The following is a 72,089-nucleotide window of genomic DNA, read 5'->3' as shown; positions in this document are numbered from 1 at the left end:
TAGAACTACACATAGCTACCTACCTAGCAGAATATCTTGAGCTACAACCATAATATGAGAATGCAATTTGAAGAAGAGTTTTTCTTTACATGATTGACCATCTACCTATCAAAAGGTTGGATGAGATCAATCCTCATGTAGTAGTAGCAAATAGAATCTTCACAACATACTTTACAACACTATGTTGTTGCTATATAAAGCTCATATCTAAAGAATAGAATATAGATAATAGGGAGAAAGCTAAGTGTAGAACTCAAGTAGCATATCTATGAGCTTCACCTCAACCTTGTATGAGCGGATTGAGTGATTCTCCATCAACCTAATCATCAATTTGATTAGAATCATTACCCTTACACATTGACATTTTAGTCATACATCAATCAAGTTTGTGTCACTCAAGTTCTATCTTGGATCTCATTATGTTAATTTTATTGATTTAACTCTAAAATAGCGCTTGGTTTCCATCTCAATACATCCCATCTACTTTTCTGAATGCCTAACCTCAATTGGTTTGATATTACAACCTATCATTAAAAAGTCAAGAATTCTCATCCAAGAAACTCATATAAGGCCATGCTCCATGTCCTCCCTACTAGGGTTTCTAGATACATATTCCTCCTTTATTACTCTAAAAGTGACACATAGACTTGGGTTATCCTTTGAAACCCTTATGTCAATTCTCTCTTCATCTACTTACTACCATGAATACCCTACTCTCTCTCTTCTTTACTACCATGAATACCCTACTTCCTCTCTTTTTTAAAACTCTTTTTCCCATCCTTATTGATTGAGAGCTCATCTTCACTACCCTCATGATCATGTACTTATTATAGGCTTTTTAGCAAGTATAAATTCTCTCTTCTTCTCAGACTTCCTCTCTTGGTACTTTGCCACCCTCACAACTCCCTCAAAGGTTTTCAAATCCTTCAAATCCATCATTTCCACCTCAATACAAAGTAGGTGCTCTTCAACATGTTTGGAGCTTATTGTCCCTTGTCACCCACAATTGATCTCCATACATTCCAAGGCCTCCCAAACTCCCCAAGGAAGTCCTCTTCACTTTGATTTGCTCCTTACAAGACTCTACTATTGCCCAATGGCCTCTCTCCCTCTTTTAAACAATCCTTCTACCCTCATAGTCCTTAGGGAGTATGACTCAAAAAGTGTGAGTACACCACATGCAATCAACCTAGGGGTTATTTTATTTACTAAAACTTATAAGACTACATTTACAAAGGGTTTTTTAATTATAGCTTGAAAAAAGTTTATATGTTTTTAAAAGAAAAAGGGTTAGTTTTATTGCCTTATAGGATGCAAGAAAATGGTTTTTTTAATACCCTTTGCATACATGTGATATGTATGATTTCTTATAGATACCCCCCCCCCCCCCCCCCCCAACAAAGAATAAAACAACACAAGAACCTAAAGAACTATTTTCTTTTCACTAACTCACAAACAAACAAGACAAAGCATATTATCACACAAGCGATGATCGAAGAAAATCTCCTCACACAGCCCGAAGACGCAAGAGAAAAGGAGTGCCGAAAAATTGAATGACTTTGTCAAAGTGTAGAACTCAACAAAACAAATTTACCAAACACGAGCAAAACAACAACATCAAAGCTTTAGCAGCTACAAAACATGAACAAATAGAAAAACACACTCTTCCATAAAAGCAAACACAGAAGGTCTTGAGTTCAATGAAGAAAATTCTCTACACAAAAACAATCTCATACCTCTTTCAACAAGAACCAAATTTTGCAACCACTAGATTCGTCATGTGACAAAACCTCCACATTACAACAGGCTTTAGACTTCCAAGTCTCTAATTTGTTTTTGCATTTGACCCTCCTCTCTTTTACACAAACAACCTTACTATAACAAGAGAAGGGCCATTAGTTCTTAATTCTCCCCCCCCCCACCCCCCCCCCCCCCCCCTCCCCCTCTTATATAGTCTAGTTTTTCCCTATACATTAAGATTTTCAAAGCTTACGAGCTTTTCAAATGTTTAGGCTTTAGAAAAGCCTTGCATACCTTTTTTTAATTGGTTTTGATTTTTTGCTAATGTAGGCCATCACCTCTGTGCTTTGCTTCATGGCCACCCGAACCACACCACCCAGTCCTATCATGACCAAATGATGACCCCATAAGGTATATCATTACAATGGATCAATGTGCCTACCTGCTATGTATGATGTGTAGCTGCAAAATAGTTCCATCATTCCCTTGATCGATAAGGATGGCATTATAGTGAATTGTATACATTTATATGTGGTCCTCACAAAGCATTTTACAATTTCTGCCTTTGTAAATCAAAACATTTGTTTTCGTGTGATCTAAAGATTTGATATAAATATAATGACCTCTTTTTCATGTATCACAACTTGTAGATTCACTTCTTACTATAAATATGCAATCAAGGCTTTGATTTCCAATTGCATGAGACATGATGCTCTCTACTTTCTCTAGTAGAATTCTACTATTAGGTCAATTTTTTGTATTACTTTTGTTTATAGATCTACCATTGCCAGCTTTAAACTTCTATTGTAGTATGTATTCCATCAACTCTGCTACTCTTCTCATAGCCAAATAGTGACCTCTTAATTGTGACTCGTGAACAAACTTGAAACTTTCCCTCAAACATCCTTGTTCGCTAATGCATCTAGTGACCACCATTATCAAAACTCATAATTACTACTGAAGGTATAGCTCCTGCTTGAGTACATTACAACATCCCAATTTTTTGCCATCTTCCATGATAAAATGCTCAATAAATATGTTCTTGCTTCCAACCCCACACAAGGCCTTGCGTCTTCAAAAGAGAAACGATTGTTTTGGTATACCTGCTTTCAATTCCATGCAAAGTGTCCTATTCGAAAAAAACAAGCTTTAAAGATAAACTCTATGCATAATCACACATGACTTGAGAAGTGTAAAGTTGAAATATGTGCTATGCAATCACACAATCAATGAAATACACGAAAATGTGAATGCATTGAAAATTGTGCCTAGCCTATTTACACATGTCCATGCGACATGCAAAATGTAAACATAGTTTCTCGATATCTTAAAATCTATGCCATGCAATCACATAATCAATGAAATACACAAAAAGATGAATGCATTGAAAATTGTGCTTAGTCTATCTGCATGTGCCCATGCGACATGCAAAATGCAAACATAGTTCCTTGATATCGTTAAGATACTTAACCTCACCTCTCATCACTCAAAGGAATAAAGAATTGTTGCACTCTGCACCACCTCCCAAACCTCACAATCACTTGGGAAAATAGTGATCCTCATGACGTTGTCCAAAATAAAAATCCCATCTCATAACTAGAGGAGTCATTCATGACCCTCAAACTCACCCAACCGCCTTTCCCACTCAACTTGAGATTCCTAATTTAGTGATGAATATCCCAACTCTTGTGCATACAAAGAATATTGTATGCACAATGAAAGTACTCTCTCAAGTGTGCATGCATCTAAGATTTACATATAGCTACAACATGCATCATGTTGTGCTAATGCTCACAATGGTGCAAGAAGTACATTATCCCAACCCATGGTATGAAAGTATTTGAACAAATCTAGAGACAACCCTTGAGTGCAGTGTATCCAACAAGTACAACATGAAGTACTCATGAGCCCATAATCCCTGTGGTGTGCAAAGATATGAGCAAGAAGGTATACCTGAATCAAGATGTCTAGTAGCTTCAATAAAGTCCAGTCCAAGAAAACAGCAATCAATCTCAACCAAGACAATCAAGTTCTCAAGCACAACAAATTCAAAATAATGACAAATTAAATTTCTTATCTAAGCAAATACAAAAAATCTAGCTTAAAAAACAAGATAAACAGTCACATAAATAACTAAGCAGAAAAATTCCTAGCTACCTAATGTTTTACTAGAGGTTTCTAGTTTACACAAAAATGCATGATAACATTTTAATAATCTAGACTATAAAAAGCACATGCATTTATTGTTGCATTCACAACTTAACCCATCAATTTCGTAATTAATATTGCATTGCATCAAGTTGTCATATACTAAAACCAAGAGCAAAGTTGAGCAAAAATATTTTTTGCATTATTACCCTCCACCAAAAGACAACTATGATGGAGAAGCTTAATTGTTTGTCTCAAATAGATGCCATCTATCTTGTTAACAAGATTGTCGAGTACATGAAAGTGCAATCTACCTCATCTTCATGCCATTGAGACTCTTCAATGATGACTCAATTGTTGTCTTCTATGGCAATGGCTCCCATGCATCTTACCAACTAGGTTGCTTCCATGATGATGCCTCTTTCCAAAATAGTTAATTACTCCCATAATGGCCCACATAATCATGCAACCCCTTAGCAATCCTTTCGGTAGCATATACTAGTGCTAATTTAGCCTTTGTTTGGGTTTCTTTTGAATTGTTCGAGCTTTCCTTTCTTTTTGCACTGATCAATTGGTGCCTTTTTGTTTTCAAATAAACAATTTTTTCCAAAAAAGATACAACAATAATATAAATGCATATTTTTTACTTTTCTATAGAATTTTGTGCCTTGGGTATGTTTTCATACCCAAATTCTTCAAAACATCGTATTATGCATTTGTCAAAGTCATTTCTTTGGAGTTTTGATGCCAAATTTTATTCACTATCATTTGGGTCCTATCTGTGCAACACTTGGAGCCAATTTGAATTGTTAATGCCAAATACCACATGAACCTCTAAGAAGGGTGTCAAGTCTTCAAGATAATGAGATAGTAAGAGTGAGTCAGTCAGTGAGTTAGTTAGAAGATAGAGAGATTGTGTGTGTGTGTGTGTGTGTGTGTGTGTGTGTGTGTGTGTGAAAAGGAAAAAATATATAGAGAGAGAGGGAGGAGAGAGACGAAAGGTAGAGGAGAGAGAGAGAGAGATTGAAGGAGAAGAGGGTCATGTCCAACCTTAGAGGTTCAAGCCACTCGTGGATCTCCTCACCCTCTACAAGTCACTCCCCTCACTCCATTTGTCTACTCACATATTAATCCTTGTAACTTCCAAACTATGTATACCAACCCCCTCTCCATTCCCTATCTTTGTTTTTTTCCAAATTACCACTTTCACCCTTGTCACATCTCCTACTCTCCATCCTAAATCTACCCAATAATATGTCAAAAGCATCCAACTAGTCATACCTTCTCTTCATCTAACTACCAAATCTTATTCCTCATAAGTCGAGACTTCTTCTTACGCAACCAAACCCTATACTTATTTTCAACTTATCCCTCTACCTTGACAAGTCTTAATTCACAGATACGCAAACCTTGAAAGTTTGTCAAAGGCTCAAAAAGGAGAAGTGAGATGACTGACATGCAATCAGATTTGGCGTGCACAAGATGGCCCCAAAACGAAGGAATGCTAAAGGTGAATGAGAAGTAGTGCATACAAGGGATGCACCAACTTAAGTCCAAGTGTTTCCTTTGCATTTGAAATAAGTATTTTTGATACAATAATGATAGAGATATTGGTTAGAACAAATTAGGATACAATATTTTAGCCCCAAGATCCTTGTGGACACCTTGAGAGTCAAGTGGATGGATGAAAAGCATATGTTCTTAAGAGGAAATTCCAATAGTAATAATCCCTCCCGTGATGGTACATAGTCCATGCATAGAACTTTCTAAACAATTGGATTGCTTATACTATAATGATTAAGAAAATTCATCATTAATAAAAGTTAACTTCCATCTTTTGAATAAAAATCTTTATGCGATAGAAAAACTCAAGGAAGTTAAGACAACTAGAGATGATGATTAGGTACTATCCTAATTATCTCATAAAAGAAACTAATAGAGAGAGATTGATTTCTAAAGCTAGCAAGGGTAGAAAAAAACACATATTCTTTGCTAGAAAATTGTAAAGTATCTCAATGAGAATTTACTTCTTGGATAGAAAAACAAATCTTGATGAAATTAAAACAAAAAGATAACTTAGATCTTTCAAACAAGGAAGCCCTTCAATGCTTGAAATAGAAGCATCTCATCACCAAAGCCTCAAACCCAATATTAAAATATCATGACTTAAATCAAGTAGTACTTATGCTTTTAAGCTTAGGGCTTAGAAAAAGCACTTATCCACAAGTATACTTATCATACTACTTGTCACATTAAAAGGAATGCATGAACTATTTGTGGATTCTAAGAAACATTTTTTCAAAATAAGTTTAACTCTTACATATGCGCACCAGACCTCCCCCAAGGTTACTTTCACAAGCTCTTCACTAAGGACTTGGATTTATCACTTCAATTGCTAAAACTGGCACTGGTCATGAAAGGTCGCTTCGTAGGAACTGGTCGTCTAGCTAGGAGGCCGCTAGAGGGGGGAGGGGGTTTGGGCCATAATCCTTGAGTGCTATAAGGCTAGCTTACCACCTAGAAGCTTCAGTGGAGCTCTTAAAAACCCTCGATGCTAAGCTAAGGGGGTAGGCTTATATAATAAATTTGGATAAATATTTTGTTTTCCCAAAATACTATTTTTCCATTGTCTTCATGTTTGTGCGTAAACTTACGTAAAGAAACATCATTAAATGGGTTAATTAATAAATATGGATTTATATGTCAAACTAAAATATGTTAGGATGATTTAAAAACTAAAACTACTCATCAAGAGAAGCAAGTGGTTAAACGCCCAATAGATGTTTCCTATGGAAAGGTGGTTTTTGATTAGGCAAGAGACTTGCACAAAAATATCGAAATGCTAGATTAGGAAAAGTGAGAAAGGGCCAAAATTGACTTTGTCTTAGCATGTTGTCTTAGATCTCAACCAGCGCCATTTTAGCGGGCCAAAGTTGAGATCATACATTATGAGTAGAGGGGTTAACACATATCACTCCCCCTCATTTCTCACTCTCTTTGAACCAAGTGCAGTAATGACCTACTTCAGTTTGAGAGATGATGGCAAAGCAGTTACCTCAAAGCCAATGCTAGACAATGTTGATAGAAGAGCGAAGTAATAATTTAGGCCTGCCCTTGTGGAGTTGAGATGTAGAGCTTTCCTTAAGGGGTAGGCACAAGAGATTCAAGGTTACAGAGTTTGGTTATTCCAAGGGAGTTCCAAACAAAAGTTACATTTGTTACCTCGATGTACTGTCAAAAATTTTCTACCATTATGATTCAACAGATAGACACGCATTCAAGGTTATAGAGTTTGGTTATTCCAAGGGAGTTACGAACCAAAGTTACCTTAATTACCTCTTGATGTATTATCAAAAATTTGTTGCCATCGAGATTCATCAAATAGGCACATTACAAATGGTATCAAAGTGAAAGAGATTTAGATGTGAACCTACAAATTGTTTGCAAATTATTAAAATCTGATAAGAGTCAATTGAGAAGAAATTCTTCATTTCATCACTAATGTGTAATGAATTTGTGTCAAAATGATGAAGCTTAGAAGTGTTGCCTTATATTCGGAGCCATGTCTATTTTGTTCATGCACTCTTTAAATTTTGAATGGATGAACAGCATGTTTATCCAATTGGAGGAGGTGAAGGGAACTATCTACCGCTGCATCACGTCGCAACACCAAGATTTCGGCCAAGGATCAGTTTATCCACATCTTAGATCAACTTTATGATCCTTCTTCATTGTGTCATGAAAGGTATTGGATGCAAAATGGCATGTATTTCTTCATCATCATCTTCCCTATATTAAGATTGGGATACAGTGAATGGAAAACTTAAAAGCTGTTAAAATATTTGTTGTTGAGAAATCTAGGATTAATCATATTATTTTCACAAGAGAATATTGTATTCATCTTAATAGTTATATTTATGACGAAGTAACTAAAGTGATTCTGGCTAATAGAGTTGCTATTCTAGGCCGCTCTAGTCGCTAAAATTATTGTAAAGAAGGTTATCTAGACCTCCCTTCCAAATACAAACTCCCAGTGTTTTTTGCCAAACCTCCATTCCACCATACTATTAAAGTTTCAAATTTCCATGTGTGAATCTTTATAATAGGATCTTTTCATGATCTACCCCTCGACTATTGAAAAACTTAAATAAAATGTTTTCTTTTCTTTTCTATTTCTGCAAGGTCTATAGCTCTTAAAATCATCTTACATTAAAGCATGAGAAGGTTTATGTAGAATCTTAATAATGTATATTAAACTAGTTCTTTGTGTATTATAAACTAGGACATTCTAACTAGTGTTAATCATATTGAATTACAAAAGAAAAAATCCCTTCTCAAACAAATAAAACCTCCAAAGTTTGATGGGAAGACTAAGGATGTAGAGACAGATACTGAGGTCTAAATCAAATCCATGATGGATTATTTTGTAGCTGCAAGGACAAGTGTTCCCAACTAAGCCATGATAGCTAGATTAAAACTAATAAGGAAAGTGCATCTATGGTGGAAGTAGTGGTGTAGAAAGACTAGAGTCTTGGAGGCTACTACTACTTGGGAGCTATCTAAGGAAGTTGTGTATGGAGAGACTAGAGTCTTACACTTTCCTATCATTCCTTGAAGATGAATGAGTTCTTCAAACTTCGCTAGTTAAGGTTGAATCTAGAAGCATACTACTCTTGATTTATGACCCTCAACAAGCATACCCCACCCATGGATATCACTCAACAAGTAGCCAACTTTTTCCAAGGCTTAAATCCTCCCTTGGACACTCAATTGGAAACTATACATCCCACATATCTTCAAGATGCTTTGATAAGAGCTAAACCACTTAGCCTCTAAGAAAAATGAAAGAAAGCCAAGGTAAATACAACCAAAACCTTCGTTCCATCAAACCAAAGCAATGGTGCGTAAAGATATTTCCACTATAATAAACCAAGCCAATATAAAGGCAATGCCCCAAGATAAACCAACCTCCTCAAGAATGAAATTTTCATGGCAAAAACAGAGGTGCAATAAGAAGAGGAAGAGAAAGGGCTCCTATAGTGACCCACATAGGAGAAAAAGAAGAAGAGCCCACAATGGAAGCCCAAAATGGAAAGAGAGATGGTCATTGCCACTCTCAATAAAAAGGGATTGAATTACCAGTTCTCAATGATTTAGACACTGGTAAACCATCAAGCTCAAGCCTTTCATATTTTGATACTAATGATGCTCACATCCATTATGAAAGAGGCCAAGTCTCATTCCAAAACCTAGAAGGAAATCATGTAACTACTCAAGGTAAAGTTGGTAAGCCAAAAATCCAGTTAGCCAAAGCTTCATGAATAGTGCAAGAAAAAATAATTTTATGTACACTTAATTAAACTCAATCAAATAAGTCAAGACAAGGAATCAAAAGAGAAATCTTTGTGGGTGAAGGAGTGTACAAGCATTTTCCAAGAAAAGTAAACTAAAATTCTACCTCAAAGAAAAGTTCACCAAGAGATCAAACTAGTGCCAAGAGTTTCTCTATTTGCAAAAAGACCTTATTGAATGTCCATCCCTCAAGCTATTAAGTTGAAAAAACAACTCAAGTAATTATTGAATCACGGATATATTTAACCCAACAATTTTCCATGGGAAGCCTAGATCCTATTTGCCACAGGGAGCCTTGGTCCTATTTCTAAAAAAGAAAGATAGAACCCTTCAACTACCATGAGCTAAATCAAGTCATAGTAGTTAAGAATAAATACCCAATCCCTAAGCTTAATGAGTCACTTCATAGACTTCAAGAAGCAAACATCCTTTCAAAGATTGACTTCAGGTTTGGATACTATCAGAAGTAGGTATCTCCAAAATTGCCTTTAATACAAGGTATGGCCATTATGAGGTCATTGTTATGTATTTTGGACTAACCAATTTACATGCAACCTTCAATATATTAATGCACGACATCTTTCAACCTTATCTCAATTATTTCATTCTCATCTTGTTTTTTTACATATTCCAAGAAAGACAAGGAACATAAGCCACAACTCCACATTTTTCTTGAAATAATGAGGATTGACAATGTTTGCGCCAAAATGTGTGTGTTCTTTAAAAGATAGATTGAGCACCTTGGATTTATATTGTTAGAAGAACGAATTATGGTACATACTACCAAGGTCAAGGATATACAAGAATGGCCACCCCCAATAATGGTCAAAGAAGTGCGCAATTTCTTAGGATTAACTGGATTGTACTCATCCTTTATCAAGAATTATGCCTTGATTGCCACACCCCTCATCAACTTACTAGAGAAAGAGACCTACATTGTATGGACTCCACTTGAGCAATCTATCTTTGAAGACTTGAGCAAAGTTTAGTAATCGCTCCCATTTCAAAGGTTACTGAGCTAAAGCAAGGGTTAGAGGCTGTGATAGATGCAAGTTCTCTCACATTGGGTTGTATACTTTGCAAGAGAGATGTTTAGTTTCTTATTCCTCAAGTAAATTAAAGGCACATAAAAGAAACTATGTTACTCACGATTTAGAGCTATTGATCCATGCTCTCAAATTATAGAGATATTACTTGCTTGGAAAGAAATTCACCTTAGTATAACAAATCATAAAAGCCTCAAATGGATCTTTGCCCAACCAAATCTAAACATAAGACAATGAAAGTGGATTGAAGTTTTACAAGAGCCAAATTTTACAATTAAATACAAACCATGTCATAAAAATGTAGTTAGGGATACTTTAAGCCACAAGGCATTCCTCAATGCTCTCATTGTGGAAGAACACTCAAGGGCAGAATCACTAGCTGCCATGGATACCAAGTAGCCCCATCATCCAAATGACCAAAGAAGAAGTTGAAAGAAATCATAAATGTCAATAGTTAAGAAGAAATGTTCAACTTAAGGGTCAAGATCCTAAGTTGCAACTTAAGTACCAAGTCTTCTTCATTGAGGGAGAGCTTGCGTACATTAAGAAAAAATTATGCATTCCTTCTAGCCATGAACTTAGGAAGAAAATACTCTGAAAAGTGCAAGACTCCATTTTCAACAGACATCTTGGATATGCCAAGACACCTAAAGCAATTAAGGAAAGCTATCATTGAAAAAAGATTGAAGGTGATGTACTTAAGTATGTCATTGACTGCCTAAGCAGCCAAAGAGTAAAAGCAGAGCATGTTAAAATGCCAAGCAAACTTCAACCCTACGACATTACTTAAATGAAATGAAAATTCATTAGCATGGATTTTGTGGTAGGATTGCCTTCAATCCAAGGAGAGTATAACTCTATCGCGGTGATTGCAAATATGCTAATAAAGGTTGCTCATCTCATTTATATCAAGACACTATAAGGCTTCAGACATCACAAGTTTATTTGTCAAAGAAATATTTAAGGTTCCAAAAAGATCGTAAGTGTTTGAGATTCCTTTAAGTCTTCTTGATTTTGGAAGAGCTTACTTAAAGCTATCAGTACATAGCTATGCTTTAATATAGCAAATCACCCACAAACTAATAGCAAAACAAAGTAAGTCAATCAATTCATAAAAAACATCCTAAAGATGTACTATTGCAAAGAACCTAAGCAATGGATGCAATATCTAGCCTTGGTGAAATTTTATTACCTCTTACCATCAAAGCATCAAGATGACTCCATTCCAAACTTTGTATGGCACACCCTATTCAACTTTTATGATATAGCACTAAAGGTAGAAACTTCTAAGAAGATACCAAAGGAGATCAATGAACAAGTTAAGGCCATAAGACAACATATTCAAGCAGCTAAGAATCACCAAAAAGCTTACACTAATCTTGGAAGACAAGAGCGAATCTTCAAAGAAGGAGACATGATGTTTCTCCATGTCCATCCTAAGAAAATCTCACTATCGTTGGGTGAATTTAAAAAAATAAGCCCAAGATATTGTGAACCATACAAGATCCGCAAGTACTTAGGGAGCAATGCATATAAGTTGCAACTTCTCAAACACTTGAAGATCCACAATGCTTTTCAAGTTAGTTTGTTAAAAGTTTATGTATCCAATCCCAATCATGTATTAGATTTCAACAAATTATAATGTTGAGCCAAGGAGTCATTGAGCCTCAGCTTGAGAGAATATTTTATATAAATGAGAAAATCCTTAGAAATAGAACTTTGAGGAAATACCTCATCCCACTATAAGGACTATCCTGAAGAGGATGCCACTTGGATTGATGCAGAAGCTCTATGTAAACAATATTCCTAGTTTCTCTCAAGATGAGAACATCTCAATTCCTCTCAGAGGGAGAGGATACAATAACCTTGGCTAAAGCTTTAAAATAAACATTTTAAAATGAATTTTTTTCTTACGAAAGAAAGAGAGCACCATCGATCTAGTAAGCATCACCATCTACATCATTATCATCATCATCATTGTTGTAAGCTACATCATTCTCATCACTGACATTAGCATCATCATCAACAAAACCTCCATTTTTGCTCATTCATCCCCAAACTACTTACAAATCACAAAAAAAATGGAGTTCAAGACAAGATTGATCAAATCAAGAAAAGCAAACCTATAGAGTCAAGAAGCACAAGAGGGGAAGAGAATATATATATATATATATATATATATATATATATATATATATATATATATATATATATATATATATATATATATATATATATATGCACACACACACATACATGCATGCATGCATGCATATATATATATATATATATATATATGCATGCATATATATATATACATACATGCATGCATGCATATATATATATATATATATATATGCATGCATATATATATATACATACATACATGCATGCATGCATATATATATATATATATATATATATATATATATATATATATATATATATATATATATATATATGCATGCATGCATGTATGTATGTATGTATGTATGTACACACACACACACACACATATATATATAAGAGAGAGAGAGAGAGAGAGTAAGAGAGGTCAACAAGAAATTGAATGAGAGTAGGGTTGTGCCCAACCTCATAGGATTGAGCCACTCGTGGATCTCCTGACCCTCCACAAGTCACTCTCTGCACTTACCTACTCCTAAGTACCAATCCTCATTACTTATGAACTATCTATACCAATTCCATTTCCTATCTCTATTTTTATCCAAATTACTAGTTTACCCTTCTCACATATTCTACTTTCCATTCTAACTCTACCCAAGAATGCATCAAAAACCTTGAATTAGTCATACCTTCTCTTTATCTTAATAACAAACCTTACTCCTCATAAGCCAAGACTTATTGTTACTCAATCAAACCCTATACTTCTTTTGAGCTTATTTCTCTGCCTCGACAAGCCTTAACTCAGGGATACACAAGCGTTAGAAGACCATCAAAGGCTCAAAGGAGAAGCAAGACAAGGGATGTGCTAGGAGAATTGGTATGCACAAGATGGCCCCAAAATGAAGGAACATTGGAGGTGGGTGAGAAATAGACACACAAACAATGTTCTTACCACTCCAAGTGTTTCCCTTCTATTTTGGAAAAACTATTTTTGATACAACAATAATAGAGATATTGGTTAGAGGGCAATAATGAATTGGAACACAATTACTTGAGTCCTAGAATCCTTGTGGATTCTCTAAGAGTCAAGTATATGAACAAAAGGCACATGTATGTAGGAGGAAATTCCAATAGGGATAATCCCTCCTATGATGGTACGCATCCGATGCTTAGAACTTTCTAAACAATTTGTGGCTTGATGAGATAATTTACCAAAGGATATTGTACCTATCTTGTTTACATACAAGGAGGCTATGGGCTATAAGGAAATTTGTCGGGCGCCCTCTCATGTATACAAATATAAACAAGACAAGCCCATACACAAACAAAGATGGATAATAACTATAGGATACCATTATTGAAGTGACTAGAGTAGCATGACTTGCGACACTAGAATGCTAGCTTTTGTTTGAAGGAACATATAATATTGGCAGCCAACTAATCCCAACCGTGAAAGGAAGAAGTATGGTCTCATTGAAGTGTGTACCGTCATGGCCGCCCTGCTGCCGGCCTTCAAAATGTTCTCCTCTGAGTTCCCGAGGACCCAACAAAATAGGGCCCCAGAGAGAGAGAGGCGCGCGCCGGGGGGGGGGGGGGGGGGGGCGGTTGTTGGTTGTGCTCATTGACTTAGCATCGCTTAACAATCCTAACCACAGCAGCCGTCCCTTCAAGCTGCTAGGAACGAGCAAAGAATCAAGACAGAAATGTCTGTCTATGTGAGAAACACAGAGAGAGATGCGAGGAAAGAGCAAAGAGTCTACACAGAAATGTCTGTCTATGTGGGAAACACAGAGAGAGAGAGAGAGAGAGAGAGGGAGAGAGAGATTTGAATTTCCTCGTATGAAATGAACTTCAAAGCAGCGTCAACCTTCACCATCTGCAAAGCAGCTGTCAGATTTGATCTCCTATAGAATAGCTACAAACTGCATCCACCCAATTCGTGCAGTTTGATAGTCCCAAATACACTAACTGAAGGCACCTGTAATTGAAAGATATCCTGAATCCCCCAGATCAGACTATCATACATCTAACCGGCCTTTAGGAAACCCATATCATGATAAGCCCCATAAGTGGTCACTGAACCTCCTTTCACTATGGAAGCTACCACACGTACTCTGATTCAAACAGCTGGCTCTCCTGTGCACCATTGGCTCCCAGCTTACAGGTGGATACCTCTCGTAGGTGGTTTTGCAACCTTTGCATTGGCCTGTGCGGCAGGAGCAAATGATCTTCCTATCTCTGTGTGTGCTTCATGACCTCTAATTTCTTTAATCCAACTTATAAGTTACTAAAATACTGTGTTTGATCATCTCAACAGACGTTGTGTTGTTATTAGGATGCAGATAGAGAGACTTCACACTTTATTTCTTTTATCCATGTTGATGCAACACCCTAGTTGGTCCAACAGCTGCATCAATAGAACTTATTTGGAAGGGCTCATGCACTAGTATAAACTAGAAGGGATGTTCACGTTAGTCGTCACAGATATATTATAACTTTCTTATTTAGAATGATAAATTAGAACACGTGAGAATTGAAAACAGTTGGGCTCTTCATGATCAGCCTTCAAGCTGCACAATCTAACCCATGCAATAGTAGAAGAGACTTTGAGTGCATAGTCTCCCATGTGAAATCTTGAAACCTTGCTGAAGGTATTTGCCCTTATCGGTGCAGTTTGCTACTTCCATTGGCGCAGGAGCTTTGACTATGCTGCAGGCTGTGATTGTTGCAAGTACAATGGAGTTCACCGGGGCAGCTGCAGTTGGGAATTTGACAGCTGATGCCAGATACATCAATGTAAATAACACCCCTAAAACACAAGAAAATCCTTGGTTTATGTCATCCAACTTTGGTGGAACCGAGGGTAAAAAGTCTTTATGAGTTGCATACGATATAATGTTGATGCAGCTGCTGTGTGAAATCTTGACTTCAGCTGTCAATGTACAATCCCCGTTGGTGAAACTTCATATGCACCTCACTTCTCCCTTAAGGCTCTAAAATTGTCTAATGATCGATGCTAAAGCAATGAGTAACAATTTCATGCTGTTTCCTTCCATATTTTCAGCTATGGAAAGAAACACCACCAGATGCAGGGCTGCTTATGTGGGGCTTCTTTGTTGTGATAATAGCAGCAAGTAAGGCCTGCACATGTAATATAGATTTGTCAAATATCAGAAAATGCTACAACAGTAGTCAATTCTCTTTTCCACTTTGCTCAGTGCTTTTCCTTTCTGCAGCAATTTGGCTAGCCGTAGCAACTTACCTTGAGCTACCAGTCTCCTCTTCAACGTGTATTCAAGGAGCCCTTTTGGGTGTAGGGCTCACAACACATGGTGTTGATGGGATTTATTGGGCAAAGGTATCAATCAAGACTTATGCAGCTATAAATTTTCTTATACAGATGGATTTTTGTGAAAATACATCAATTTTCATTTCACTCAATTCCATGTAATCATTTCCTCGGGACTGCAGGAAGATGATTCCTCAGCTCTAAATGTTGGAGGAGTGGCCTCTATACTCCTGTCATGGACTGTTGTTCCGGCCATTGCTGCAGCTATGGGATTTCTCTTCTTTGGGTTCATGAAGTTAGTTCTTTTAAGATCACAGTATGCCGAGAAGCGTACAATCAGAGCATTGCCATTATATTATGGGGTCACAGTAATGGCAATTATCTTTCTCATTCTTCTAGAGGTAAGTTTACAACATAGACAGAGACAGAATAACAGTTCCCAGTTACAGTCAGTTACATGTAGTGCTGATTGAATTCATCCTTGGGTCTTTAACAGGGAGCGCCCAGGACTACTTTGAACCAAATGAAGATGTTCAAAGTTGCAATAATCACAAGCATGTCAGGTGTTCTGGCGGCTATTTTAGCTCTTGTAAGTGTATACATGTTTTGCACCAACACCTTTTTCTGTAAAGACGTTAAGTGAGCATTAAACAGTCTACCATTGCTCAGAAATTGTGGATTCCCGGAAAAGGTTGCTTCCCCGTTAAGAGTGGTCAGGTGATACACTAGGCAGAAGTGATGGATCATTAACAACTGAGGTGGCAAGGTACAGCCTTTGACCAGGGGCTTTGTCCTGTGATTGCAAAGCCCACTCTTTCCCAAGGCCATCAATGCTCAAGGCATCCACAGATGGAGACATGTATGGGATCCTGTGATGCCAGGAGGCATATTCCACGGTAGATTCCGTGAGGTTTTACGGTGGATTCCGTAAACTTAGATGACCGGGGCTCTGATGCCAGGAGGCATTTCCACGGTGGATTCCGTGAGGTTTTACGGTGGATTCCGTAAACTTAGATGACCGGGGCTCATACACAAAGAGGATTCTTTGTGCGAGAAGTTGATGGGGACACCTGTCCTTTTCGAGCGTTTCATTAATTTAGTGTGTACATGGGTGATTCCATAGCGGGTGATTCCGCAAAATGCATACTAAACTCATAAACGTTTATTAATTTAATATGCATTTTGCGGAATCACCCGCTATGGAATCACCCATGTACACACTAAATTAATGAAACGCTCGAAAAGGACAGGCGTCCCCATCAACTTCTCGCACAAAGAATCCTCTTTGTGTATGAGCCTGATGCCAGGAGGCATATTCCACGGTGGATTCCGTGAGGTTTTACAGTGGATTCCGTAAACTTAGATGACCGGGGCTCATACACAAAGAGGATTCTTTGTGCGAGAAGTTGATGGGGACGCCTGTCCTTTTCGGGCGTTTCATTAATTTAGTGTGTACATGGGTGATTCCATAGCGGGTGATTCCGCAAAATGCATACTAAACTCATAAACGTTTATTAATTTAATATGCATTTTGCGGAATCACCCGCTATGGAATCACCCATGTACACACTAAATTAATGAAACGCCCGAAAAATACAGGCGTCCCCATCAACTTCTCGCACAAAGAATCCTCTTTGTGTATGAGCCAATATGCATTTTGCGGAATCACCCGCTATGGAATCACCCATGTACACACTAAATTAATGAAACGCCCGAAAAGGACAGGCGTCCCCATCAACTTCTCGCACAAAGAATCCTCTTTGTGTATGAGCCCCAGCCATCTAAGTTTACGGAATCCACCGTAAAACCTCACGGAATCCACCGTGGAATATACCTCCTGGCATCATCCTGGCAAGGTGGCCCTTCATCAGATTGACTACTTGCAGGATCAGTACCATCTGAATAGTGACGAGACTGAATAGTTGTACATGATTCTCTCCAAGAAGGAGAATTAGCCTACAGCCGTTTTAGAGTACCTGCTTAGGTGGTGGGTGTCGACTAGTCAAAAGAGACTCTACGACTTTTGATTATACATGGATACATCATCAAGACCAGTAGGATCTGGCAGCTGGATGGTATCAATACCAATCTTTTCATGCACAGGTATTGATGAGCTAGAATAACGTCCAAATCAAGCATCTTGCACAATTAAGATGGAACAATGCTCCAAATTGAGATAGAATTGAATTTGGGTCCAGGCTCAAGTTCTAATTTGGCTAAGCCTGATTTGAAAACCCAGACTCAACATCAATTCCTCTACACCCAGTGGAGGAGGCTCTAGAAGCAGATGATCTTAATTAGTTATACCTATCCTTTCTCAAAGGTATTCTGCTTCATTTGAACATGATCTTGCTGCTTCACATTATCAAATCCCAGCACTTCAACCCTTCTGTTGCTTGCATCTAGATTCCATTGCATCTTGTACTGTAGGTCTAGATTCCACTGCATTTTGTACTGTAGGTTTATGTTAGATCCGTCATCTCAAGTGACTTCAAGTCCATTCCCTGATATAGCTCTAATTGCAATATCATAGCATAAATTCTAGGCTATCGTCAAATGACTACCACACAGTGCTTCGTTACCAAGAATGCCACTCATGCACCATGCACCTTCAATCTAGCCTCAGCCTCATGTGAATCACTGGGGATGCTCCAATATTGGGAATCCAACTCAAGCATACTAGCCCAATGCATTGATGACCAATGCCACACAAAGGTTAGGCAATCATCAATGATCATGTAATCCAAATTCCACTACAAAAACTGACCTTGAACACACCAAATGGCAGCCAAGCTCAATCCTGATCGTCCTTGGCAGTTGAGAGGAATTTTTGATCCTGCACCTACACCACCCTACCTCCCACCCCCCATGCCCACAACTATCAATGGAGACCAATTGGTAATCTGCTTCACAAAACCCCTAGCCTAAATGATGCTACTTAGACTCTCTTAACGGCCTAAGTAGATGAGCAGCCTAAAGATCCTAGCCTAACTACCCTAAGAATGCTATTCGACAACTAGTCTAACTTGCTCAGAGATCCTACTTGACGACTAGACAAAGGGTAGGGCAACATTGAACGACCCCACTATGTCTCTGCAAGGGGAAGATGTCTCAAGATATGTGTCTCTTGATGGACGAAAGATGGGCTTGAGGCCCAAAGTCCAAAGAATGTCTAGCAGACTAGTCACTCAAGCCTTCATTAGATCCTTCACTTTTTTTGCCTTGCACTTGGCCTTGCACGAAAGGCATTCAATATGACCAATTGGGTAAACAGGTCATCTGGTATTCCTTCAGTACTTACATTGCTAGACTTGCATTTCATTTAAAAACTAATTTTACAAAGATCCAATGGTTCTGACTCAGCCAGAGACACGGATTTTCAGCCTCCAATAGTAGCTCCATGTTCTCTCTTGTTTGAGCCTTGCTTTCTTGGACCAGCACGGAGTGGGAGATTGTCTGCTTCCTCTTCTCAGGCTAAGCCTCAGGTGCTCATCGATGCTACCATGGAGTTGTTTCTCCTCGCAATTCTTTTTAAGAAGGGTAGTTGCAACTAGTTTGAGAGCTTTGGACCAGTGACCAGATCTTTATGCTTAGTCATGGCTACACCTGGATTTCAAGGCTGAGATTATAAGACAGATCATCCTGAAAGAAGAGAGGTTTTCACAATGTCCAAGCATTTAGCAGTATGCATAAGCTCTTGAAAAAGTTTCTCCAGCTCCTCATCTTCCTTGCTGCTAATTTTCTTCTTCTTTGCTTCTAATCTGCCATCCAGCTCTTGAAGATAGGAGTCAACCTGAGAAACAGCCTTGTTGAAAACCTTTTTCATTCCTGCTCATGCAGATAAACCAGAAATATTGGCATCTCAACCACATCCAGAAATCAGAAGGCGTAGCATTGACTTCTCCCAGAATTCTCTCTTTCCAAATCAAGTTAGATGTGTAAGGCGGCCTGATACAGGACTGCAAGGACTGAATCAGGGTAGCTTAAAGGGCAGTTAAAGAAGAGGTGGGTGATGGATTCAACTTCTTTGTTGCATCTTGGGCACATACCATTACTGTACCCCAACTTAAGAGCTCTTTGGTGATTCCACAGGACTTTTATGAAGGATGAGCCATCAAAAGCAAGAGTGCTTGGTTGGGATCTGCCTTTTCCAGATGTTAGTGAACCTGAAGGCCCACTAAGCTTCATTCCATCTGATACCCTATCTTTTATTGAGCTTGTTAATAATTGTATGCAGGTCAACCTGGGCCTTGGGGATATGAAATAAGGTTTTGTTATCTTTCTAGCAGAAGGCTCTGATATTGAAGCAGCCTCGTATCTGAATAGACTTGCAAAGATTGTGATCCCACAACAACATTCTTATCTCTGACAAGCTGAGTTTCAGCCTGAGTTATTAAAGTGGAGTTGGATGGAGGTCCATATCTCTCCAGTTGGAGAGGTTAAAATCCCAAAATGTCATCCCAGCAACGGATCCCTTCTTTGAAAACTTTGTGGGTTTGCTTACAGGACTCAGGATTGAGGGGACCAAAGAGCCTGAACTAAACAGTCTTTGCATTTCCAAGGGAGGATGAAACGAGGCAACTTACTGGACACAACCTCCCTCTTCAGCATCAACATGATGGGGAGGAGGGCCCCTAACTCCTCTTCCAGCCTGTTGTACCTACATTTCCCTTGCATATGTAATGTAAGAGGGTGTATGTGTAAGTGAAAACCCACTGCACGCTAGCCCCATTTTGCATTCCATTTCTTAGAATTATGTTTTGTGATTTGGGAGCAGTTGGATGAGCAAAATTCAAATTGGGCAGTCATCCTTGGTGAAAGGGGGTGCCTTTCCTCATTGTATTCTGTTTGTATCTATATTACCCTTGCATATGTATTGTAAAACAGTACATGTGCAAGTGAAAACCCAAATTGAGGGCACTGCTCAAGTGAAAACCCATTACCCACTTGCCCTATTTTGCATTCCATTTGCATAGAATTATGTTTTGTGATTTGGGCACCAGAATGAGTGAAACTCCCATTGGGTGGTCATCCAAGTGAGAACGTTTGTATGTGTGACAGATCCCTTTTGCTTCCTTGAGTGGATCCCCTTTACCAAGAAGATTAGTAGCATTTCTTATTATTTGGGTTTACCTCCAAACATCTAAGCTCACCCATTGTTCCACATGAGTCATTTGAAAGAATGATTGGGACAAGGTGAATTGATGTCCCAATCAAGGATGCCCCATGACTAGAAGATATTGTCGTTACATTCCACTCAAGCCCAAACTGGTTTTTGGCTACAGAACTAAACGATGCACTTAGACTGTTTATCTAGAGTATCTAGTCAAGTGGAAAAAACGCCCACAAGTCAACACATAATGGCAATTAGAGAGCAATTTTCCACACTTTGTTCCTCAGGACATCATTCATGAGGGGCAAACATCCTTGACATCCAAATGGGTGTCAACAGCCCATCAAGAGCAATTACTAGCTGTCACCAGCCTCTACAGGCCGGGTTTTATTGTGCATGCCATCCAAGGGCAGCTGACATCAGCACATTATTTGTCGCCAACATTCACCAAGCGTGCAACAGGCTGTGTTTTCATCAAACAGCTACCGCCCACATCTGTTAGCAATCATGTGTCTCTTGCATAGTCATCTCCTACTTGTGAGCCTCAATCTGAGTTAGACAAGGATTTTAGGAGCTCTAACACTCAATCTGTGGTGTTTGGATGGAGGAGGTAGCTCTCTTTGGAGCATGCATTTGTTTCCAGTTGACTTTAGGTGTGTTTGCACTGGCTGGTTATTTTCCAGCTCATCGTATATCTTTTTCCAATGGTTTTTGACTCTATTCACACCACATTGATGAGGTGACCATTATTGGTGATTGGTGACTGCATTATTGTGGCATCTATGACAAGTTAACCCACCCAACTTTATGCCTCCCTAATCAGCAATTGGCCTGTTTTTTGATCCTCTGGCTATAAATACCATCGCTTGGTTGCTCATCATCATCATCTTCTGCAGGTTTCAGCCCACTCTGACATTCACGGATTCTCCTCCATCTTGTGGTGCTGCCTTCCGTCATCAACCTGATTCAATGCAGATTTTCTTCTTCCATTATCTTCTTTCATTGCAGTCTTTCTCTTCCCTCTCTCTTTGTTTGTGTTTCCTCTTCCATTGCACACTCTCACAATATCATCCTGCCCCTCTGGTCTACTGACCGTATTCCAAAGCTGCCTATTGCGATTCGGGATCTGCTCAAAGCACAACACACTCTCCAACTCATCTCTGCCCCAACACGAGAGTTTGAGGTCTTGTATCTCTCTTGCATAGCATGTTTACTGCATTGAGCACCAATTTATTTATTATTCATTCTTCAATCTTCATTGCCTCTAAGTTACTCTTCACCTCTGTGCTCTATTATCACTTTGTGTTTTCTCGTACACTTGTGTATATCTTTAGTGCTTAAGTATTTCTTTACAATTTGCAGCCGTTTTCTATAAAATAGCTTGTGTTTTGTTGATCCAACTACTGATTGTGCTTGATTTGCAGATAATTTTGTTGGTACAATTGATGCTTTGTTATTTGAGCAGTGTTTTTCAACTCTTTTTCGTAGATCTACTCTCCAAAGATTGGCAATTTGTGTTTTCAGCAAGTTTGCATTTTCCAACTTGATTTCAATACCACTCAAAGGACAGATCATGTGTGTTGATTATCGTGCTTCTATCACTACACTCTCTTCACTTTCATTCCTCCTGTGTTTTGAATTGTATTGCTTACCTTGTTGAGCTCATGATTCTTGGGCTAAGTTTTGGCACCTACCTATCTCTCTCTAAACCCATTCTTTACTTCATCTTCTATGTATCTCCTCACATGGCACCTCCATGTTGCTCTGTTGTTGATGATAAGCTTAAGGGACCTAACAAAGCCTAGTTCATACAAAAGCACCTATTCTATGTTGTTTCAAGGTCCCCATATGCCATCTTCTCAAGAAATTTATCCCGCAATTACCTCCTACAAGACATCTTCAGAAGTGTGGGAGAAGTTAGAACTTATGTACGAGGCTCCATCAACCATGCAAGCTATGACCCTCTATGGTCAACTGCAAACTATCAAGTTCAAGGCAGTTGATACAATCTAGCCTTCTTGTTGTTTGAGTGGCATAAATACAAGATCAGCTTTGGCACATGTAGTCCAGCCTTCTTGAAGTCCATCTTGTGGGGGACTATTCTCTATAAGCTTCCTCCAAAGTTTGATGGTGTAGCCAATGCCTTACGAGCCCAAACATCTACAACAGTCATCAATTTTGAGCACTATCCTCTATGTTACTTAAACATGTAACTTCTTTGCATTTGCAAGGGAGGTTACCATCTCATTATGGGGACACACAGAAAGCCTTTAAAGCTTGAGAGAAGGGTGACAAAAAGAAGAAGAAGAAGACACGATGTTATAATTGTGGCAAGAAGGGATATCCCCAAAAGGAATGCAAGGTACTAGCAACACAACAAAAGTGGGGAAAGAATAATAATAATAATAATAATAATAAGGGGTCATCGTCATATTAAAATTCTAAATCCAAATCAAACCCTTTGACGAAGGTAAAGGCCAAGGTTCAAAGGGCTCCTCTTATACAATGAAGGTGAAGTCCATGTTGGCATCCTCTTCTGCCTTCTAGCCTTAGTGTATTATCATCCATCTCAACTCTCTAGTGCTAGAGAGGAGTGTGAGAGGATGGTGGTGGTGGTGCATCCGTGCTTCATTAATATGCAAGTGCAATGGACCAAAGTGCAACTTCCCACATGCATTTTTTAAGTCTAGCAAGTTGTCAAATCCTAGAGTTGGTATTGATATCCACGTTCATGACAAGCGGTTTTGATTGACTAAGAGTGGTTTTTACACCTAGTTTCAGCTCACTTAAGGAAATACTTCGACCACTGTCGAAAGGAGGAAATCCATGGTCCTAATGTGCCTTCTCTAAAGCTAGCTCATGATGGACATCAACATGCCTTCTACTCCCGATTTCCAAGGATTAATACAATCAATATAAACATCAATGTATTTCCGATGCACCTTGAGGGTGAGTTAATCACCCACTACTTAGGTATCCATCATTGTTGTCTGTACTATGATGAGTCATTATCATTATATGTTTTATTGTATGGTTCCCCCATAATCTGAGCAAGCGATTAGCAAAGTGTACATCTAATGGGCATATGGGCTCTGTTTGTGTACATTTCCTATTTTATGCCAAAGACTTTAGTGGTTGGCCGACTAGTATTTTGATCCAAGTTCTTTCACTCGTCAACTAGTCTTTTATTTGGCATTATTCTCTATCTATTTATAGACATGCTTCCTCCCACTATCAATCATCCATCAGCAACACTACATCATAGTGGCCTAGTTATCCATGTCTGATGGACAAATCAACTCGTCCTATCCGACCTATTCAATGCAATGTGTCCAATCACATCCGATAGCATCCGATCCAAACTGGCCTTTTTTAAAGTGCCTATTTGTGACCATTTGGGGTTACTCTTAGGTCCTACTTTTTTAAAGTGCCTGTTTGTAACCATTTGGGGTTACTCTTGGGGTAGTTGTGGGTGTTATTTAGGCTTCCTCTTCCACAACACATGTGCATATACCCCCAATCTCTCTCTCTCTCTCTCTCTCTCTCTCTCTCACTCTCTCTCTCTCTCTCTCTCTCTCTCTCTCTCTCTCTCTCTCTCTATATATATATATATATATATATATATATATATATATATATATATATATATATATATATATATATATATATATATATATATATATATATGTATATGTATATGTGTGTGTGTGTGTGTGTGTGTGTGACAATATATTCTCTCCCTCTCTTTTGCTCTCTAATTTCAATTTTAAATTGCAAGCTCAACTTTCAAGCTTTCTACTCTCAAACTCTCTTCCCCAACTCCCTCAAGCTCTCCTTCACCTTATCTTCACCCTATCTCCACTCTCAAGCTCTCCATCCTCTATCCTCAAGCCCTCAATATATAAACTCCTAGTACAAAGGTTCTAAATGTTGAAAGTGTATTATTTTAAGTCCCAACATTAAATATAGACCTTAAAATTATATGTACAATTTTTTTAATAGGATATTGGTTCAAGATTTATTAGTCTGATTAGTAGCATCTTAGTATCCAACAATACTAATCAAGGATGCCATTGAATGTGACAACCTTGCCTAGTGGAGAGGGGGAGACTCATGCACACTACCAATGACTAGTGCTCGAACCTTTGTATTGTTCTTCTGCCTTGGTATATGGATTCCATTTCCCAAGCATGTTCTCTTTGAGTTATTGTGTCCTTTGCACTATTCTTCTCTATTCTTTGTGTCCTTATAGCCTAATGTTTTTTTCCTTCCATTGCTGCTCACTATTCTAATAGTCTCTTATTCAAGCATCTCTATAACCTTTATCGTCTCTTTGCTTCCATTACTACACCCTATTCTAATAGTCTTATTCAAGCATCATTATAACCTTTATGATATGCTCGATGAAATAGTCAATCATGATCCTAAGTTCACTAGCCATTTCTTGTTTCCTTAAGTTAGAGACCCAATTATCTAGCTTGTTCTTGGAACATCCTAAAGCTAATGGACAAAGTAGAGGCGCAAATCAGACCATGGAGAATATGTTATGTGCATATATCTATCGTACACAATCTAACGGGGACTACTTTCCATAGCTTGAGTTGGCTGATAACAATACTATAAGCATTTGGCTGCAGGTAGCATGTTTATGCAAATGTATGCTTATGAGTCAAAACCACCAATTACTATCAAACTCAAAGGACTAAAAATGCAATTCATAGTTCATGTCCTATACGATATTGTCTGAACTCTTGGCACAGAAACTTTTAACCGATTGCCTTATGAATATTTCTATTGTGCACTGTGCAGACAATTGTGGTACCCTTGGCACAGAAACGGCTGGTGTGCTTTAGCGAGGGAACAAGCGGGAGCAGCAGCAAGAAAATGAAGAATGACTTACTGAAGGAGGAGAGCCGCAAGGAGCAGGACCCGTCGCTGCGTGACGTGGACGTAATGACAGCGGAGGAGCTGCTGAGGCAGTTCAAGGAGCTGAGGGTGCTGGAGACGGTGTACGAGGAAGGGGAAGAGGACGGCGGGGGTGGCGGGGAGTCGCCGGCGCAGATAACCATCAGGTGCAGTCCTGTGAGAGGACTCTCGTCCTCCTCATCCCTCAGGGCGGCAGCTGAGAGGGGAGGGGGGAGCAGTCCGTCTGCTGCTGCTGCTTCTTCTCCGCCGACGACTTCCTTCGGCCAGCTGCTGGCCGGGACGCCCAACCGCCTGCTGTGGTACCGCCGCCTGCGCCGCCCGCCTCCCAAAAAACTCACGGCCAAGCAGCGCCTCCTCCGCAGGCTCAGACACCTCCGTGCCACCACCATCGACCACGTGAGTGGCCTTCCCTCTTCCGTCTTCAACTATCGAAACAAGTGATTAATATTATACACAATAGGCTGTTTTTTTAATTTAGATATGTACACGTATAGAGACACACACTAGAAACGCACAGACAAATTTTGCGCGCTCGCGCACTAGAAAAGAACACAAACAGAAGAAGTTTTAGGCAAATTCTCACTATAATCCCTACGTTGTGACCTAAGCGACAAATTCTCGCTATAATTCTCACATTGTTAATTAACAAAACATCATGAGCTTCTCCTCACAAGACACTACATACCTGCCTACTTGTGGTTTTTTTTTTTGCGGGGGGCGGGAGCGGGGGAGGGGAGCAACCCCTTGCTCACAACTACACAGAGCTAGATATGCAAATTTGCAATGCTCCCCAAGCACATGCACATAGAAAAAAATAAATGGAAAACTAAAGGAAAAAAGCCCCTTTTCCCGAAACTTCTTATGATAGTTACCATATGGCTTGTTTAAAAAGTGAAGGTTCTTTCCACATAAGCTAGAAAAGTGACACCTGCATGATAATTTAGGACAATTGCAATGCATATGAGTGCATCTGAATTCAATGCATAGAGGGTCATTTGCAATGGGTCATGGCCTAGGGAAATAGCAATCGTCATGGCCTAATTGATAACAATTCCAACAATTTTGAGGCTTATAAGGCTATGGGATGGGTGATTTATGGGGTAAGTCATGAGATAATTCCTTGGCACCTTCAGTTTGTATTGTGTCCTAGAATTGGTCACGTATATTTTGCCTTTTGCATTGTAGTTGGGTTGGAGAAGAAGTTTGGTATTTCTAAACATGCGTTAACTAATGAGAACAAATTCCTACCCCCATCAATGTTGCTTCAACATTGTCACCTTCGATCCAATGATTATTCTTAAAGAAAAGTGACAATCTTGCATGCCCCAAGAGGTAGGGCAATATATATGAGTTTCTTTCCAAACAAAGGTGCATGACTTTGACTAGGAGCATCGTCTTTTTGTTATTAGAATCCTTTCCTAAAATCAAAGCTCCTAATAATAAGGCAAAGTTGAACTTTGCTACTACAAGTAAGCCTCTTAACTCAAATTAAATGAAGAAACCTTTTGACAAAGATCCACCATACCATTGTACCATTGTGGTGGCATATGCCCTAGTAAGCAACTAACAAGTGAATTTAACTTATTTTTCAAGTTTACTTAAGTAAGATTTTTCAATCACAAATGTAATGAAATGGTATGACCTCCCATAAGTGGGTATAGTAAAACTGCCCTGTGGAAAATTCTCACCAAAATTATGTTAAAATTAAAAGCACTCCTATTTTTCACTTAAAAACTAGATTTTTATTGCCTTTAATAATAAGAACTCCTTAAAATTAATATAATAATCCTTATATTATTTTCTTGGAATTTCTATCTTTAAAAAATTAAAAGTATATAATCAAAATGATGTTAACTTTTGAAAAAAGATAATAAAATCAAAATAAAAATAAATTAGAAAATGTAATGGTGAATATAACAAGAGGTCAATTTTACAAAGTAAAGTATTAATGGAAAATATTATAAAGAGAATAAAGTTATTATACAAATCCTCATCCTAGATAGTCATAATTGGTTTTATATATGTGTATACTTATTCATGCATGCATGCACATAATAGTATTATTTTCTATATGTGGAGCTTTTTGAAAGCATAATCAATAATTGTTATGTTAATATGTTACTTACATCATCAAAGTAGGATGATAGGTGTGTGCCAAAAACTCCTCACAGCACTTAGACAAGTGAATGTAGGCAATTCTAAAGACATGCTCCTTTGTCTTTAGGGCCTTAAATAATGCTACACTTTCAGCTTTATGATTCCTAACCACTAAATTGATGGCATTTTTTATGCTTTCTTCATGAGGTCTTTATTCCTATTGGTTGGTAACTTCTTGATAACTACACTTTGGCAATATTTCATCATTTTTAGCTCTTCATGCATTAAGCCTTTGTCCCTAAAGGCCATTTGCATTTTAATAGGCTAACCTACACTATCTGCTCAAAATCAAGCTCTCATCTGGTTCCAAACAATGCTTACATCTCAACAATTCTAAAAGAGATGTGTAATTGTCTCCTTCTATTGCACACACATTGTCCAACATGCATTCATTCTCTTGAACTTGTCGATTTTGCATTTTGTATGTGGCTTCCTAGTCATCGTTCTCCACAACACAAGATGGAGTTGATTGCTTTGAGTAGCCTCCCAAATATTTACTCTCCTTCTCTAAGTCCTCTTTGAATTATGAGGGTAGGGATTATTTTGCTCGTGCTTGATTGTGGCAAAGGAAATATTTAGTGGCTTTTAGAAATATGATCCCTTTTTCACCTCAATAGATGGAGCACCTTTGTGGTTAGCAAGACAGTACCATACTCCATTAAAACCCATTAGATTTGGAAAGAGGCCAATTGTCCTTCTTCTTTTGTAGGCATGCCTCAACTCATTCCTTTTCCTTCTGGTTGAGGTTGAATCTACAAGTCATTTCCTTCGACTTTAAGACTATCCTATATCTAGCATCCCACATGTTTAACCATCTAGTCAAACCTTTGTTGACCATTCTCTCAAGTTTCAAGAGAAGTTGTCAAAGTAAGGCTACCATCCCATATGTCTATCCATCTAGTCATTTGTTGACCATATATCTATCCATGTAGTCAAACCTTTGTTGACTATATGTCTATCCATCTAGTCAAACTTATGTTGACCATTCTCTCAAGTTTCAGGAGAAGTTGTCAAAGTAAGCTATGGAGAAAGTCCATAAGCTTTACATTAGCATTCCATCTCCTATCTTAGTTTCAATTCCTCTCCTTTTGAGCTACTTATTACCTCCCTCCAAAGATTTATCAAGCGATTCATGATGCTGAGTCCTATTATTTTGAGTTTACAATAGCTCGAGGCTAAGATTTTTCCTCCCACATAAGATTAACCCATTGCACCCTTGTCAAGATTGTGGGAGAGAAGGAAGGAGTCTCACTTGTAGCTTTCTTGCTTGCACAATGGGAGAATACACACAGAGGTGGAGGCTGAAAACAATTTTCCTCTTCTTAGTTGTGTAAGCCAAAAGAAGTCTCGTACAAAGAAGTAGAAGAACCCTATATATGGGTCTCAAACCAAACTCAACTAACTAAGGTGGCATACTAACTGAGCCACGAACTAGAGTAGATAAGGATAGCTATCATGTAGCTATTATTCATGGGCGGTGTACCAACCGCGTCTGCAACTGACAAGTTGGTGACATAAATACACAACGGTCACCCTGGCGTATCATGAGTGGAGCTCGATATCTCAACACTCCCCCTCGAGCTCAATCCCAATTCCTGCATACCAAGCAGGTCTCTGAACTTGCGCAGCTTCTCTGCGCCCAATGCCTTCGTGAATATGTCAGCTACCTGATCCTCTATGCTGACATAAACTAGATCAATAAGACCTAGTAAAACCCTCTCTCGCACATAGTGATAATGCACCTCAATGTGCTTTGTTCTAGCATGATAGACTGGGTTATTTGCCAAGTGTATACTACTCATGTTGTCACAATAAATGACAACTGGCCCATCTGTAGACTGATGCATATCATAAAGTAGCTTATGCAACCAAGCTACCTCACATGCAGCCATTGCTGCACCCCTGTACTCAGCCTCTATGCTCGACAAGGCAACTGTAGGATGTTTCTTGCTGCTCCAAGTGACTGCATCACTCCCAAAAGAGAACACATATCCACTAGTAGATCATCTATCAGAAATACTACCAGCCCAATCAGCATCAGTGTATCCATGCAATTGTATCTGGACCCCAGTCTCATAAAATAGTCCATACTGCAATGTGGACTTCACATACATGAGTATGCGTCTAGCCGCATCCAAATGTGGTTTCCTTGGAGCCTGCATAAATTGACTTACCAATCCAACAGCATAGCTCAAATCTGGCCTGGTAATAGTCATATAAATCAAACTTCCTACTATGCGTCTGTACATAGTAGGGTCTTCTAGAAGCTCACCTGCATCTGTGCTCAACTTCACATTCTGCTCCAAAGGAACTGAAATAGGCTTATAGCCTATCATCCCATATTTGGACAGCATTTCCAATCCATACTGCCTCTGCAAGAGCTGTATCCCACTTGGTGATCTAATCACCTCAATGCCCAAGAAATAACGCAGCTCTCCCAAATCCTTCATCTCAAACTTCTGCTTCAATAGCATTTTCACATGAAGGATATCTTCATCACTGTCACCTGTCATAATCAAATTATCAACATAAATGACAAGTAGCATAATACCTTTCTCTGTTTTTCTCACATAAAGTGAGAAATCTGCCTTGGAAATCTGAAAGCCAATAGTGACAAGATACTGTCCTATCTTGTCAGACCATGCTCTAGGTGCTTGCTTCAAGCCATACAAGGCTTTCTTCAACCTGCAAACAAACTCAGGATGAACAGCATGCACATAACCTGGTGGCTGCTCCATATAGACCTCTTCTTGCAAATCACCATGCAAGAAGGCATTCTTTACATCCATCTGATGTAAAGACCATCCCTTTGATGCAGCCATAGCAATGACTGCTCTTACGGTTGCCATCCTTGCAACCGGACTGAATGTTTCTTCATAGTCAATGCCATATGTTTGTGCATACCCCTTGACTACTAATCTTGCCTTGTATCTGTTCACAGAACCATATGCATTGTGCTTCACCTTATAAACCCACTTACAGCCAATTGCATTTTTACCTTTAGGCAAAGCTACCAATTCCCATGTAGCATTTGCTTCCAAGGCATCCATTTCTTCATCCATGGCTTTCTCCCATTTTTCTTTTCCCATGGCTTGCTCAAAAGAAGTGGGTTCTGGTTCCTGTATCACTTTGACCATATATACATAGTGAATGGCTGTAAATCCATCATATTTCAGCCTATCCACAGGATACCTAGCTCTCGTAGACCTGCACAAAGTAGGTTCACTCCCAGGTGCTCTCAAAACATCCCTGGTCTTCCTTACTCCAGGTGTAACAATAGAAGGAATACCTAACTCATCATCAATGCTCTGTTCTGAGCCACTAGATTCACCATCCACATAAGAGTGACATGCATTCACACCAAACATGGGCTGATCAACCTTCTCTTTTCCTTTTCGTGATACCTGCATACCACTATCTGCATTACTTTGAGAAGATCCTCCTGATCTCAATCTGCCTGTCCATGGCGAAGAATGTGAACCACTGTTAGAGGACGCTCCAGGCCCACTAATATTTTGTGACTGCTGCTGTGAATTCTGTGCAGCATTACCATTTTGTGCATCTACATCATCAATCACATTTACTGGTTTATACCAGCTACTCATCTCATCAAAAACATCTCTGCTCACTGTAAACTTACGAGTAGAAGGGTTATAGCATCTATACCCTTTTTGCTGCAGAGAGTAACCAATAAAGATGTACTTCTCAACTTTTGGATCCAACTTGGATCTCAACTCATCTGGCACATGTACATAGGCAATGCAACCAAAAATTTTCAAATGAAAAATATCTGGTTTCCTACCAGTATACCTCTCCTCTGGAGTCATTCCATGTATTGTCGTAGTGGGAGTCCTGTTCATTATGTAGACTGCTGTAGCAACTGCTTCAGCCCAATAAAAATCTGGCAAGTCTTTTTCATTGAGCATGGCACGAGATACCTCTCCAATATGCCTATTTTTCCTTTCTGCAATTCCATTTTGTTGTGGGGTATGACTGCATGAATATTGCTGCTTTATGCCATGCTCCTGCAGGAACCTTGCAAACTCATTTGAGAGGTACTCTCCCCCTCCATCTGACCTTAGGCATTTTATCTGCAGGCCTGTTTCTTTTTCAACCATCGCTTTAAGAGTTTTGAAATGCCCAAAAACTTCACTTTTCTTTTTCATAAAATACACCCAAACTTTTCTGCTATAGTCATCAATAAAACTGACAAAATAATGACAGCCTCCAAGAGATGCAGCTTTAGTTGTCCACACATCAGAGTGGATTAATTCCAATGGCTTCTCACTCTCTTGAACATGTCTAGGAAATGGTTTCCTTGCCTGTTTTCCAAACTGACAGGCTTCACATACCTTATGTATTTCTGCAACCTTGAATTTCGGCAAACCTGCAACAATATTTTGGGCTTGCATTGATTTAAGTCGTTGTACATTAACATGACCAATGCGTTTATGCCAGATATCAATATCTGCAACTACACCGGTCCCATGTGCAAACATTGCTGCACTCAATTCAGACATGTCTGCATCCAATGTAAACATTCTGCCCTTCTTCTTTCCTTTTGCTATCAAGCGACCTTTATTTTTCATATCCTCAACAAAGCATCCATGAGGATTAAATCTGACCTGCAAGCCTTGCTCAACCATTTGACCAACAGAAACCAGATTCTTGGTGATATTCGGGACATGAAATACATCGGACATGTATTTCTTTTTCCCATCCTGCATAGACAAAGGAAATTTTCCAATCTGCACAATAGGATGTGCAGTATCATCACCAGTCTCCACAAATTCTGGTTTTTCCATTTTTCTTGCATCCTCCATCCATTCTGCATGACCTGTCATGTGGTTTGATGCACCTGAGTCAACATACCATACATCATTGCTTTCTTCTGCACTTGTCACAGAATTGTTCATGTGTTGCACCATAAACAAGTGCTCATTTCTGTCATCACCCTGTCTACTAGAAGATGCATAATTCCCTTATTGCAGTTTTCCATTCATGATGTCATTCTGCTTTTTATAGCAGTCTTTAGCCATATGACCCATTTTACCACAGTAGTAGCATTCAACATTACTGTTTGCATTTTGGCCTCTTTGCCATCCACCACGAGCTCTTTGGCTCCCCCTGCCTCTAGAGTTACCACGTCCTCCTCCATAGGACTGGTTTTCTTGAGTTTGCTGCATATTCTGATTTCTACCAGGGCCTCCATATCGGCCTCCTCTACCTCTGCCTCTACCTCTTCCAGCATTTGAGTAGAAGACAGCTTCTTTTGAAGTTCCTCCTGAAGAAGATGCACCACCATTTCATTGCTTCTCAGAAATTAGAAGAGCAATCAGCTCCTCAAAATCAGGAAATCTTTCACGAACTGAAATGGATGTCCGAAACTGTGCATAATCCTTTCCTAGACCATTCAAGGTCACAGAAACTAAATCATCATCTTCCACTGGTGACCCAATGGAAGCAAGTGCATCTGCAATCTTCTTCACCTTCATGTGGTAGTCATTGATGCTCATATTTTCTCTTTGCACATTATGCAACTCTTGCTTGAGCTGCATTTTCCTGGCTTGCGTATTTGTGCTATACATTTTTGACAAAGTATCCCATGCCTCCTTTGGCGTACTTGCATCTTGAATATGCACAATCATAGAGTCTGAAATGCTGATAGACAGCCAGTACATAACTTTCCTGGCTCTCTCATGCCATGCTTTAAATGCCTACATTTGTTGTTGATTGGGAACATAAGGAAGAACTGGTTCTTCTTCATTTCCTGCAACAAATTCCCAATATTCTTTTCCCATAAGGAAATTCCTCATTCTAAACTTCCATGCTTGGAAGTTGTTCTTGTCAAGCTTTTCAGTGACAATCTGTGAAAGAGAATCAGATGCCATTACAGAACACTGCAAAAAATTCTGTCACTGCAAAAACATAGCTTCACCCTCACAAGGGAAAATCTGCAAAACTGGCGAAAGCGGTATTTGACCACACAGTCACTTCCTAGTGACGATTTTGCATCAACAGGCAACAAGGATGATTCTGTAACTCCCAATGTCTTTGCGCACAAGAATACGATGCAATTTCTACAGTAACTTTTCACCGACCTGTAGAACAGTGGCTGCACAGCATAAAACTGGGCCTTTTCCTGAGTGCGTGCAAAAAACTTCCGCCTCCAAAACAGGCCCCGAAATGGCCTCAAATAAAAAGAACAAGGTCGCCAAGGGCTAAAGCCCTTACCTGCAGCATATATTGCCCTCTTGCTTCACCGCGAAGGGCGTCTCAAACTGAGACAATGCACTCCTGCACTTTCCGGCTGTGCTACCTGCAGAGATTTGCTCCCAAAACAGAAAATGAAAGCAACACTGCTCCTCTTACCAGAACAATGCGAGCTTGGCTTGCTTTCTTGAGCTCCTTACCACGAACAAGGCTCTGATACCATGTCAAGATTGTGGGAGAGAAGGAAGGAGTCTCACTTGTAGCTTTCTTGCTTGCACAATGGGGGAATACACACAGATGTGGAGGCTGAAAACAGTTTTCCTCTTCTTAGTTGTGTAAGCCAAAAGAAGTCTTGTACAAAGAAGTAGAAGAACCCTATATATGGGTCTCAAACCAAACTCAACTAACTAAGGTGGCATACTAACTGAGCCACGAACTAGAGTAGATAAGGATAGCTATCATGTAGCTATTATTCATGGGCGGTGTACCAACCGCGTCTGCAACTGACAAGTCGGTGACATAAATACACAACGGTCACCCTGGCGTATCACGAGTGGAGCTCGATATCTCAACAACCCTTGGAAGATGCTGAATTGATTGCATGCTTGATGATGATAGCCCTTGGTACATTTCCTTCTAAGCACATTAGAAGCCTAATAAATTTGTGTAAGCTTTGGTTGCCAACCTTCTACCTTTAATAGTTTATCTACTCTCTCCCACTAAGCTTTTGAGAAATAAGTGACAATAGACAAGATTCTATCCATGATACCAACGTGCCCCAAAACTAAGTGGTAGTGTTTTTAGCCTTGTAATATTCTACTCCACCTATGCTAAAATCCAATGGAGCTTCAATGAATTAATGATCCCCAACCCAACGGAGCATCCCAAATACTAAAAACACAGTGTAGATCTTCAACACCTTGAAGCCCAAATGTGCCATCCACTCAAAAGTATCATCCTCCTCTAAATATAGCATTTCAATCGTAGGCTTTCTAATCACCACCCAATGACTTAGTAATATTGATTGTAGACATCCAAGAGTCGTTCCACGTTCCCTATGTTAGCCATTATGATGTTGAAATTGTGATATCAAACAAATGTATATTCATTTGAGATCTACATAGTAGAGGGAGACCATGAATAAGACTCTCTTGCAACTTAAAATCATGTACCTTCAATAATGGATCAACAACAATTGCAAATGGAAGTGGGGTGAGGGGGCATGCCTACCTCAAATTTGCAATGTTAGAGAGTGAGAGATGCATCCATTAATCCCATTTTGGTAATTGCATTTGTAAATAGAATGTTGACCATAGCACAATACCTTTACCAAATCCCAATTTGTGCATGATATGTATAAGAAAATCCCCATCATACTCTATACACCTTATCTATATCCATATTTATGAGTAGGAATTGACCCCCTTGTTGCAACTAGATATTCCATGGCTACCATCAAAATGATTATAGCATTATGTAATTTACAACCATGGATAAAGCTACATTGTACATGACTGTAGCATCATGTATTTTAGAACTAGGGAAATTCCACAAATTTGGCATTCTTTAAGAAGATATTGCTAAACATGAAAGGTAGTAGGCCTTGATTGGTTGTTTGGGGTATTGAAAAGTTGAACATTGTCTTAGTAGTGATCTAATTTGAGGAATTTTCCAATGGCTTTTAACATGGATTGAGGTACAACCCTCCCTTCTCCCTGATTGACATATTTCTTGTCAAGTCTCATAGCCCTCCAAGATCCATCTTTCTAACTTACGTCATGGTACAACCCACCCTTCTCCCAAATTGACATATTTATTGTCAAGTCTTATAGCCCTCCAAGATTCATCTTTTTGCTTATTGTGCCATGTAAATGACATTTCCTCCTTACCCCCAATCATGTGTATGACATCTCCTAAATCATGACTTCAACTCTAATTGCCCTAATTTTCTCTTTTGATTGAGATCATTGTATTGCATGCATGTGATCTATCCATCCCAAATGTGGTAATCTTCTAGTCTCCTACCAAAATTTTATAGTCTTGATAAATCAAGGACCTCATCCTCTCCCAAAGTCTTTCTCTCTTCATTGGTGCAAGAGGGTTGTACATTGATTAGATATACAATACCACACCACAAAACATGATGGTGCCCACCATGATCACAACTCTTTCCTCTTCACTCCGCTTCAAAGATGTTTAAGCTTTTCTTTGATAAAATGAAATGAGCTTCATTTTTTGTAACCAAATGTAGCCATAAGGTGAATATAGTTGGGAATGATAAACTCAAGCATATCTTCTTTAGCTAGTTTTACATCATGCAAGATGAGCATGTATAGCTTTACTGTAAGCAACTACAACTAGAAAGGTACTTTAGTTAGGAATAATGCACTCATGTTTACCTTCTTTGGCTAGTTTTATCTTGTGCAAGGAAAGCATGTCCAACTTTCTTCTTCTTCAAGCTCTTGCATGCCGCTTACTTGCTATTGGAGCACAGGCCCCTTTGCATTCCATGCAATGATGTTAAAATTATTTGTTAGGTTAGTCATAAAATAGGGTTCAAAAAATGAAGCTCAAAGAATTCTTCATTTTCATTTGAAAGTGGAGAAAAAAATGGTTCTATCAACTAATGGTAATCTAGTAAGCTTTTCGAGTGATACATTTTCTTTTGGTTTGCTATTTCTACCTTTTCAAATCTCTTTTACAGGTGGTGCAATCTCCTTCCCTTCCTTACATTGTCCTTTGTTGTGTTCCTTGCCACCATCTCTACTCTACATGGCTTTTCCATTCTTGGTTTTGTAGCTTGTCTTGTCTTGTTCTCTTATCTTGTTGACTTTTGAGCTTTCTCTACTAGTAGATCAATTGGGCTTTTCTTCAAGACTTCCTCTTTATTTTGGGTTGCTATAGCTTTTGATTGTTTGTCTAATCTTTTCCTTGCACCACCTTAGCCTTACAATCTCTTATCCAATCTCTTTCTTGCTATGAGTTAACTAAGGCAAAATAAAATATCTTGCCCATAAAATTAAGCTAATTAAGCATAGCTTAAGGATGATAAATCTACACAATCCATTGGGAGAACTCTTCAATGCCTCATCAAGTTTACAAAGCCTCGATATGCAATGGCATTTTGAATCTCAAGTAAGCTAACTTGCTTTGGATTTCAAATTTTCCTACCGCAATCCCCCACCTTTATTGGTTGTATTGGTGACCTCCCAAGAAATGGAATGTTGTTACCTAGTAGACCCATAGCTACACGACAATTTGCATGTATATTATTAAGCTTTTCCCACTATGTTCTAGAGGTAGGGAAAGCAACAACAATGAAAATTAGTGCAAGATTCAAAAGCTTATTTATGATTATCAGTTTGGCCCTAAAAATGAGAGGTAAAATGTTGAGTCTTGATATATTTTGCTCAATTTGATCAAAATCCATTGGTTTTTTTCACTAAAGAATACTCCAAACCCTAATGTGCACCCAAGATAGTGAGAAACCTCTCTTACTCCAATCACTTTGCATTCGGACCATTATACTATTGATGTTAGAAGATTCTCTACATCTCCCTGATCAGTTTGAGTATATTAAACCAATCATCCACAAAAAGTTGAGTCGCATTGAGGACCATCCTGTAGAGGAAGATCGTGTATGGTGCCCCTCTACAAGTTGACCTCAAATCATCTTAAGTAGTAAGTCTACTACAAATAGTAGGGGCAAGGGGCACCTTTTCTTCACAATTCTTTGAAGTTGGAAGATATGGGTTTGTGGCTCCAGTGGTCATTTTTACAATACCACATGTTCTATGGAATCTAAGATTGATTTTTTCCTTGGGTATACTTGCCTAAGCTAATGGAGTTATTAAATGAGAAGATTAGGATGAAAACTTTAGAGCCATCATCAACTCCATATTCAAGTTGTTGGTTTATTGTGCCTCTAAGAAGAATGATGCATTGCGATTCGTTCAAGACATGCAGCTAATTAACAAAGTAATGATCATAAAGGTTGGAGATGGGCATGTAGTAGATGAGTTTATTAAAACATTCGCTAGAAGGCCTATCTACTTGTTGGGGGACTTGTACTCAAGTTATGACCAGTTTTAGTTGGCATTGGAAAGTAGTGATACCACCACTATGAAGATGCCCTTAGTATTGGTGCACATGTGTACCCTTCCACACAAGGGGCAACAAATTTTGTAGCCCACATGATGAATGCGATAAATAAGGTTTTAAGAGACTATATCCCACAACTTACTATGCCGTTTCTTGATAATGTGCCTACTAAGGGCTTTGATGCACATGACAAAAATGAGGAGCTGGATGCAAATGGCTACAGCTTGTTTGTTATTACCAATCACATTGTTGATTGTGAAAAGATTTTAACTCAACTAGAGGAAGTACATTCAACTCTATTAGGTCAAAAGTTTGTATTTGGTGTTGAAGAGGTGCTAATTGTTTTTTAAATCTCATATGGATTCCTCAATTTGCATGTGTGGTTGGTGACCTCTATCAGCTCTTGAGGAAAGAACAGAAGTTTCATCGAGTAAAGAAGCACACTAAAGCTATGAAGAAGTTGAAAAGATTATTAAAGTCTACACCAACATTAAAGAAGGAAGATTACTTGCATGGAAGACCTATTATCCTTATAGTTGGCACAAATCCAATTAGAATTGGGTGGGCAATTGGATAGGATGATGATGAGGGTAATAGGTATGCTATCAAATTTGGTGCAAAGGTGCTGAATGAGAGGCAAAGAAGATACCCACAAGTGAAGAGAGAGATTTGGGGCATTGTAACAACCCTCAAATGTGATAGAGAATACTTTATGGGTGCTCATGTGGTTATTGAGATAGATTACTACCATTATTTGGAATCATTACCAGTTGTGCCACACTGAATATTGTTATGTTGTGATGGATAGCATATGTTAAGTCTATAAACCCTGAATTACAACATATTGCAAGAAGGTATAATCCCAATTGTAGACATGTTATCAAGGGCATGTTTTCAGGATGAAAAGGGAATGATGGAGGATAATCCCAATTGTAGACATGTTATCAAGGGCATGGTTTGAGGATGAAGAGGAAGATGAGTTTGCTACTAAAAATGCTTGTTTCACAATAGGGGCTAAATTGATAGCTACGGTAATTGCAAGTATAGGTGTCATAAATGTTGGTACATCTATCATAAATGCAGGGATAGTAGTACATACAACAAGTACAATAAGTAGACTAACAGGGAATGTTGCTGTAGTCTTGAATTTAGCATCAAAGAAAGTGTGTTCAGCTATGGAAAAAGCTTGTTCTAGTAATAGAGAGAAGTCATTACAGATGTTATGTCTCGACCATGGAGATGTTTCTAGAGGATTTATATGTATGAGACTGGCTAATAATTGAATAGTATCTTAGCATGATGTCTAAGAAAGATGAGTGGTTCGAAGAGGAATTCAAAATGATAAAAAAGGAGGTGTACAGGTTCTTCTTGAAAGATGGATATCTATGGAAGCATGCAAAGAAGGAAAAAGGGGCTCCATTGAGAATCATCATTGATAGAGCTACTCAGGGCTGTGAGTAATGCAAGAGTTTCATGAGAGTCTATGAGTTGGCCAAGCAAAGGTATTGGTGGTGGAGTATGTGCAAGGACATTTCACACTTTGTGGAATCTTGTAGCACTTGTCAGGTGTACTCTATAGTAAAGCATAGAGATGGACTACATTAGACTTATCCTTTGTCCACACACTATAAGTGGGTGGTTGATTTAATAAATTATGCCTACAGTCTTTGGTAGATGAGATATCTCATACATGCACAAGAAGACTTGACAAATTAGGTGGAGGTAAGAGCTGCAAGCATTAAGACTAGACGAGCTATCTGTTGTAGGTTTCTCTTGGAACATATCTTTTGTTGATATGGGGGTGTTGGCAAAATTACAACTGACAAAGGAGAAATGGATACAAATGAGGCTTTTGAATTCTTCTCACGATTGGGGATAAAATTGGCATTAACGTTAGCATAAAATTTAGGGGGGAATGGAAATAGCGAGAGGGGACACCCGTCTCTCATTAACACATTTGACTTCCATGTGAAAGAATATCGCAAAAGTAGGAAGTGACCAACATGTAACTTGCACAGTAGCTATAATACACATAATGAGGGAGTTAAGTCTTTTTGCCACATTAATTTGGGAAACATTTTCACAAGGTTGTAATAAAACATAAATAGCAAAGGCAGTGGTAGATATCTTATGCTAATTAGCTCTGATACATGTAATGGTGTAAACTTGAAGAAGGCCATTTTTTAATGGTGAGATTATTTTCATCAAATTTGTTCTTGACTTGTTTTACACGTAAAGAATTGCACAAACTACTTACCAAAATACTTTGTTAGATAGCCTTCTTATAAATTGTGACATTCATTTTTTTAGGCACAAATTTATTCGATAGTTTTAGACTTGGTGTACATGTAGGTTGTGGTGATCAAAGAAGCATTAAGGATTTTACATAATTTCTTAAAGGGGCAGTTTTTACATTCATTACAAAAACTTTGATTATACGCTACTTGTAAAATTGAGGAGATAAATCATTTTATTTTTTAAAGAATAAGCCATTCTAGCTTTCTCCAATTAGAAAACTATCTTCATGAACTTATTATTTTACCCGGGTTGTTTTATTATATATAAAAACCATGTTTGAAAAGTAATTGCTATTTTGTATAGATATTATAAAGTATGCAAAAACTAAACCAATAATTTGTGTTTGTCCTACCATCACAGAAACTCGAATATGGACGTGAGACACTTGTCATGCATGCGCTAGCAGAAAAGTTTGATGAGAAAGCAGAGATGCTATTTAGCTTTTTACAAATTTTGACAACCATGGCAATAGCGTGAGTGGAAGTGTTTATGCATGTGTGAATAAGTGTCTATGTGTATGTTGGGAGGAAAGGTAATCATGATAGTTAAGTGAGATATAAATATATTTGCTTTCCTCAAAATAAGTACACTTAATGACTCTTCTTTTCTTATTGAAATCATCAAATGGCTAAGGGTTGGTACCATGTGTCCCATTTTCCACTTATATAGGTTTGTACAAGGATCTAGAGATATAGCTGGATGCGTGGCACCTTATGCTGCACTCAAGGAGCTTTATAATAATAGAGCAAGCTTTTCTGGGATCATTCAAAGGGTTTGTAAATCTTTTCTTTTGAAGATCATTTATATGCTAACTTAGTGTGTTGTACATGTTCTTGTCTTTTTATTTTCATTAAGTGTTTAGAAAATCATTGAAGAATTGTAGGGTTTCACGAAAACATAGACATTAGTATTTATGGTGATTGTGTTATTCAAATAGTTATTATATATCAACAAGCTCTATAAAGAAGTTCACAAGATCAACTTGCAAACTATGGTTCATATATTTATTTTGAAGCCCCATGATGTCTCTCAAATCGATTTTTGGATCAATTATGGTAGAGCTATCCTAAAAAGGGATCAAAGTTGAAGAGCTTGCCATATGATTCCAAATTTACTTGCAAGACTTTAAAAAAAGTCAAGTCCACCCTTATGTATTATGTACAAATCTTCTAGACAAAGCATACTATAAGGGAGGGGATTTAATGAGGTTATCCTCAAAGTAACACTATACATTAGAATAGAGTTGTAGGGAGCTCTCGAGCTCAACCCCCGAGACCTACGGACCGCTTATTGGTCAAGCGTTTCAAGCCGAGCGGCCATGGCTACCTCTAACATAGCTGACGTGCTATCCATCTCTATGAGTGTAGTGAGCTTACCTCCACGCTTGATCGAGTTGCCTCCTCTCCCGAGCACTCCGGTAGCTCCATGATCCAAGTGCAAGCTTCAAGTAAGCTCCATGCTCAAGCTCCACGCTCCAAGCTCCATCGTTGCGAGAAAGACAAGAGAAGAGAAGAATAGAGGAGAAGATTGAGAGCTTCTCCGCCACGGTCCTCACCTTCACTCTCTCACACTCCCTCTCTCAAGCACACGCTCAAGCAAGCAAGAAGAATAAAAAGAAGAAGAAGAAGAAGAAGAGAGCTACTTTTGGCCACACACAAGAATGGGCTTCTCATTCACTTTTCAACTTTATATACAAATCCCTAAATCCCTTTTGGGCGGTCATCCCCTTATCCCCATTTTTATATGGCCCCCGGTTGTGGCCTAGGCCCTTTTTCCCATTGTCCTCCTATCTTCCTAGCTTTCTTCATATCGCCCCTCTACCTTTACAATTTACACGGGTGAGAGGAGCTGGATGCTCTTAAAATAAATCATGGTGCGCCTTGCGCTCTTTTACAAGAGTATTGACTTGCACTTTTTCTTGTGCACCTTTCTCCTTGATTTAGGACTTTTCTGCACTTCTTGTGTTTCCAGATTCTTCTTGGCGTGCCTTTGTCTTCCGTTTCACTTTTTCCTTGGCCTTGTCTTCTGCTTTAGATTTTTCATATTTTCCACCTTGTTCATCTGAGGGTTAACATTACCCCCCTCCTAGACGAGTGCCAATCCCATTACACTCACCTCCATAGGTAGCAGGCTTTGGCATGCACTGAAGACATGGGTGGAAGGTACATTTGTGGTTTGCCTTGGAGGAGTTTTGGTGGTGGTGCAGAGGAAGGTCATTAGGGGCACATTGTTGGCTTGGGTGGATGGTGGTAGGGTTGTTGGAGTTGGTGATAGGGCTGTTCTTTGTTGGGAATCGCACTGATGGCTAGCACATGTGTGGTTTGTTGGGGATTCTACACATGACAATTCTTTGGTGGGCTTGCATGATGATAAAGGATAAGAGTTCAGAGTTGAGTGTTGATGAAGAGTTGACGGTACTTTCGTTGGAGTTGTCAATACCTGCAATTGAAAACCTCTCATATGGTCTCCCCTTAGGGGTTAGTGCTAGTCTTCTTATTGTGTGCACAAGACGTAGTTTGATTAGTTTGGGAGATAGGTTAAACTCTAAGCAAGTTGAGAGGGGGGCTAAGAGTAATGTCTTGCACTTGAGGACCCAAACTATGTATAGATTGTGGTTCAAATATTAGGTGAGTGCCCGTGCATACTTAGATATTACGTAGTTAGAAGACTACTGGTCTAGTTCCTCATAGCAATGTGTGTATGAAGCAATGGTTCAATGGGGTGGAAAAAATTATCAATGCTAAGGAGAAGTACACACGAAGGCTTCTTGAGACATCATTTGTGATTTTGACAACACGTTGTAGCATAATTGAGCTTGTTGACACCTCAACTTTTGGCAGTTGTGGCTACTTATATTGTTCGAAGTGTATGGTGTAATTTCCATGGTCTTTTATGCCTTGCTTACCACTATTGATTGCAATGGTACCAAGATGGAGTGCGAAAAAAAAATCGTGTAAATGGGTTAGGGTGACAGGTCTAACCATAGGCGAGACAAGCTCCCTAGGTATATCCCTCCCTTGATGTGTCTTGAACAATTGTGGGGGATGTGTAAAAGAGCTAGGGAATTAGGGATGGAGTCAGCCGACCAAGGTCACTGGATGTACCTAATTTGAGGACCCCTAGGTGCTATGTTGTGATCGTGGGTGCTTTTTTCTTTTCTTTTGTTTTTTTTTTTCCTTTTTTTTTTTGATAACATGAGTATAACCATTGCAATACATTGATGCTATCAGCGTTTCATTTGGATTGGGAAATGTCGAGATCCAAAGGCTGTGAAAAATGGATATTACACATATGATTGTGTTACTAGCGATGCTAGAGGAACAATTGTTGAGATGGTTGATCATTTTCATTTTTATTAGTAACTCTCTCCATGTTGTCATGCTGTTCCTCATGGACTTTGTCACCTTCTTGTTCTTGGATTGGTAATGGCTTACCCCTAGCATATTCTACACATCCCTCCTTGGGCGTTTCTCAGCCCTGCTGATGTGGCTAAACCCAGGGCCTTCTCCAAGGCTCCACATCACCTCTACTTGACAAGTTTTTTCTCCTCTTCTTATCGTCACCATGCCACAATTTCTTTCGGCATCGAACCTTCTCGAAAATTCTACACCCTTACTATAATCAATAGCCTGCCCCCAACCTTCTCTACATACTTCAATAGACCGCACTGATCGAGGAGTTGTTTTATGATTGGCTCCTCCATGATGGTGTCTTTTAGGTTTAAGGAAAGCTTGAATGCAAACTAGCTAAAACCCCTTGTTTCCACCATAAAGCCATACTTTGCTTGCTCTTTAGCCATGAACGAGAGCTTGCTACCTTAATTTTGCCTCGAATGTAGAGTCTGGCCAAGAAAGAGAGAGTAGCCAATGACTATGCTTTGGGCTATGCTCAAATGCAATGTGTGCTTTCTGTAGGGGTGACTTTCTTTCCAGTAGTGGGGCTTCTGTCATGGCTCTTTGTTCTCATGTCACTTTCTCCATGATGGTTCTTTGTGGGGTTGGTGGTCTTATGGTGACTTGGACATTGAACGCTTCTGTACATAGACCTATGTCATCCTACATTCACTTGGCAACTCATGAGAATACATGCAAGTCATATGCTTCAGCCAATGAACAGGTGCAACTCAAAGAGATATCACTTATCTGAATCCCATGGTGTTGACTTCGATGCGCATATCACCTGTGCTTGATTATCATTGCTTGTGTGTGTGCTGGCTTTGTTTTTCATGTGTTATCTATACGCAGTCACAAAACACATTGTTTATTTATATACACTTTATAAATCCATGTCACTTCGTGGGGATAAAAACCAATTTTAGAACTCAGGATTGTATTGGAATGTGGCACACACATCTAGTACTCGTGACAGCCTACTCAATAACAACATATATTTTGCAACGTCGAGTAGCATGGTACCTTGTTTGAGTCTACTGGCAATGTGTAGCTCCTCCTCAGTGATAATCTTATCAACCAGAGAGTTCTCTTGGCTAGTTCCAGCTAAGTCCATATCCCAAATGGGGCAATCAATAATTGAAAGGAAGTTGGCACCACATAGGTTGGGTCTCTTTGAGACTGCCATTTGGCCAATCACTCCTCTGAGACTGTCATAATCTGGGCTCCAAGTTCGACCATTGTAGTGTGGTTTTCAAACTAATACTTTTCAAATTGACTTCGACCCTTTGATTGTTGCTTTAGTTACTCTATCTCTAAGAGATTTGGTTGGCAAAGTGCTTCATTGAATGTCACAGTTAAGTGTAGTTCGTCGGCCTCCTCGTCAGAGATGAGTTGCATGCGTTCATGTAGGAGCTTGTCATAGTGCTCGTTAAGATAGTCTTGCTCTTCCTAGGATAGCAGATATGGCAAGTATTTCTCAAGCTGCACCCTAGGGAGTGTGCCCATGTCTACAAGGACATAGACAGGTGCGAATAATTTGAGTTTAGCATTCAACTCAGTCAAGCACTCTATGACACTTCTATGTTCAATGAGGGCTTGCTCGGTTGCTATCTCATGCAAGGCTCTAGGAGTTTCCTTACGCTTTAGCATAACTAGGAGCTTAGGCCTAGATGAGCAGGATTGGTCAATGCTAGGATTGCTTTGTCCTCGGGATTTTCATGTTTTTCTTGAGACTTTGCTCTTATTGTGTCATGGTTCTCCTCCGATGTGACTAGTATAGTTCTGTCAACCTGTTGTGACAGTGTTGTATCCACTCTTGATTGGTCATTGTAAGTTTTGGTGTCGGTGGATTGAGTGTTGCAAGCAATTGTTGATGGTAATGGTTGCTTTGATTTATTAGAACACATGGATGTGTCCGAGTTTTCACTACTGTTAGGAGAGATGGCAATGGGTTCCTTGGTGGGTGGACTCAATGCTTTATTTCTAAGCTCTTTAGCACCCTTGGTCTCAAACTTCTTGGCGTCTACAACCACTTGCAACTACCGTAATTGTTTTCATTCTTTCTCCTCTTTTTCTTAGGAAATCAAGGTGTATCCCTTGAAAACTCAGGACCCTAAACTAGGTTAGCCGTTGATGTGCTTGTATGTCCTCATGGGACATAGCTACGACCTACTGAACAGCCTCGCTAGGTTGTGAGGATACAATTGCCTCTCTTTGTGGGGAGAGTCTAGCTCTTTAGCCAATTCTCTTTCGTTTAGCTCCTCATCCGATTGCATTGGTAGTTGCTCCTGGTTGGGCACTTTCTCTAGACTCTTGTCGTTACCATTGGAACATGCCTCCATTACTTCTTATCAGAGTGGGTGTTGCATTTAGAGCCTTTTTTCTCTTCCTTTGGAGGTTTGGGTGACTCTACTGTAGAACCAAGAGACGATTTAGAGTTCATGTCATGTAGGCTTGGATGAAACCATGTGAAGAAGTCAGGGTTGTATTGATGGGAAGTATAGAGATCTAGGATTGCAAGGTCTTGAATGAGGCAGAAGACATATGCGCTAACATCAAGTACCATGCTCCCTACTCCTAGCCTACTAGCCACGTGTAGATCTTCTTCTAGAAGTACTTTATCATGCAAGCGATGTTTTTGGACAGTGGTAGAAAGTTGAACCTCATGGACCGTTGCCAACACTCATGTCGGGGCAACGTATGTGGGATCATTTATTGATGTCCGAAGGGCTTTCCTTTGCTCAAGGAGTGTCATTAGTCGGTGGCCAATTTTGGCTGCCAAACTTTGGTTGGAGTACAATTTCTGCACGAAGTTACCTTGTCCTTTCCCTTTTTGTTTGATTGCTTTGAGATTTTCCTTGTTTGTCTCACATTGAGTAGTATAGAGTGAGGGTATCAAGCACAATTCTCTAGTTATGGATTTTGGGATGTCCTTTATGACTTCTTTAGCACCAGCTACATATAGCGGGAGCAAACATGTTGTTGCTCATTCCAGGTCAAGGGTTCGACTATGAGCTTTGTGTGCTCCGATGTTGGCCTTCCAATATCCACATGGACGTACGCACATGTGATGGCTGTCAACTTGTGATCAAGCTTCATCAAGCACTTCATCTCTAGTTCATTGGTCAGATACGCCATCTCCTTGGCCAAATCTTCGAGAGATTTCTCCTCAAGCCTAGGCTTTAGGTTCTTTGACAGTGCTGGAGGTATCAAGGATGTTGGTTGCGACACCTCTTCCATAGGTGAATTGCTAAGGACACGTTCCACAAGAGGCATCATCACAGCCAAAGGCTGTGACTGCAGTGATTCTTGATTGAAAGTAGTAGCAACTAGTTCAGTGGACTAGCCACCATTGGTAGACTGTGGTGTCAAGTCCTTAAGTAGATCAGAAGTGGCCATGTCTTTTGTTTCCCTTTGCATATTCACTTGTGCAGATCGAGCATCAGTTGAGCTAGTCACGATGGATTGCATAGGCATATCCTTAGGCTGAGAACTAAGGGTGGTGTCATGTCTCATCTCTTGGACATTTGGAAGCTTAGATGGAGATAGAGATTGGGATTGAGCAACTGCACCTGACGACTGTTGTTGTGCTTCCTGTGTCCACTCAGGGAAAGAGGGTGTAGGAGATTTGGGACTCCTAGGTGGAGTTGGCACTGATTGGAAGATTTTTTTGTGGCTGTTATATGATTATGCCATTTGATTTGTTGAGCAATCAACCTTACCATGAGCAATGTTGTGCCTATGATGCTCGTTATCCTCTTGGAAAATCAAAGGCTCCTTGGGCACTAGTGGCTTTTGTGCACCCTCAACGATTACATCTAATATATGCTTGTTAAGCACGCTAGGTTAAGGATCTACCTTTTGAATAGTCATGTTTGGCTTCTTGATTTCAATCATGAGGGGCTTAGTCACTCCAACCTTGTTGAGCGAAGACTTGGATTTTCGTTTAGATTTCCTCCTACGCTTCTTCACTTTTGATACGATCCGACCTTCAGCTGATAGAGGTGGCTTAGCAGGGGGGTTTTGGCACCCAAATCCATCGATTACCCGCTTAATACCCTTGAGCACGTAACAATGCTTTGGATATCCATCGCGGCGTTGTGCTGGCTGTCCATTGATACCTTCGTCTATAAGGCTTGGGCTTCTTTTATGGTATTCTATGATATTTGTAAATCCAAAGTCTATCCTCAGAATTGTCTCCTAACCTTCTTGTTTCAAGCACAGCCTCACTCATTGGTTCTCTCTGTTCAATATGCGCTTGTATCAACTCTTTCAACAAGTCCTTGCTCTCATTACTAGGCTTGCCTGCTGGTATGTAAGAATGTTCCTTGCCTTTTCCTCGAGGTTTGATGAGGTCACCCTTGCTAAAGGCTGTGATTATCCTCACACCCAATAGCGTCTAGTGTATCCTCTGTGCTACATAATCAGCCTCACACTTAGTCGCCCTTTTGAAGGGTCATCTTAGGAGGGTTTCCTTTCCACAAATTGCACTATTTGGAGGAACATGGAATAGGATAGGCAAGCTTTCAGTTTCAATAGTTACAAGGATTTTGCACTTTCCTATAAGTGCTCGTGGGTATCCCCCGTAAGGACTAAGAGTTGCATTAGTCAGTGTGAGCTCTAGTTGGCCTAGTAGCCATGCTTCATAGGTCAAGATATTAAAATCTGCTCCTTCATCAATGAGAGCATCGACACTATGCTCTCTTTTTGCAGTGAGTTGTTTGACCCTAAGATAAGTAGGTGGTACTATGTCTTCATCTTTCGGGTCTTGGCTTGTAAATTGAATCCTTTTGATGTATGCCCTTGAGTCCCCAAATACATAGCTAGATTTGGATTCTCTATTGATATCTTGGGTTGTCTGTGCAGTGTTGTTCAAGGTGCATTTATTGTCAGGACTGTCATGTCTAGCCATCCTCGCAATAGCTTGATGTTGTTGCATTCTATTTTGACTAGATGTAGTTCGAACGCAATCTATACATGTTTTTGTGGTATGGATTTTTTTCCCTTCTTGGCTAGATTGGCCCATTGAGATTCTAGGGTCGCTCTTTGTCTTTGTTCGGGTATGGGCTTTTGGTTGTTGTTTTGCAAGTGAGGGTCAATGCTCGTGCAGAGCCCTTACTACACTAGGATCTAATTAGGAGGACCTGTCACGACGCGCGTTTTCTCTCCAACCTACTTGGGGGAGGTGTAGAGGGGGCAGAGTCCCCTTTGCAGGGGTCGGGGGCAATCCCCCCAGCCCACAGGGCTGGTATGCTAAATACCATGTGCGATTGGAAGGACCATTCGTAGCCAAGTTTTGAACTACTTGCTCTAGATTTCATCCCATTGATAAGTATATGATGTGCTTTCAGCTCTATATGGTTTTTGGATCGGTTTCAGGGGTTAGATGCATCAAATTTGTCTTCTATTCACTTGTCCGATTTTGATAATTTTCTATCCGATTCTCAAGAGTCTAATTATCAGAATCGGACATCCGATTCTGGGTTGGCCCAATCGACCGATGGAACAGTCCGAGTTTGAGTGGTCTGATTTTGGTTGGTTCGATTTAGGTGGTTTGATTATGGGTTGGTCTGATTTTCGTGCGTTGGATTTTGAGAATCGGACGTTCGATTATGGGGTGCCCGATTTTTGTGCGTTCGATTCTTGGAATCAGACATCCGATTGAACAAGTGTCTAATTTTGGAGTATTCGATTCTGGGTAGTTCGATTTTGGAGTGTTTGATTTTAGGTAGTTTGATTTTGAGCGTTTGATTTTGGATGGTCCGATTTTGGGATGTCCGATTATGGGATGTTCAATTTTCAAAATCAGACAGGGTATGCCTGATCGGACAGGATGGGTTTGTATGATTCTCGGAGTCGGACCATCTGAGTCCGATTTTGGGAGTCGAACAATTCAAGTCCAATTCTGAGAATTGGACTCTGGTAACAGTGTCCAATTCTTGCAGACGAGTTTCGTGGATGACAAAAATCAACTCGATTTTAACAATTTTGGTTATGAAGGGTCGCACAAACTTCTAGAATGTAAGAATAGACCCTAATGAAGGATTGTATATACCTGGAATAGCAAACAAACTCCACAATACAAATTGGCAAACAAATCAAACCCTCTTGCCTTGTTATGACAGCGAAACCCTATTGCTTGTTTTTCTTTATTTTCTTTGTTTTTTCCTATCCTAATGCATCCAAATCACAAAGAAAACACCTACACTACTCCAACCTACTTTTCCAAATCCAAAAAACCAAAAATCTACTTGCTAAGGAGATTGAATACCTCTTCAAACTCCTTGGCTTCCTACCTATCTACCTCAAGCACCGGTTCGGCGAAAACCCTACTTCAATGCTCGATTCGAAGCACACAAGTGCTCAAGGCTTGAATTCGTTGGTCTCAGCAAACGGAACCAAAATGTAGGGAGCTCTCTAGCTTAACCCATGAGACCTACGAACTGGTTATTGGCCAAACATTGCAAATCGAGTGGCCATGAGTACCTCTCACATAGCCGATGCGCTATCCACTCTACGAGTGTAGTGAGCTTACCTCCACACCCAATTGAATTGCCTCCTCTCCCAAGCACTCCGGTAACTCTACAATCAAAGTGAAAGCTTCAAGCAAGCTTTATCCTCAAGCTCCATGCTCCAAGCTCCATCGTCACGAGCAAGAGAAGAGAAGAGAAGAGAAGAGAAGAGAAGAGAAGAGAAGAGAAGAGAAGAGAAGATGGAGAGCTTCTTCACCATGGTCCCTCACCCTCACATACTCACTCCCTCACACTGTCACACTCCCTCTCTCAAGCACAAGCTCAAGCAAGCAAGAAGAAGAAGAATAAGAAGAGAGCTACTTTTGGCCACACACAAGAATGAGCTTCTCATTCACTTTTCAACTTTATATACAAAGCTCTAAATCCCTTTTGGGCAGTCATCCCCTTACCCCCTTTTTTACATGGCCGGCCGTGGCCTAGGCCATTTTTCTCATTGTTCTCCTATCTTCCTAGCTTTCTTCCTACCGCCCCTCTACCTTTATAATTTGCATGGGTGAGAGGAGCCCGACACTCTTAAAATAAATCATGGTGTGCCTTGCGCTCTTTTACAAGAGTATTGACTTGCGCTTTTTTTTGTGCACCTTTCTCCTTGATTTAGGACTTTTCTGCACTTCTTGTGTTTCCAGATTCTTCTTGGCACGCCTTCGTCTTCCATTTCACTTTTTCCTTGGCCTTGTCTTCTGCTTTAGATTTTCCGGATTTTCCACCTTGTTCATTTGAGGGTTAACAAGAGTATAAAATCAATGGTTGATGTTGAGGATGAGATTCAAAATGTCACAATGTATATATATATTGGCATGAGCTTGATTGTCTGGCTATAATTTTGTTTGGGTAAAGGCCAAAGGTTGAATAGACACTCCTTGTCCTAGTACATACATCCTCTTGTATAACCCTAAAATGAAAGAACACAAGACCAACTCAAGGTGTAGTGAACTCACCTACCTTACCTTGAGGGCTTGATGATGGTTCCACAATCCAAGCACTATAGTCCATATACCTTGGCTCCTTCGCATCCAACACCGAATATGCCCACATTGAGAGAAGAAGAAGGAAAAGAGCTTTACCTCACTAGATTTCTCATTCTCTCACAATCTCACAACCTTAAACTCAAATTTCTTACCCAAAAATGGGAAGAAAAAGAAGAAAAGCAAGAAGTTGGTGAAAAGCTTCACTATTCTGATATATTGCTCAACAAAAAACTCTCTCTCTCTCTCTCTCTCTCTCTCTCTCTCTCTCTCTCAATAATGGTGACACAAGATGATAGAATAGAAGAAGATATTGATTTCTTAAATGTTACATTGGCAGAGATCTAGTAGCATGGATGCACCAAATGGATGAATAGATGTAAGACCTTGCACCCTTATAAAGAGCAAAATTAAGATTAGGGCTAGGCCCCTTGTGAATTAGGGTTTGCATCCCACTTTTGCATTTTAGATTTGCCACCAGTAGAAGGCCAAGATGGCCAATTTCCCTTATGCATCTGTAGTGGACAATTTGATGTATGCCATGATAGTCACTCATCCTAACATAGCATTTGCAATGAGAGTTATGGCACACTATATGGCTACACCAATAGGAAGCATTGAGATATCATAAAGGGTATCATGAGGTACCTTAAGGGAACTGAAAATATGTGAATATGTTATGGTGTCTAGGATACATGAGTCGTGGGTACACTGACTTTGGTTATGCAGGATGGCATGTAGACAATAGGAAGTCCACCTCTAGCTATGTCTTCATCTTTGCTGGAGGTGCTGTTTCTTGGATGTTTAGGGTGCAAAAATGCACAAATCTATGCATTATAGAGATAGAGTATGTCGCAGAGCTGAAGAGGCTTGCATGGAGGCTCTTTGGTTAGGACGTCTTGGTATTCTTGATGTGGTCCCTACATTGCATTTGGATTCTATGAGCGCTATTTTGTTGGCCAAGAATCAAGTCTTCCATGTGAAGACAAAGCATATTGAGGTGCATTACCACTTTATCACAAATGTAATTGAGAACAACTCCATCCAGCTTGTCAAGATCTCAATTGACCTGCATATCTGCTTACTAAAAGTATCTCAACAGAGCGTTTTGCCTTCTTTAGGAAGGTGATGGGTGTTGGATGAGATGACATATTTCCTCATCTTGTTGTACTTTATGTACATTTTTACTTTGTCACTTTTTCTTGTTCTCTCCTCACTAGGGCCACATTCGCCTTTAAGTGGGAGGTTGTTGGGGGTAAAGGCACATGTGCCTAACTGCCCATGTATTCATTACAATAAGAGTACCCACACACATGTACATTGAAGATGGCATCCACCCATCACTATCTCTTCATTCTTTATTCCTTCAATGACATTTGAACAAGGGGAGGATGGTCACACATTGTGAGATGGCCCATGTGGTTGAACCTCTTGTTGGTATTCTATGGTAGAGAATCTCATAAGGACATGTATGCTCTCACCACAAACTATCTGCCATTTAATCATCTATTTGTGAGCTAGATCTATAAGATCTAACTAGCTCAATATGTTTTGGCACTTTGATCTTGAACCCCTTCTTCTTTGCCTTACTCCTAAAGTTAGACCTATAAACAAGATCCTTATGTGCTCCATCAAAGCTCCAATGCAGAAGTAAATAAGTAGTGGTGGAGAAAAGGGAATTCAATATCAAATTTTCTCTCTCACTCTAACACAACCTCAAGGAAGTTGCATTTCAAAGGAATACATGGTGTGAGAGAAAATAATTACCAAGGGATAATGTTAATGGACATGTATAGATCTATACGCAATGTTTATGATCTAAGGAATATTTTGAACTATTGGCCTCCAAATTATATATCTCTTGGGACCAAAGCAAGGCTTGCTTAATCCCATGTGCATCATGGGATGTTTGGCATCTTATAGTGGTTGTGGCATAACCTACGTGCATGATTTATAGAGAGGAATGTGCCTAAGTCTATAGGTTATTAAAAAGCACATGTTTCAAAAAAAAAAAAAGATGGGGGGACCTTTTATTTTTTCTTGTAAGCTACACTATTCCTTACATTTACTAGTTGCTTGGTTTTTCTTCAACTACTTTTGCTACTTTATCTACCATTTCTAGTAACATACACATGTGCACATGTGCATTCACATGTGTCTCCCCTGAGAGAGAGAGAGAGAGAGAGAGAGAGAGAGAGAGAGAGAGAGAGAGAGAGAGAGAGAGAGAGAGAGAGAGAGAGAGAGAGAGAGAGAGAGAGAGAGAGAGAGAGAGAGAGAGAGAGAGAGAGAGAGAGAGAGAGAGAGAGAGAGAGAGAGAGAGAGAGAGAGAGAGAGAGAGAGAGAGAGAGAGAGAGAGAGAGAGATGGGATAGATGATGATGAATACATAGGTTGGGCTAGCTTGTATATACAATTCTCTAAACATGCATGAAATACATAAATTCTAAATTGAGAAATTAATAAGCAAGTATAATATTAGTCATCATACCATATTGGTGAATAGAATGATTGCTAAAATGTTGAGAACTCTCTTTACATAATGTAAATAATGAATACTATATCCTCTTGAAATTCTCAAGTAGCCATTTTTAAACATAATTTCACATTTTGAAAAACTTTTATGTACATGAATATTTGTCTACACTTGGTAGATCATTGATGTGTCACAATTTTTTTCTTAAATAAAGTAAGTGCACAAACTTTGGAAATGTTGGTGTTTTGAATGCAAGATGCTTTCACTAATAGTTGTGTAACCATGGATCATTGATGAGTCACAAAATCTTTTATTAAAGTAAACACACATTTTGAAAATGTTGGTTTTTTGAATGTAGGATGCTTCCACCAATAGTTGGGTTACCGTGGAGGAGTGGATGTTGGTGATTGTTGCAAGTGGTGCAATGTTGGGAGTGGCACTTTGGGGATGGAAAGTGGGAAGATCTGTTGGAGGGGAATTGGCATTTATGAGCCCATCAAGAGGATTTAGTGCTCAAATAAGTTTAATTGTTGTCTTATCCATTGCTGCACAGACAAGGCTCCCTATTTCTATTCCGCACATTCTTGTGGGTTCCATTGTTGGAGTGGGTGTTTCAGATAGTGCAAAGGTATGGTTTTTCATTCATCACAAAAGTTATATTAATTATGCACTGAGATATATATTGAGTAAGGGTTATGGAGGACTTATTCTTATTGCATGCTCTTGGCCATATCTTAAGTGCTAACCAAAGGATATAATCCTATTTTTGCAGAATGTAAATTGGCGCTTAATTTCAACTTTTGTTGGAGCGTGGGTTCTCACACTTTTTTCTTCTTGTGGCTTGGCTGCATCACTCTATTCTTTCACAATTTTTTCACCAGCTTACCTAGTCATATGACATATCACATTCTACCATGGACCAAATGAGTACAATCACAATACACTTAAAACCATGTCAATCTTACCTTCACCCTATTTTGCTATGGTTTACCTGCTCGTGTTTAGCATTGATTTTGAAATGCTTCTAGGTGAATGTATAAGTTGAGGGTGGGGATAGCCTGTGTTATCGTACAACAATACAAAGTTATTTTACAAGCTATAGCTTTTGGCATTCACAAGATCTAACAATGTATTTTAGAGCTTGCAACCTTGAGCTACATAAACATAAGCCAAGAAATTTGTAAATGATTGTAACCATGTTTGGAAATGACATGTGATGTGTAAATGATCCTTCTCCTTTGGAGCATGGATGAAAAAATGGACATATTGGAGTCTTCAATACCCCATGTTTTTTAGAGCTAGAAGTAACTTGGCCTTCAATGGAAACTTTGGTCAACCAACTCTTTTTTCAATGTATAATGTGACAATATATATTCATTCCTTAATTTTGTATGTCAACAATTTATAGCTTTTAGTTCTTGATACCATTGATGAACATCCTTGTGATAGCCTTTGGTTTTATTATTTCCATGGAGGGGGCTCTCTTATAGACACTTTGGATACTAGTTATATAGTCCTTTATGGCCTTAGTTACCATTTGAACCACTTTCATGAGCTTGAATATTAGAGTGTTTGCATAGCCAACTCCTAAGAATCATTTTATGAAAAAGTCATTGAGAGTGTCAAATTTAGCTTTTTCATAATGTCTAAGCTTGTGAATTGTGTTCTACCCTTGTCTCCTAAAGCAACATTTTGCATGAGTTTTATAACGGTTTGATATTTGGATAGCCATTGCTTGGCTTTATGGGGCACTTCATTTGCACTCCATTAGTATATTGTGAGCTTGCAATTGGGTATTCCTTGCTATTTTTGGTGTGGAGACATATTTTTTTCATTATGGCTTCTTCACCAAGTTTAGAGAATGCATTATTCAATATTGAAAAGCTTGATGGTATGAATTTTTATACTATAAAGAAAAAATCTACAATGTATTGGTCCAGAAGAAGCAAAAGTTGATCAAAGATAGTGGGATTAAGTATAAACACATGAAAGTAGATATATAGGAGGAATTGGATAAGCTAGTACACTCCACCATTATATTGATACTCTCAAGTTCATGTATTTTAACGTGAAAGACATGGCATGTGCATATGGTATATGGAAAAAACTTGGTGACTCACATGAAAGGAAAAGTGTCACTTGACAAGTTAGTTGAAAAACTCATTAATTTTTGTATGGAAGAGGGGGCTTCAATATCTAATCACCTCAATAAGTTCAACACTGCTTTTAGTTAATTGACATCTTAAGAGATTAACTTTCATAATTCAATGAATGTCATGTTCTTGTTAGTCACCTTGCCTAAGAGTTGGGATACTTTTAGGATTGCCATTAGTAACTACACACTCATAGGTGGTCTTATGAGTAAGCAAAAAGACCGTGTCAAGAAGACTAAAAGAGAAGTACCACACATCAACAAAATGGACGAGGGCATGAAAACCAAGAAAGAGTCAAAGAAGATCAAAGACACCAAGAAGATTGTGATCACCAAAGGTTGCCAAAGAGGCAAGAAGAAGATAAAGAAATTTCCGATGTTGACAAACAAATAATTTTCCATAATGGATCTCCCTTAGTGGATCATGCTTTTCCCATAGTGGATGTAAAAACCCTTACTAAAATGAAAGTTTCAAGCCTTAACTTGATTAGGTTGCCAAAGAGCTAGTCTCTCAGGCCATGTCATCATGTGGGGGGGGGGGGGGGGGGGGCAAAAGCCAGCAGGGTAGAGACTCATCATTTGAGGGGGGGTGTTGAGAATAACGAATGATGCTTGCCCATAGAGGCTAGATGTATGTCATGAAGAGGTTAAAAGATAGACAAATGATGTATGCTCTAGGAAGAGATGTCCAAAATCCCATAAGCATGGTGAGGAACAACGGTACTACCCAAAAGCTATATAAGCATATACTTGTTGACACTCATTTCAATGTAATGGTACAATCAATTTGAGTCACTCAAGATTGTGTTTATGAGTCCAAGCTAATCTATCTTGGAACCTAATTCACTTGAGTTATGATTTCTCATTCTAATCATGTATCATGTGTTTGATTTGTACACCATAGCTCGTCTAGTTCTAGGTCCATGATTCTCAACATGGCAAAGATGGCAAATGTAAGAGCTACCATTGTAGTGATTGCAACAAAATGTTGGGTTTTGCATCAAATGGATATAAAGAATGCATTTTGCATAGTGAGTTGCAAGAAGAAGTATACATGGAGTAGCCACATGGTTATGAGAGCATGGTTCAAGCTAATTATGTGTGTAGAGTATGCAAAGCATTGTATGGGATAAAATAGACACCAAGAGCATGGGGTGACAAGATATCACAATATTTTGTCTCTATTGGTTTTGATATTGAAAATGCAAATCACTCGTGTTATGGCCGTTTGAGTGATAGGGGCATTGTTGTGATTACCTTGTACATGGATGATTTTGTTGGGGGTGATAATATACAAGAGGTGAAGCATGTAAAGAGTCTTCTCAAGTAGAAATTTGGATGAAAGATTTGGGAGAGCTAAAGTAATTTCTTGGTATTGAGGTGATACAAACATTTAAGGCAATATGGTTCTCAGAAAGGCAATACATCTTGGATATATTGACAAAGTATGGTATGGCTGATCTAGTTGTAAGCCAATCTTAGTGGTATTGGATCAAAATGTGAAACTACTTGTTGATATGGGTGAGATATTGTAGGATTCCACAATGTACAAGAATGTGGTGGGAAGTTTGATCTTCACTACTATTACAAGGCCAGATTGTAACTACACAATTGGCTTAGAGAGTTAATTTATGTAGGTGCCTCGTAGGCCTCATTTGGATAGTGTGAGACATACCTTGCGGTACCTTAAGGGCACATTGGATTATGGTATCTTTTATGAGGCTAACATGATGATGTAGCTATTTGGTTATATTGATGCAGATTGGGTAGGTAGTGTGTTTGACAGAAAGTCCACTAGTGGCTATGTATTTTCCTTTGGGAGTGAGGCTATGTCTTGGAGTAGTAAGGAACAACCCACTATTTCATTATTGAGTACATAGATAGTACAAGGGTGCTACTATGGAAACATGTGAGGTAGCTTGGATGTGAAAGCTACTTGATGATTTGGGGATACAAATAGATAAGAGAGTTGTCATGTATTGTGAAAATATGAGCAATATATAGTTGGCTAGGAACCCAATGTTTCATGCATGCATTAAATACATTGAGGTTCATTACTATTTCATTAGAGATCAAGTCTTGGCAGTGACATTGATCTCATATATGTGAGCACAAAGGAGCATGTTGTAGATATTTTCAACAAGGCCCTAGGAGCATAAGAGCTTTGGTGCTTTCAAAGATTACTTGGAGTATAGGTCATGGAGTTGAGCTTGAGGGGGAATAGTGAGATGTTATGCTCAACATGGACTAACACTCACGTGCTTGGATGACTGTTTTCACATTTATATCATGATGTGGTTGGTACTTGCATTGGCATATCATTCCAATGATACTTTACAGCTCGATATTAGTTAGCCCACCTACTCGAGTTAGGGGATATCTATCTAGTCAGCCTTCTACTTAGTGTGTTCACTATATGTATATTATGTATGTTTTACTCTCTCTTATTCTTGGTAAACTCATATAGTAAAGAAGAAAAAGAAGAAGAAGAAGAAGAAGAAGAAAGATGAGGGTTTCAGTTTCCTATCATGTGTGCATTCTATTTGTGTGTTTTGTGTCTTGCGAGAGATAAAGCTCTCTCTCTCTCTCTCTCTCTCTCTCTCTCTCTCTCTCTCTCTCTCTCTCTCTCTCTCTCTCTCTCTCTCTCTCTCTCTCTCTCTCTCTCCCCCATCTTTTACAAACATTGTGTCAAATTCAAGGTATGCAATTTTGGCCTTTTGGGCTCCAAATAGTACTTAAGGTGATGGCTAAATCCAATTGTCAAGGTGATGCTCAAAGAAGATTCCAATGAGTCTCTACCCTCAACAACTCTCAAAAAGTGAACACTTGCCTTAGCATCCTCACAGCTTGCTTCTATGTCTAGAAGCTTAATCTCAAACTCATTCTCATTGCAACAAACTTCTCTAGACAACAAACTAGGACTTTCACCCTCATTTTTAGCTTCAAACATTCCCAAGTCTGCTAGGATTTCATTAAAAAAGTTCATGATTTCTCTATCATAATAGTCATGCCCCTTGCACAACTCCTCTTCTAAGGGTATTGGCTCTAAGCTTATCCCCTTATAATATTCCTTAAGCTCATTCCCAAAAGAAGTACTCTTAGTTTCCAACTCATTTGTGATGCCTTTTTGATAAGCATCCAAGTCACAATACCTTTTTAGCTCACATGATCCAAAGCTATATTCAAAAGGCTATTTCTCATTATCCACTTCTTCCCTCTCTAGGGTTTCCTCTTTATCTTTACAAAATTCATCCTTATCCTCTGAGAATTTCCCCTCAAAACATGTGAGTCAACCTCTTCAGTCAAGTCATTATGATCTACAAGCACAACATTATCTTTAGTTCTTGATTCACCAAGACTATTACAATATGACTCATAAATATTCCTTTTATCATGTAGATTCCTAGATACCTCTTGGATTCTCTCCTTATCTCCTCCTATTCCCATTGTGACCTAGAATTCATCTTGGCTAGAATATGTCTTTATTGTTTCAGATTCCTCGGCTTCCTCACCCTCTCCTTTTGACCTTGTAGTGTTCTCATGCTCACTCTCATCAGATTCAATATTATCTTCCTCAATAGGCTTCCTAGTTGACGTGTCGAATTTCCTTGGGCAGACCTCGTCAGTCATAAATGCTGATCGTGTTGTTGCCCCAATCTTGAATAGCTCCTGCCTTTTTGAGCCATGGTCTTCCTAAAATAAGAGAAAATGCCCATGTTCTAACAACTAGCATTGCATGACAGTTTATCCTCATGGGTACATCATACACCTTGACCTCAAGGTCTTGTATGACTCTTAGACACTTAATTCAAGCATGATTTGTTGACCTCAATTTGAATCTCAATCCTTCAACCATCTTAATCCCAAATTTTTCAACACAAGCTTGTGTGATCACAACACCTTTGCACCTCCCTCAATATAGGCTTCTCCTTTGTCTTGATCCTTATATCATGCATTGACAATAGAAAAAATATCGGGCAACTCCTCTACACTCAAAATTCTCAATGTTTCTCTCTTTTCTCTTTGGACGTGGGGATTACTAGCCTCTTCCATTCTCTCCTCATCTTAGGACATAACTCCAGAAGTTGAGCAGATGAAATGTTAACTTTCCTCCCAAGAAAGCTCTTTTGTATATCATAATCCTCCTCTCCTTGCCCTAAATGCAAGTCATTTGCATGATGATGTCTCCTACGAGCTCTAGTCCTAGTCTCACTTTTCTTTACAACTCTTTCATCTTTCCCTTTTGGGCCTCAACATCATCCTTTCCCCTTACTCTCTGTCTATCATACTAGTCTTGTTGGTTTTTGGCTTTCATCCCTCTTGATCTCTCTTCTTCTCTTCATCGGTACATGTGCTACATTGATATTTTGTTTGCCTGCTAGAATACAATTCAATGCACTCTTTCCTTTCTCTCCTTAGTAGGACCTTTAGAAGTTGAAGGTTCATGCATTGTAATCCCATAGTCATTCTCTCTATTGGGTAAGTTCTTGGGAAGTGAATACATTTCACCTCATGATCTCCTAGGTTGTGGATAGTTTGGACTTATGTGACCAAGCTCACCATAGTCAATCTCCTTGCAATCCTTGACTAGTAGCTGTAGCAGCTCCTCTTCCCCATTGTCTATCCCTCAGTTTAGGTAGACTCATATTTTGAATTGGACAAGCTAACTGCTCATCAACTTCAAGGGCTAGTTGAGCTCCTATCTAGTCATCAATTGGTAGTTTTGGCCATTGACCTCTAGGGAAGATTCCCTTGGTTCTACTCTTGAACTTTCCTCCCTCGGCCTCTCAAATTGATCTCCCTTTTTATACTTCTCAATAGCCATTGACCTCTAGGGAAGGTTCTCCCTATCCAGTCATTAGTTTTTTGGTGGTTCTACCCATTGACCTCTAGGGAAGGTTCCCTAGGTTCTACTCTTGGACTTTCCTCTCTCGGCCTCTCAAATTGATCTCCCTATCTAGTCATTAGTTGTTTGGTGGTTCTAGCCATTGACCTCTAGGGAAGATTCCCTAGGTTCTACTCTTGGACTTTCCTCCCTCAGCCTCTCAAATTGATCTCCCTTTTTATACTTCTCAAATCTCCTTTCCTTCTCTGGTGTTATTCTTACTACCTCTTCAAAAGTGTTTGGTCCCTTAAAGTCCAATTTTGTCCTTATAGATCCTTGCAATTTGTCCACAAAATGCTTTACTTTGAGCATGGTTGGTGCTCTCTCTCCATCTCCCAAGGCACTACTCCAATGGTCCCACAACCTCTCAAAATCTAGGGCAAATGAATCCATGGACTAGTCCTATTTCCTTTGACATAACTCTATCTTTTTCCATAGTTCTTGTGGAGTCTCAGCCTCTTAAAAATGATCTAGAAAAGCTTGCTTTGTTGCTTCATACTCCAACAAGACTAGAGGGTTTCTTTGACTCAACTACCTCTCATAGGTTTTTAATGACGTTCTATCCTCCTCCAAAAGTTGGAACTTCCAAATTTGGAGCTTTGACATCTGGTTCTACAAGTCTCCAAATGATACAACCTAGTTCTAGCTTCTTTAGAAACCTTTGAGGATCCTCCCCTTTTCTTCCATGAAATTCATGAAACAAGTTTTTCGTCATATTTGTCAAGTTTGTCCAATCAAAAGCACTAAGGTCAATCCCAACACTTCTCAATGGGGACACCAAAGAGGATGATATGCGCTCAGTTACTAGGGAAACCTACAGGAGCATGCATAGTCAAGAGATACCAAGGAGTGTTGGTTTGGTATAGTGGCCAAGTGTAATGGTTTGTTTGACTTAGTTTCACTTAGTGATGAGTGAAATTGGAGCTAAAGGTTGAAGAAGAACAAAAATATTCTTATTGGATCACAATACCATAAGGGGAAGGCATGGCTCCTTTTGTAAAGACTTGGTGGATGAATGAAACCTTTAACTCAAGACATTAGAACTTTCTAGCTCTACCATCTCGTCCACTTAAAAAATTCAATCTTTCTATTCCACATATAATCATTCAACTCAAGAACCTAGCTATGCTACTGCAGTCTTTGGTTAACGAGTTGAGATTCAAGCTTAGTATCTATACTGATTTAGTTCTATAGCTATAGCTAGCTATCATCGTCTTGTGTGCCATAATAATGAGTCGATCAACTTAACTCAAGTTAGAGGTGTTTGGTTAGTTTGTGATCTATTTCCATGTACTGTATGTGTGACTTAGTACTTTGTGTGTTACACAATGAATGAATAATTGTAGAAGAGAGAGTACACTTCTCTTTGTTTATGGCTCCCATTCTTGTTTTTCTCTTCCCGTCTCTTTGAACATGGTATCAGAGCTTGAATTTTGTGGGAGATGGAGTTGTGGAGCTAGACTTGACCTTCAACCTATAAACCTTCAGTGTGTGAGAAACCCTACAAGGGTCCACTTTTTTGCAAAAGCCATCTCTTTTTTGTGCAGAAATGAATTTTGGAGAAATAATCTACAATCCATAACTGTTTTGATGTGATCTACTATTGGGACCTAAAATGGGCATGGGCTCTAAGGCATAGCCTCATAGTCAAGAGTGTTGTTGGAGCGTTTGGGGTCAAAAGTCTACCATGGGGGTAAGAGATAGTAGGGTGAAGGGAGATTCAGGGAGAGGCGTCAATGGAAGAGAATGGGTTTAAATAAATAAAATATGTAGAAGCATATTCATAGAGGTGAAGCCTGTCAATTTATTTTTGCATCCCAGGGAGATAAATCTCTTGTAGACCAAAAATGTGCATAAAACAATAGCTTCCTCTCTGCTGCTCAAACTGCCAATTTGATGCTTCCATTGGCTTTAAAAGGGGGGTAAAATACCAGGACACTTGATTAGATTTCTCCCATATCACTTCTTCTTCTTCTCCCAATTCGTAGTGTTGTTTGCTGCCTGTAAACTGTGATTGCTTGTCATGCGATTTCACCAATCCTACTTTTTGCATAAAATCCCCCAAAAATGGCTAAAAGCCACTTCCTTTCTTTTACATGTCACCCTATTCTAGAAGTTGTCTACAACTTTTGAATATTTACAAGAAATAATATCAAAAAGATAAAAAATAGGCTAAACTTGTCCAAAAATCTAGTATTTTTGAACCATCCACATCACGGATACTAACACTAATGACTAATATGGCATTGGCTCTCTAGATCAATAAAAAAGTCGAATGAAGATGCACTCTAGATTTTTTCACACCGTGTCTGCATAACGGCATGACATCCACTCCTCTCTTAACCTGCACATCCTTCAGCATGTGCCAAAGTCTTATGGATCTGCAGTGTTAAAAGAAGTATCCTCTGCCCTGTCAATGTCTTCATCTTCTACCTCTTCTTCTTCTTCCATATTCTCATGTTCATGCTCAGTATCCAACTCCTTCAACTCATATGCAGAAGACTCCCTATGTTTAAAGAGCTTGATATGTTTTGTAGCCCATTGGAATCCTTAGAGTTGTCCCATCCATCTCATTTAATGCATAGGTAGCATTGCCAAAAAGAACCTTATCACATATGGACCAAACCACTACTTTGCCATCTTTCGACTGGCACTATGCTAATTTTCCAAGGTGCTATCATAAACTAGCACCTAGTCTCCTTTTTGTATAGCTCGTGCTCGAAGTCTATGTCACTTATTAAACCTCTTCTTATTCTTGATCCTTGTAGTCTTCAACTTTTTCATGGCTGTCTCAATGTCTTCAGGCCTTCTTTCTAAGTGTCTAATGCACATGACCACAAACTCTTCCCTACTTAAACCCTCTTCCCATGGTAGAACACTCCAAGTAGCAATAGTCTTTTCAATAGGCATTATTGGATGTTGTCCATACATTAATTCAATAGGCATATATCTTGTAACTGCACTATGAGTGGCCCTATCAGCCCATAAAGCAAAGGGTAACATTCTTGGCCACTCTTTCATCCTACCCTTGCATAAATTTGCTAATGCCTTAATGATAGGCTGATGACATCTTTCACTTTTGCCATTTGCTTCAGGATTGTAGGTTGAAGTTAAAGATAGCTTGATACCCGATCGCGAAAAGAAGTCACAAACATCATCCGCATCCAATTATCCTCTATTTGCAACCACTTTACCAACACAAGCATACCTACAAAAGTCTTCTTCCAATAAGACCCTGCAGATTGCTTGAGTAGTCTTTGTACTAAGAGCTTGACCTTCCACTTGATTTTTCAAGTCTTCTCGTGCAAGCACAAGATATCTCATATTCCATAAACTTGTAGTTCTTTTAATTCATTTCTTGCTCTACAGAAGACATCTTGTAAGAGTATGCAAGTATTATGTGCCCTTATGGTAGGGCAAAGTTTATAGATCATTCTTAGATGCTTTGAGTTGAATTAAGAAGATATTTTTCTCTTAATTTCTTGGCTATGGTAACTTATCCTTATCAGAATCTTTATTTGAAGCTCTCTTGAAGCAAGTCTCTTTGCCCTACAAGCCTTGTAAATGTCTCATAAGCTTTTATCCCTTGCAGTCTACATTGAATATAATCATACAAAGATGATTCATGCTATGGCTTCATGATGGGATGCATAGTTGTTTATGATACATGCCAGCATATTTCATAATTTGTGATTGCTCTTATAGTCAAGAAAACAATCATGTTTTGAGACAGGGCTTATGAGATAATACTCTTGTGTTCTTTGCTAAGAGCATGTAGTTGGAACCCCATACATTCTTTCTCTCAAACCCCTGTGATTGACCATGAAGTATCTCTTGAACCTTTAAACACTCATTGTAATCTACGTATCTCTTGAAGACACATCTCCATCTATCTTATCAATTTTTCTTGCCAAACCCCTATGGTGACCTTCAACCCTATGCGTTGCAACAATGTGTCTGCAAGAAGATCCCAAAGTAGTCCACATGGCTAATGTTAGAAGGTAATTGTAAGAGCTCCCTTGGAGCACAGTTGAAAAATACATCTTCAACGAAAGCATAGTTGGCCAGGGAATTCGCAAAGCGATTCCACTATCGAGGAACTAACTGACAAGTCACCATCTCAAAGATATGCAACATACCCAAGGTTGCATGATGGTACATCTGTAGAATGGGATCCCACACACTGTAGGTCCCATTCAACTGATTGATTATAAGTGCGAGCCACCTTTAACCAATAATCGATGGATACCACCACATTGGACTACATTTAGACCCATGATTAAGGCCTTGGATTTTGGCATATTATTAGTAAAAGAGGGTCCTTAATAGACTCCCATCATAGAACCCTATGTCGGGGATCTTTAATGATTACACCAACACTCGCATGTTTAGCGGGCCCTCTAAAAGCTCCATCAAAATACAAAGTATAGATGTAGTCTTCAGTGATAGGCCATGCTATACTAATCAGCTCACTCATACTTTTGATAATCAAAATCAAGCCGAGAGAGAGGATGTATAATAGGTAGAATCCCTCCTTCCTTGGTAAATAGGATAGAAATACTAGTCAGAACTTGTTGGCAATGGTGGCAGTAGACCTTAAAATCCCATGTGAAAGATATGTTTTGCCACTTAATGACCTAATAACCTTTACTCCACCAGATCACTTGACCTTGGTGGTAACATTACTGTAGATATGGATGCTCAAGATAGTCGTCCCATGCGATCATCTTGGTACCTACTTCAAGTTAAAGCTGAATCATGAGGACCTGCATAGGCACCAAGACCGACGTCAGCTCTTACACATAGTAAGACTTCAGCTTATTAGAGTTAACTTTAGTTTTAAACTCTACCCTCTACAAATTTGTTAAAAGGTTTGTAGAGCCATTCTTTGCTAATTGTACAATTTTATATGGTTTATCCCATTTGGGTTCCAACTTACCAGGAAATAGCTCATGTGATGAGCATCATGATACAACAGTAATTGACCTTTCGTAAATTTATATTTCTTAGCCCAAAGGTCACGAAGGGCTTTCATTCTCCTTTTCCCTAATTCTTGATGTAGTAAGGTGTGCGACTGAGTCTCATCAAGATATGCAACGCTCTTTTTGCTAGTGCTTTGATAAATCTTTGATAATATATATTTTTAGGGTCGATTGCAATATCGACCGAACTAGCCACATGGCTCAGTAACAACCCATAGGGCACCCCAAAGACGTATTTTTGTGGATTAAGAGCAATGCAAAATAGTCTACAATACTCAAAACATATCCTTAGAATAATCAATTATCTTTCCCTTGTGGTGGTTTCCCCTCGATCATCAATGAAGACTTTTAACTCCTCTGGGGAGATGTCACCAAAAGTCTTATCAGCTGTTTGTTGCCAAAATCCAAGCGTATTGCATAACCCAAAGGCTATCACATGATACGCAAAGGTATCAAAGAAAATGATAAACATCATTTTTAGCTTATCTTCCTCCACAATAGCCATTTGGTTGTATCTAGCAAAGCAATCCATAAACGAGTGAATTTCCCTACCTACTAATTGATCTAGAATCTAATCAATGAATGGCAATAGATAGTAATCCTTAACTATCTACTTATTAAGCTCTCTAAAGTCTACGCAACATTGAATGTGATTTTTATTATTTTTCTTGATAACAACTTGTGAGCACCACTCTGTGTGTTGAACCAGAAATATCAAACCAGCTATCGTGGGAGCTCATGCTCAATTGATAAGACCCACTGACTACCTATTACTTCAAGCGTTTCAAGCAAGCACAAATGGCTATCTCTTACCTAGTCGCCGATGCACCTTTGATCCTATGGGGGTGTAGTGACCTTACCTTGATGTCCGAATGAGTAGCCTTCTTTTTCAAGAAAACTGATAGCTCTATGATTCACGATGCGAGCTTAAGAAACCTCAAGTCTCCACCTCCAAGCTCCATCCTCTGTAGTTGTGAGCTAGACAAGAGAAGGGAAGAGAAGAGAAGAGAAGAAGACGAGAGAAGATGATGAGTGCTTCTTATCCAAGATCCCTCACCCTCACACACTCACTCCCCCCCTCCATCACACTCCCTCTCTCAAGCACACACAAGCATGCAAAGAGAGAAGAAGAGACCACTTTTGCCACACACCAAAGAATTAGCTCCTCATTCACTTTTAAAGTTTATATACAAGCCCTAAATTCCTTGGGCACCTGTCCCTTTTTTACATGATTGGGCATCTTGCTAAGGTCCTCTTTCCCTATTCCCTTCTAGTTGCCTTATCCCTTCACCTATGTCTGTTTAGACTTTATAACTTGCACAGGAGGGAGCTTGACACTCTTATAAAATGAATTACATTGCAACTTGCACTTTCCTTGCTAGAGCCTTCAAAGGCTCTCTTTCATCCTTGAGAGAGCACCTTGCTAGAATCTTTAATGCTTTTCTTCATTCTTGAGAGTACCTTGCAAGAATCTTTGGCGCTTTCCTTTATCCTTGAGAGCACCTTGCAAGAATCTTCGGTGCTCTCCCACATTTTTTCTGAGCTTGCCTTCTCCTCCACTTTTCTTACTTGGGCATAATGAGCTTCTCCATTTACTTTTTGACTTGGGCTTCCTCTACTTCTTTTTGGTTGCATGCTTCGTGTCCGTGACATGTCTTGTAACATTATCCTCCTCCTAAATGAGTGCCAGTCCAATGGTACTTGTTACGGGTTTGAGCTGATAAAGATTCGATGATTTGAAAGGCGATTGTGTGAGTCGATGATGATGGGGCCTCCAAAATTCGTGGCTTACATTGTTTGGAGTTACAAAGGTGCACTGCATGGGGTGTGTCTACCTTACCGTGTGATGCATTATGCTTGTGCTAGTGAAACTGGGAGTTGGGTCGCAGGCATCGGTGTTGTCCCACAATTGAGGTCCCAATTCTTGCCTAAGGGGATGATGTGAGTGTGGCTTAGGGAGATAGGTCTAACCATAGGCGAGGGTGACCTCCCTAGGTATGTCATGCCCTTGATGTGCCCTAAGCATGATGTGGGGAATCAAAATGGGCTAGTAGGTTAGGGATGTAGCCGGCCAACCCAAGCCACCAGACGTTCCTAACTTGAGGACCCGTAGGTGCAATGATTGTGGCCTACATGTAACGAGATTATTCGGTTGCTTCCCCTGTGATTTTGTTCTAGTGATATCTTCTTCTTTCTATGTCCTTTTCTCTTTTCTTTTTCTTTTCTCTTCTTTTCTTTTTTGGCTCTCTCTTAAAAAAAAAAGTCAAAAATCTAGTCTTTGACATTAGAGTCATGAGAGGGAGGAGTTGGGGGCTTAACATATTTGTCAAGGAATCTCTAGCTTTGTATGTATCCTTTGAGGTTCATTCGTACCTGGAGAGGAGTGGTGGAAAGAAATGGATGATTGTAGCAAGTGAAGCAGCTATTATTCATATATTCTAAGTGAGTTAAGCAAAAGAGGGGAGGAGGGTAGCCCACATCATTAACCTAGTCACAGCACAGTTATCTATGCTATTTGGATAAAAAAGAAGTGGTGGTACTCTTGTGATATAGTATCTTACTTCAATAGTACCCTAAGTAATCTAAGATAATTACATGTAGTTAGGAAGGTTGTGATGGGACCTCAAATGGGCCGGCACTGGCTATGGCACTAGCCGGACCTCATGCTCATGACACACGAACACCCTCACGGCCTCGCGGACCAGGAGCGTCAATCTAATGCTAAAGGACAAACTGCCCTAAAGGTTAATTCCTGCTTTTATAGTTTATAGTCCAACGTTTCCCTAAAACTCCTCAAAGGGAGAACCCAAAGTACATAGGCATAACACCTCATCACACACACATAGGAGGCACTCCACCGATTAATAGTCGGAGCCCCACTGCAACTCTCCTACATTGCACGGATTGGCCCTTTGATACGTTGCTAAATATATAACACATACGAGCACAAAATCCTCTCAAGGTACCAATATTTTACGTTCCACGATGTACCATTCCTCACTACAATTTTCCCTTAGGACCCAACGACTAACCTATAGCTTAGGACATCCTCTCACGCCCATCGTTGGTCACAACCTAAGGAAAACAGGTGCCATGCATCCGGGAGGTTTTTCTGATACCTTTTAATTATTATGCTTAATGCAAATCGTGTATGGCTATGTGCTCAGACAAAAGAAAAATCAACATCGTGCATAGTGCATAAAGCATTCTTTCCATGAATTTTACTATTGCGTGCTGCGTTGAAAGGAGGCACCGAGCCATATGCTCATGCTACCATCCTATTTATTTAAACCATTTTCTATATGCCAAGTGCAATGCATAAATTAAATATTTTCTTTATCTTTTAGTGTTTCAGCCCCTCTTCATCTAACTCTTAGCATTTTGCATCATTGATCGGTTAGATAGGGTTTCTATGCATTTTTTTCCTTTTAAAAGAACAATAAATATGCACAGACCATAGAAACGGGGACAAACCGAGGACAACCTCATGATTTTCCATCGTTATACATTGCAAAAAAATAGATCTAATTTTTTCCTAATTTTCCTCAGCCCATTTTCTATTTTTTCCTATTTTTAAACCTAATTTTCCCATTTTGGGTATTTTTTCCCTATTTTTCTTTTAATAAATAATGACTAAAAATGAAAGTTGATTGTGGGCTATGGCCCTTAGGTTCATTGACAGCAAAGACTCAGATTTAGTTGGTGTGACATATCATATTTTTCATTTATATAGCAAAAAATCCAATTTTACCCGTGTTTTCATGTATTTTGACATTAATTCCGGCCATGTAGCCTTATATTTTCTGATTTTCAGGTTGCAAATAGTTGAAACTCATGGCAAAAAATATCATAATGAACTTTCATCCCATATGAACAAGGTTTCATAAAGTAAATAGCATAAAAAGATCATTTTTCTTCATAAAAATAGCATTAACGCTTATTTTCAGGTCTCGGTTTCTTGGTCTTGATTACAAGACTGATTTCCAGCATACATTTAATGCTCAGCATCTTCAAGAACAACACTTTTCATGTCTTCATCCATCCAGAAGCAATCCGATCTCATCCGGACAAGCTTTCCTCCACCATTCTTCATTGTCTTCTTCCACACAAGAACATCCCCTTAAGGGAGAGAGAGGGAGGAGAGAGAAAGACTAAAATCAGAGATCTTCATCCAGGCCATCATTGCGTGAGCGAAGGGCGGCGATAGCATCAGCATACAGGAGGTAGTCAAGCCCCATAGTCATTTGGGGGGGTTGCTCACAGGCTCTATCCTTGATCATCAACATACAAGGCACAATTTTCGGCGTGCCTGATGGCATGTTCTCTCTCCACGCTTTCTTCCTCATCTTGATGCCCACGATTTGCATGTTACATTAAAATGCTAAAACCCCCCCCAAAGGTTATGACCATTTGGCAAAAAAGAAGTCCACCCTTTCAAATCTTGCCCATTTGTTGGCCATTTCCTCGTCTGGTGTCCAAATCGAGTACTGTAAATTTTTGCGCGTTAGGCTTGACATCCCGCATTGGCCAGAAACTCCTGACAACTTGCACAACAGTCTGAAAAATTATCAAAAATCAAGAAGTGTCACTCGAGCGCCTTTTAAGAGTCGTATTTCACTTGGTGCTTAAAATCGTCCTAGCTGGAGCCGCCGTGTTCGACGTTGAATATTTTTCTCTTGATATTTGTAATTTTTGGCTATTTTTAAGCACTTCTTGGCATCAAAACTCCACTCTCATTGGCGACCACGGGATAGGGCGACTCAGCTCGTTGAATCCCACAATAGATCTGCACAAAAACAACCAAAGGAAGCATCAAGCTGATACAAAATAGATACACTAAAACACAACACAATGCTCACCCTACCCCCTGATAGAACCAAGGCATGATATCCACAAAGAGTAGGCCTAGCATAATCTGATAAAAGGTCAGAAGCTAGTCACTAATCGACTGCTCCAACATAGTCAAACTAAAAAGAACTATCAAAGAAGTTGCCCTAAGTGGTGGTTTGAACTACCTACCTAACTAAGGACAACACCACCAAGAGCTCCTACTAGGTGAGGACTCATGTAGCTTGATCAAGAAGTATTTGCTATTACCACATTTATTCTTTTAGGGTTTTATTTTCCATACTCGGGCATGTAAAAAGGAGGGAGCTGAGCGTAGTGACCCAAGGAGAACAGGGCATCGGCCTCAGGTCCTGTCTCGGTACCCAAGAACCTACCAAGCCCTCGCAAGGCGACACTTAATCCTTTTCTGATGCTCACTTTTATTTTCGCTCCAACCTTCATGACTTTCTTCTTTTCTAGCAAGATGCCACCCCTAGGAAGATAAGGCATCGGCCCCGGGTTTGACTCGTCCCCAGGAACCTACCAGGCCTTCGCAAGGCGATGATCAACTGCTTATAGTTTTTTTTTTCTTTTCTATTTTTATAGGGGGTTAGAACCCCTTTTTACACACCTTTGTATATATTAATCGCCTTTAAGATATTCATGGTTTTATTTTTCCTATCATCATTATTTTTCTTTGGCAGGCTTCTCTAACTGCCTCACAACTAACAAGAACTCCTAGAACGGCTGCCTAGCAAGCTAGCAGAACAGGGTCACTAGGACTCCCTTCTAAAACAGGTCTTTTGATGCTTAACAATATCTTTACAGGAGGCAACGACTACTCAGACCTCCCTCTAGACATACTTAACCTAAACCTGGGACTTCATGCCTTGCACGCCAGTCCCCAACAAGAAAAGAAAAATCTCCCTAATAAGTACACTGACACATAAAGCATAAAAACCACAGTACTCATAAAGGAGAGATATCACCTGGATAGGGCCACGAGAAGCTTCCGTGCAACAAAAGGCTCCTTCCAAGCTCTTCTTCCGAACCTGTCTAGCACAAAACTAAAACAAGAAACCATTAATTGCACCTGCACTAAACAGACAACCGGCCCTCTTGGCTTAATAAAATAAAACATTTCACCACAAAACTTAATCGGCCCTCTTAGCCTAACAAAATAAAACATTCAAAACCTCGCAAAACGGGCCCTATTGGCCTAATGAAATAAAACAGAATAGCACCTACACGTCCCTCCCTGGAATAGTACAGATATATAATAATAAGCTCCTTCCAAGGAGGAAACCACAGGCTTGCTGCCCTAAACTAAATGCATAAGGTTATGACCCATCCCTCCTGCATATACAGCAAGAG

At 39.4% G+C, this 72,089-nt stretch overlaps 1 protein-coding gene across 2 annotated transcripts; it reads left to right on the top strand.

Annotated features, from left to right (window-relative positions):
* The first annotated feature begins 14,020 nt into the window (after window positions 1-14,020).
* On the top strand, window positions 14,021-55,095 carry LOC148024735 (phosphate-repressible phosphate permease pho-4-like). 2 transcript variants are annotated; one of them, XM_087694389.1, is made up of 11 exons: window positions 14,021-14,574; window positions 15,084-15,206; window positions 15,475-15,544; window positions 15,647-15,768; window positions 15,882-16,100; window positions 16,196-16,288; window positions 25,622-26,134; window positions 40,868-40,980; window positions 41,177-41,279; window positions 54,228-54,497; window positions 54,642-55,095. In XM_087694389.1, the coding sequence occupies exons 2-11, from the start codon at window positions 15,117-15,119 to the stop codon at window positions 54,765-54,767; spliced, it is 1,719 nt and encodes a 572-aa protein (XP_087550515.1). In that variant the 5' UTR covers window positions 14,021-14,574; window positions 15,084-15,116; the 3' UTR covers window positions 54,768-55,095. The 2 variants fall into 2 exon arrangements, with proteins under 2 accessions (XP_087550515.1, XP_087550514.1); XM_087694388.1 differs by having other exon boundaries at window positions 14,021-14,650.
* Window positions 55,096-72,089: the final 16,994 nt, after the last annotated feature.

This window comes from Lygodium microphyllum, chromosome 15 (genome assembly GCF_053477565.2).
Source record: "Lygodium microphyllum isolate KBCC chromosome 15, Lygodium_microphyllum_v1.1.10, whole genome shotgun sequence".
Classification (NCBI taxonomy): Eukaryota; Viridiplantae; Streptophyta; class Polypodiopsida; order Schizaeales; family Lygodiaceae; genus Lygodium; species Lygodium microphyllum.
Note: the sequence above shows the minus strand (reverse complement) of the source record. Positions and strands in the feature narration are given on the sequence as shown.

Excerpts from the sequence above, each read along its gene's own strand:
- LOC148024735 (XM_087694388.1), top strand. The coding sequence starts at position 14,504 with ATGGAAGCTACCACACGTACTCTGATTCAAACAGCTGGCTCTCCTGTG. Across the intron at positions 14,651-15,083 it reads CAAATGATCTTCCTATCTCT|TTTGCTACTTCCATTGGCGC; the intron begins GTGTGTGCTTCA and ends TTATCGGTGCAG. Across the intron at positions 15,769-15,881 it reads ATGGGATTTATTGGGCAAAG|GAAGATGATTCCTCAGCTCT; the intron begins GTATCAATCAAG and ends TCGGGACTGCAG.